This window comes from Tasmannia lanceolata, unplaced genomic scaffold (assembly GCF_043159265.1).
Source record: "Tasmannia lanceolata isolate RefF3 unplaced genomic scaffold, GAP_Taslan_0.1 ptg000016l, whole genome shotgun sequence".
NCBI lineage: Eukaryota > Viridiplantae > Streptophyta > Magnoliopsida > Canellales > Winteraceae > Tasmannia > Tasmannia lanceolata.
Window position 1 is genome coordinate 19,073,950 of NW_027518693.1, and position 60,948 is coordinate 19,134,897.

Genomic DNA, 60,948 nt, shown 5'->3' on the forward strand with positions numbered 1-60,948 from the left:
GTACCTGATTTTGACTCAGAAAAAGACCAAATTATCATTAGTTTTGTGAAAAGACCAATACTTCTATTTTTAAGGTAAGCAAGTTTGCATATCTTATTTATGAGAAATTATATGATGCCCGACCATCAAAATGTAAAAGGCGGAAAGGAGACAAAACCTGCTGCCTTAGTTTTTGAACCAAGGAAAAGTAAAAAACGGTGCTTTGCTTTCCCTTGGATTAAAAATCAAGGGAGAGAGGGTTTGTCTCTCTTCGCCCTCTATTTTGATGGTGGGGCATCGTATAATTTCTCCTTATGAGGAATGCTAAATTACAATACCCCATTGAATCCACATCACCTGATTGCATTTATTATTCCTTTATCATTCCACGTCACCTCATTAAGTCATTGGACTCAAAATTACGTTTAAATTTGTGTCTAATAATCGGTTTGACACTCACTATCAGTTGTCATAATCTTAAACCAACAGAGCCTTAATTTTGAGTGCAATAATCAGTTTTGGACTAACAATCGATTCTCAAAATCCAAAACAAGCGGGGCCTGAAGGTATTTTCATTTTCCCTAAAACAAAGGGTTAAGTACAAAACACTAGCTGTTGGGATGTAGCTTAAAAAACGGTCTTTTTTTTTTTTTTATCACTTTTCAAGTAATTGAGACATCTTTCTACTGACTTTAATCTTCTCCAGCTACCCCGACGATAGCTACAACCGATTATGGACGCCAAGCATCATCGATAACTTATGGGTTTGGAGTGCGAATTTTTCATACCTCTCAGAAAATGCCAACAATGATCCACCTTTCAATGCAATTCGCAATGAAGTCGAGGCACCCGATCATGCCACACAAGTGGTCCTACCACCGTTGGATTTCCCTCAAACTATTCGTACAAACTACATTGCCTTATATTTTACTGAAGTCTTCGATTTAGGTAGTAATGATCACAGATGGTTCAACATACAAATCGATGGACGAGATTATGGCGGGACGGTCAGCACAGAGTATGATATTTGTATAGTAGTATCTCAAAGTAGTACCCTTCCGGCAGTGGGTCCCATGAATATAACACTGAATTCTGCTAAGGGAACAACGTTGGCTCCGGTGATCAGTGCCGTCGAAGTGTATACCTACAGTGAGATAATCGTCCCCGGAACAAATGATGACGATGGTACGGATTCACTACTTCTCGGAGCCTTTGATTCTTTTTTTTTTTTCCTTTGTTGTCCTAAAGCCTTGTAATGCTAGGCGCGAAACACTGTTGTTATGGAAAATGATTTGAAGACATCGATGGAGCCATTTGGTTACAAGGATTTTATAAAACTTCGATTTTATAAATTCAAACCTGGATTTTATAAGCAAAAACCTGGATTGAACATTTTCAGGATGGCAAAACCGAGGTTTTAGCATATAAAATCCAGGTTTGATTTTATAAAATCAAAGTTTTAGATTGTAAAATTTAAGATATTACAATCCTGCATTATAAAATCCATGTATCCAAGTTAGGGATTGTTACACTGCATATTCTGCATGTGGGCCACGCATCTACATGCAGTTTGGCCTACACTGGGGAGGTAGCCCGGGTACTTTCCTACTTTCTTGAGCATCTTGTTATACACTAACCATGTTTCTTTTCGCTGTTATTTGTTTTCTTTCCAAAGAATTTTTTTTACTGGACAACCTTTTCTAAACACCACGCCCCCCCCAAGCATGATGAGGTTCACCATTTTTTGATGTGGCAGGTCCACCATCTCCACCCAAACCCATGCATCGGATAGGGCTCACCATTTTACACCTCTTGGTATTGGTGGGATGGGACCACCACTTTACAACTGATGTTTTTTTATGGAGTGGGGCCTACCATTTTACACTATAGGTTTTCATGGGACCTACCATCTCTACCAAACTCATGCATTAGGGTGGGGCCTACTGGGCCCACCATTTTAGACCCATTCATATTATGGGCCTGGAATACTAGGGTGTATATGGTGTGTATATGTATCCGTATGTATGTGTATAGCTTTGTATAATTGCTTGGAGCTAGACGTGGTCTTTTGCCTATTAAAACAGTGCAAGGATTAGCAAACATTGCGAGCAGTTTCGGACAACTAAACGGGTGGACTGGGGAGCCTTGTCTCCCTCAGAGCACTACTTGGCCATGGATAAATTGCAATGGAGATGAACCACCTCGAGTAATCGCACTGTAAGGAGGATTTAGTCTCCTCTCTAATTCAATACTTATCCTTATTTTCTTCATTACAACATGGGTTTATCTTTTTGCAGCAATCTCTCTGGTTATGGTTTGGAAGGTGATCTCCCTGATTTCAGTCAGATGATAGCTCTTGAAATCATGTAAGTAGTTCTACAACTCGTTACCTAACTCAAAACTTGACCTGCCTGTAAACTAGTTGACTCATATGGATCCAAATTCTTTTTAATTTCCAATCCTGTCATTGTCTTCGAGAATTGTTTGTTTCCTTGCTCGGCTGCATTGCCCTTACCCATATCATTTTCTTACCCAGGGGCGGAGGCACATATAGCATGGGGGTGGCCACGCCCCCGCAATGAATTGCAAAGTCCCTTTTACAATAATAGAACTCTATTTTTTAATTAGAACGTTTAAAACTAGTTTAAAACTTATTAAATGCGTTTCTTTGACCAACTTTCTAATTTCACGTCTGAAATAAAATTTTAAATATATTAAACGTGTTTTTTAGCACTTTCATATATTTGACTGTTTTTATTAAGTATTTTTTTGGAGCCAATACCGAACTAAAGTAAAAAAATAAAAATAAAATTGACTGTTCTTGATTTAGCACTAACATTTCCCGTTGTCAATTTCAGAGACCTACACCAAAATTTTCTTACGGGCCCTGTTCCAGATTTCCTGGGAAACTTGTCCAACCTAAAGATACTGTAAGTGCAAAAAATTTGTTACACGCGAAAGAATTAATATGATGCTCTTCTCATTCTCTAACCGCCTTGTTTTGATTTTTAGGAATCTCGCCGATAACAATTTCACCGGCAACATTCCAGATTCTCTAGCCAATAACAAGAGATTATCTCTCAAGTGAGGATTATATCACAAAACTGATTTTAATAGCATCCGAAAGCCTGAAAAATATATGTAATTGCACCCATTTTATGTGTTTTGCAGTATCACACAAAATCCTGATCTCCATCTCAATGGAAATAGATCATCTCCCAAGTGAGGATTATAGCACAAAATTGATTTTAATAGCATCCAAAAGCCTGAAAAATATATGTAATTGCACCCATTTTATGTGTTTTGCAGTAATACAGACAATCCTGATCTCTATCTCAATAGAAAGAGTAAAAAGGCAACGGTTGGAGGCTCGATCGGTGGAGGGATAGGTTTTTCCATACTTAGTTTTACTTTATATAAGGGATATCGATGGATATGTTAGGTAGATGAATAACAAGGGCCTCAACTTAGGGGATCAAAGAGCAAAGCTAGAGATGATAATGTGTTCTTGCATTTTGTGAAGAGCAGCAATAATTCTGATTTAATTCAGATAAACTGGTGTAAAAATTTATTAAATTTTTAGAAATAATAGGGATGTGATTCTATCTTGTATGATGGGTAAATGATTGTATTTTGTTATGCTATGTATCAAAATTTTACCAATTTTTTGATATTTTATTCGCTGGAAAATGGTCTAGTTTTCGGAGGAAACTCCTTTTTTGGTGTCCAAAAGTTTCCAAATATATCGAAGTTTTTATATTTTTCAAAGGGGAATTAATCTTTGACTCCCAATATCTCCTTCCTCAACAGTTGCATCATGTTCAAATTTTATAGGGAGATCCAAAAGTCTAAGAAGAACAAGATGAGTTTAGTCGATCACCAGAAAATCAGTCCCCTCACCAGCGGTAAGTCGGTAACCCCTTCTTCCGGTGGTCAAAACAGAGTTTTCAAAAATATGTCCATTCTATTTTCAAAATTTACACTTCTTTTTAACCATCCATATCTCTCTAACCAGCCGTTAGATCGCCATAAAACTTTAATGGGTGATTCCCATATCAGTGGAGATTATTAACATGGTTTTAAATTTCGGTTTCGGTACCGGTTTCAGACCTCACCGATACCAAAATTTTGGCCGAAATCCAATGAAATATTAAAGATTGTATATTTATTACGAAATTTCGGCCGTATTTTGGTAATTTCGGTCGAAATTTTGGGTAAATAATAATAATAATTAAAAAATAGAGAATTTTGGTCGAAATTCCTAAAATTTCGACCGAAATTTCAAAATTTCCGTCGAAATAAAGTAATGTGTCTGGTATGTACCATTTCGGTTTCGGTCACCGAAACCCAAAATTTCAGATTTCAGACTAAATTTAAAACCATGATTATTGCTACAAATGTCTGATTGCCAGAAAAGTCTCTGGTCGCCGCCAACTATCTAACTTTTTGGCGTCTGCTCAATGTTTCTAAAAATAAGTTTGTTTCCAAAACCAACACTCTCTTTAAATAGCCATAACTCTTTAACCAGCCGTCGGACCATTCTCAAATTTTAAAAGATGATCCTTCAATGAGTGAATGCAATAGTGTCGGCCGATTGCTGGAAAAGTCTCTGGCCGGCGACGACTATACCAAAACTACAGGTTTTGTATAAACTGACATTCCGTCCATTTTCTTGGGTTTTGAAAGCCTACAACCAATGCTTTGATACCAAATGATAAACTAACATTACTTCGAATCCAACGAAGAAGTTTCGCTTTCTAAGTGCGAAGATAACCAGGAAACGCCCCTTGCTCTTCTCTTCATTCTACTCTCTTTAATCAATGGGAAACCTTTTCTTTGACGTGAATTGTCTCTTACAAGAGATGTAAAAACATAAGAGAGAGGAAGATGGACCTAGGGCCATATTTATAAGAGATGAAAGCTTCCATAAAGCTTTCTAATCTCAGCCAATTTTCGCTTGGTATCTTGGGCCCAAAATTAGCAACTTGCTAGAGCAATATTTGGAGTACAAGAACCTTTCAAAACCTTAGGGCTTGTTCGACAACAAGATTTTTTTACGGGATTCTCCTCCTTTTTAGGTGTGGAGTATGAGCGAAGAAAAAATATCTCTAAAATCTCATTTGGCTAGCTGACCCGCTAAGGCAATTTCCAAACTTCCACCTTCTTTTTAGACTAAAAATTAGAATTCTTTGGAGCGACTAATTGTCGCCTCCGAAGATTCTCTTCAATCTGTTTCCCGTCCATTTAGTTAGGCTAGAATGAGATGTTATTTTAAAACACTACTTTAGTGATCCCATTAGATCTTTGGCATTGAAAACAAAGAAAAATCCGTTTTAAGTGAGATGGGTTAGGAATACCTCATGCCATCCCTGCTCCTTCAATTGGCGTAATTCAATAAACTTTAAGTCTTTTCCGAGCACGGTGAAGGTTCAGAAACGCCCTTTCGTTCTTCTCTTCCTTCACACACCTCTAAGTTTATGGGAAACCTTTCTTTCAGCAAACTCTCAACCTCTCGAATTGCTCTCAAGTTTTGTCGGAGTAGGAAGAGGGGCCAAGGGTCTCTTTTATAGGAAAAAAAAAAGAAAAAAAGCTCCCATAAAACTTTCCTAAAGTGCCCAATTCGTTTGGCCTCTTAGTTGTAAATTTAACAACTAATACAAGTCATAATTTTCACTTCCAAACATTACTAAACTTAAGGGCTACTAATATATGATGAAAGGTTGCTTGAATACAAAACCACAACCTTATCTGGCAACTCTAGGACATAGAACAATGTTCTAGAATTCCAATCCAAAAAGGAAACTCCATCTTTGGAAACCCAAAGAAAGGAAAACGTCCAACAGTCTCCCACTTGGCTTGCATGGGCTTTATACCTTTCTCATCAACTAACTTTACATTCCGTTCAATAAGTTATACCAACAACGGGTCATGTAATCATTGAATGATATTATCCAATAACCTCCCCACGGTCACGAAGTTAGCAAACTTACCAACATGAATATGGTCCACTTTATATCATTATCGACATTCCGCTTTCAAAAATACATTCAATGTGCGCAATACAAATAATGGAAAAAGCAGATAACTTTATTTATTATGATCAAAATTTCAAAAGTGATCACAATACAATGTCTATAAATTTTATGTAAAATCCCACCAATCAACGTATTCGGCCTTACCTACCAACCTTATGCGCGCTTTATGGTCATTAACGACTTCAAGTGGTAATCCTCTCGTTATTAGATCTGCTAACATAAGTGTGGTACCTATATACTCAATAGACATTAACTCAAGGTTTTAAATCTCGGTTTCGGTTTCGGTACGAAATTTCGGCCGAAATCTTGTAAAAATTTCACCGAAATTTTGGAAATTTCCGAAACGTTTCACTGAAATTTCCGAAATTTCGGGTGAAATTTTGTACTTAACCGAAACGTTTCACCGAAAATTCCAAAATTTCACTGAAATTTCCGAAACGTTTCGGCGAAATTTGGTACTTTTCCGACTCACTGTGAATTTCGTTTTGTTTTCCACCGAAACCGAAATATTTCTTTTCGGCCGAAATTTAAAACCATGCATTAACTGACCCTGAATTATTTTCCTCACGACAACATGTCAACCCGTTGACTCCTTACTTTATTTGTAATTCTTGGAAAAATAAACCGCAACAAAATTATCACAACACATTCTCAGTAACTTGCTTATTATCAACAAGATAACACCTTGAGACAAAATTCCGCAACTACAAGGCATAACTTAAGGCCTTGTAACACACTATAAACTCCAAACCCAAGGTGGAAGCAACTAATGGTGTATATCTTACGTTCTTCCACGATTCAAGAATTTCTACCAAAATACCCTTAAGCAGAACTTTAGGTGTCTAATAATTACAAAGTCAGAATTAGATCAACCAATTTTCTTAAGGACATCTTATCTACTGTATGTGAGTCTTCATTCCCGTATAGACGACACACAACCTTCTTGGCAGCTTCCCAATGATCCATGCATAAGATCACATTGGTACCTTCTAAGCTTGCCCACCACATAAGTTATGCTGAGACAGGTACAAACTCAAGCATTTATGAGATTCCCAGCTGCGGAACTATAGTGGATTCTCTTTATATGCGCGTGTTCAATCTTGGGGCTACAAACTTAACTGAATATGTCATCACTAACCACAAGAGGAACCACTAGTGAGGCACTTATCCATGTTGATAATTTAAGGACCTTCTCATTATAGGCTTTCTGCGACAATATCAGTAATCTTTGAGTCATAACTAGGTGAACATGGACTAAAATGTTCCACCTAGATCTTTTATAAGAAGTTTCCTACCAAGATATAGTCAACATGGCACTAGAGTAATTCATCAGCTTTGGGCAGAAGAATTACCTAGGCCAGGAGCCTGTGCTTGCTTGGTCTCAATATAACATGGACAAAATAATACTACTATAGACACCCAATTTTGTTAAGGTGGAACTAATGATAGGTTGTCGCGAGGACGAGTCTCATGACGAGTCCTAGAGCACCTGTCGTTTTTCTCTCAGTATCTCTTTAGATTATGAAACTAAGGGAATTTCTCAAAAATGAATTTTACCCCAGAGGTGAAACAAAAGCCCGTCTTTACACGGCGTCATGCCTTACGGCACAACCAAAAAATCCATTTTCACACGGCATTTCAACCGAGAAGTTAGCTTTGAGTAAAAAAAACATTCATTTTTACCTAAAAACAATTCGTGTTCTGAAAACGATCGATATTAGGTTCATTGGAATCTCCTCAGAACGAGGAATCCAACGGATCTGACAGCATGCGATTTGAAGTTTAAACGGAGGAGTTACGATCCGCCAAAACTCCCAAAAAATCCGTCAAAAGAGACGAAAAATCACATTTTCAGAAATGTTACCGACCCATGTCGGTTTTAGGTCCAATTTTGCACTTTGAAAAATTGGATTTTTCCAATTTCGTAGAGTGCAAAAATTTCGTACTCTGCGAAAATTTGGCCCGATCCCCTAAAAATAGCGGCCGGGGGGGGGGGGGGTGTAAGAGTAAAATCAGATTTTAACTCTCTGAAAAGATTTTTATTTTCTGGTTTTTGTTTTCTTTAATTTCCAGAGTTATTTTTAGAAGATTTCCTTCTGGTTTTCCCTTATGAATCTAAAAAACCCTAGTTTCTTTACATTAGAAGAAAGAAAGTAGAGAAATTCTTAGGTGGCTCACACTGGGCGTCGGCACTTTGCCGAATTTTCGAAGATTCGTAGCAATATCCTTCAAATAACGTCGTTGTTCTACCGAATTTCGGAGAACAATTGGGCTATTTTTCAATAATAGCGTCGTTGTTCTCTTGAAATCTCAGCAAACCCCAAGCCCCTTCGTTTAAACAGCGCCGTTGTCCTGCCGAAACCTCGGCAAATCTGAAGCTCCTTCGTCTAAACAGCGTCGTTGTTCCATCGAAATTTCGGCAAACCCGAAGCCCCTTTGTCTAAACAGCGCCGTTGTTCTGCCGAAATCTCGGCAAACCCAGAGCCCCTTCGTCTAAACAGCGCCGTTGTTCTGCTGAAATCTCGGCAAACCTGAAGCCCCTTTGTACCAAACAGTGCCGTTGTTCTGCCAAAATCTCGGCAAACCCGAAGCCCTTTCGTCCAATCAGTGCTATTACGCCGCCGGTTTCCCGACAAGCGCTCCTCTGGTAAATTTACATTTATTTACCAGCTTTTTTCTATTACAAAATTCGGTGCAGGGTAGTTATGGGATTTATGGCTCTTTTTGCCCTAGATCCTGTAACGTAAACCCCTGTCTTATGTAAATAGGGCTACATTCCCTCTCCTTATCCCACCACTCTGTCTCCGATCTTACCATAGACAAAAGAGACAGAGACGAGAGCCCTGACGCTCAATGATGTTGGACAAACGAAGGGAATCATAAACCCAGAGTTTCTTTTCCCTTATGTACTGTCTTTTCCGTTTGATTTAGTTAACCTGATTGTGGTCAGCTGCGAGATCTTTCGGGACTCATATCACAACATACTACTTCAATCAGGATAACAACCGCTTATTTTCTTTTCTTTGTAAATTCATTTTATTTACCTTATGGAATTAAGCCTAATCCAAATAAAGGATAAAGAGACAAGTTATCCCGATTAAATTCTTCAAAAATGACAAATCAAGTCAAGAGACCAGATTTACTCCGGCAAGAGGCGTGCCTAACACCTTCCTGATTGTAACCATAACCCTTACCCAGATATCTGTAAGGATCATGTCTTAACAAACAGAGCAAAATTATAAGTTCTAGGCTCATAGCAAAAGAACTACTTTGGTTACTGTTCCTCCAATGAAACTCGGATATACATCCTTATTTCATCGGAAGAACATACACGGGTCCTAGGCCCTAACCTAGGTGGCGACTGTGAGTTTTTCATTCTTGTGAAATCCGGACCACAATCCCGAATTCACAAGAAATGCAGATCAACAAACCTCCCAGAAAACCCAATGTGGTGATCCCCCGCCGCTCTAGCGCGCTAGGGAAAAAACCGGCGCCCCACAACTACTAGAGAGTAGTACACCATTAACTCAAAAAATACTAAAGTGATGGTATCACTCCCATTGTTCCTATGATATATTCATTTATCCATGACATCTTTATTTAATTCAAATTATATTATTAATATGTGAAAACTTTAAATACCACTACCAAAACACCTGGTGCAACTCTAGAACAAAATGAGCCACCAAAGACATGCCTTTCCATAATGAGTCTTTCTTTAAAACTGGAAAGAAAGTCACTTCGTAGTCTATCCCCCTCCTCAGTGTAGCCTTTTGCGATTAATCTTACTTTATGCATCTCAATGTCATCCTTGGAGTCAAACATTAGGTTTAAAGATCCACCTATAGCCAACTGGCTTGACTCCATTTGGTAACTCGCTGAGTTACCAAATTTGGTTCCTTTCTATTAAGAGTAGCTCTTCCTTCATGGTGTCAAGCCACTGTGTCGACCAATTACCCATTATGGCTGGATGAAAAGATATGGGATCATGGCAATCCCACTAAGGTCGTCATTATTCTAAGTTCAGCGTATCTAGTCTCTAAGATGCACGTACTATTTGTAGGACAAGAAAACCAAAAACCCTTAAATATCTTAGGATAATTACTTACATAACAACTACTAATCTTAGGATCCAACTTTCCTTGTTTGGGGATTGAAGATTTTAGCCTCGGCCAATAAATCGCTATATGTGCAAATACTCTAATCTCAGCTCCCTACTGACACACAATTCTGTGGGACCCGAGGAGCCACGTGAAGCTCAGAGGGTGAGCGTTAATAGTGTAAAGAGCTGCGAAGGGCTCTACTACAGCACTATCCTGGCTACGGCCTTAGTCCCCACATATGGAGAGCTCCTTGTGGCTATCAGTGTTGCCACTCTCTTGCTCAAATTGATGTTTCTCAACATGGATCAGGAATCCAATGGGGACTAGACATAGTTGCCGCCTAGGATGAAGGGCCTAGGACCTTATATGAGACTATGTGATGAAAAAGGTACGTAGACATCCCTAAAGTGATGGGTCCGTGCCTGGTTACGAATGGTGAAGGTGTTAGGCACCCCATTCGCCAGATGAAACTTGGTCTCTAATGCCAATTTTATTAGTTTTAGGAATTTCAGGCGAAAAGGGGGTAAAATGGGAACAAACATCCCCAAATAATTGATCTATCTACAAGGTGGTCCTACTATGATCAACCCACTTTGATTGGCTCAACTACCAACTATCAAGCAATCAAACACACACGAATCGTCAATCAAAGGGAATTGAGCAAGGTGGGCCCATCTGCCATTGGATCTGAGTGAGAATGATGGAAATGGGGTTTGCTCCTCACTTCCCATGACGAGTCCACATAATTCAAGGGATTTCTCCCTTGAATTCCCTGGATCGAGGATGATGAGAAGGAAGCCTTATTCCCACTCTGCCCTAGCTGAGGATGGCACGGGGATGCGCAATCACATACACAACATAGGATAAAGAAAATCTATCTAACACAACCAATCCCCATCAATCACTGAAATAATACATGAATAACACTCAAACGAACAGGGCCTTAAGCTGCTAGAGATGGTGTTATTTAATCATTTGTACTTGAACACACCATCACTCTCACCCTCACGTATGACCCCACCTTTTCTTTTTCTTGTTTTGGTTGGCCTTACGTGTGGATTGTTAATATCAAAGGGTTGTTAGGTTTAGAACGCAGGACAGTGAGGCAACAGAGTCAGATACTATGTGAAACAACCAATTACTCCAAAAGCCTAAGCATGTGTTATTTAATAATTTATACTTCAACAGTGAGTGTGTGTGTCTGTTCATTGAAATCCATTCTTTTGCCTCACTGTAAGCCCAATGGTTCCCACCTTGGTAATTCCCATCTTATTTTGATGATTCCAATACACAAGTGATTTATGATCACTAATGTGTTTGATTGTCTAAGTTGTAGATCATAATTGCTTAAAGAAATCATTGCTTGGATTAAGGCCAAAGAAGCTTGCATTGGACCGTTTATGAAGGCCAAAGACATCGGAGATCAAAGACAAATGAAGACTTGAAGAATCGCATTGAAGATCGAAGTCAATTTAGATTATATAAAATCCAATCTTAGTTTTAGATTTTAAGAGGCATAACTAAGGAAATAAACACACACCCAAAATTTATATGTGATTGTCTTTGTGGTGTTCCAACACCTTGGAACCCTCATAGCAATCCCAACTTGGTGTTAAGTTGGAAGCCCAAAAACATGAAGTGAAAATCTGCTCTTCATAGGCTTCTCGGAACTCCGAGAGAAATTCTCGGAACTCCGAGAAATATTCTCGGAACTCCGAGAAATGGTCCAGTAGACTTTTTTTCATCTTCTGTTTGTATTCCCGGAACTCCGAGATTTTTTCTCGGAACTCCGAGAACACTGTAATGGTCATATTTTGAGCCGTTGGGAATTTTGCTGGAATTACCACAATGCCATTGAACGGTCATATTTTGGTTTTCCTATATATATGGGCATTCTAAACTTCCAAACCATTAATCCTAACACTCTAAAAACCTACTTGAACATCTTTAGAGTGAATCAAACTTGTTTATGCCTCTCATCATCTAAGATTAGGATTTGGATCTTTAGGCTATATTTGTACATCTTTTACAAAGTTGTAAACCCTTGTGAGGGATTTTTGTTCTTTCTTTCTTATTCAAGAAATTGTATTCGGGCGAGTGTTCGGAGAAGCGTAGCCCTGTGGACCCCGATCCGAGAGAGGCGGCGGGGAACGTGCCCCACGCGCTAACAGTCTCAGGATCATCCACGTGAATGGAGAGCTCTACCAAGGAACTCTCGAAAGAATGTGCCTCTCACAGCATGAGTGGCGATATAAGGTGAGATACCTCTCGATTCGGGGACTAGCCCAGATTCGAGGCGTACCTTAAACAAAGAAGAGTCGCCATCCAAGGAAGTGGGCCAAGGATCCCATACTATACTCTGTTGCAACGGATAACCAGAGATTATAAAAAGAGGGTTCGTGCCTGGTTACGAATTCGGAAGGTCGAAAGAGCACCTCATCCGCCCAAGTGCAAACACCTGGTCTCTTATGCCATTTATTTAATAATTTTGAAGAGTTTTGGGCGAAAGTCATATGAAATGGGAACAGATATCTCCAAGAAGACGTCTATCTAATCATGCATGTCTCGGAGATGAATAATAAACACATACACAAAATAAATGAAAGATGTGTCACCTAAGCAAAACTAGGTTATAAGTGACATGCCTAATGGGTGTCTAAGTTCTGGTGTGCAAACACATGCATGCTACAGCTAAAGGTATAGGATCTGTACATGAAAGTAAGAAAACACAGCAAAACACACAACACAATTCAATTCTATACATGACTGGACAAAATGAGTCCTAACTCTAATGTGACCTGACTCGGACCAAGATGGCCATCCATCCCAGCTGCTCTACGTATCCCGGCCTCGGGAAGAATCGGAGTCAACGTAGTTCGATGCCCTATTCCAAACTACTATGCCTAACCATCTAGAACCGCTATTCTAGACTCGATCCACTAGACTTAACTGATTTTTAAAGCTTTTTTGTACAATTGCTTAAATTCATGTGAGCTGTTGTTTTTAGGACTCTCTATATGCCCTAACTAATGCAAGTTGATTAGCCTTAAGCTAATGCAGGTGGGCCCTATATCCTATGTGTAACTAGGCTATGCATCCTTAAAAAAAAACCATGGGCTGACTATATGCTTCCTAGTCTAGCCATCGGTTCGACTAAATGTCTAACCGATCAACTTGAGGCCTCCTAATTCTAGGGACACTCACACGATAGGACACACCATATCAATACAAATCAGGACAGCCTCCTAACTCTAGGGACACTCACACGATAGGACACACCATATCAATACAAATTAGGACAGCCTCCTAACTCTAAAACACCCCAAAAAGCTAGGACAGACTCCTAACTCTAGGGAAGATCTTTTTGAAAAGGTTTTGAAGAGCTTTTTGTATTTTTTTGAAAGTTTAAAATGTTTATTTTTAAAGGTTTGGCTGGACCTGGGATGTGGATCCCAAGCTGCACTACGTACCCTGTTGAAAGGGATCAAGCCAACGTAGTTCGGAACAGACTTTCCTAACTACTCTGAATGACTCAGGATTTTTAAGATTTTTGGTTTTTGAAATGTTTTTTTGAATTTTCAAGTATTTTTTACTCAAGAGGACAAATCCTATCATCATAAGAGTATGACAGACTCCCGAATGTCCCGCAAAGGTTGGACAACATCCTATGCTTTGCGGGGGAAAAAGACAGAATCACGACTCTGCAAGGGTTGGACAGCATCCTATACCTTGCGAGAGTGGATAAAAATCACATGATTTGATAAGAGGCTGGAAAGAATCCTAACCCCTATGATGATAGGACTGACTCCTGAAAGACTGAAGGACTGACTCCTATGCTAAAGACTGACTCTCTAACTAAGGACAAAAACTTTTATGCTAAGGACAGACTCATATACGAAAGGACTGACTCCTAGTGCACAACCCTAAGAGGGGAGTGTTAATGAGACTAGGTTAGTCTCCTAAAAGAAAACTGACAGCTGATGCTTATGAAACATGGCCTGTCTCATAAACTAAGAGAGGACACATAAAGGTGTCAACGAGACAAGCAAGTCTCCTAAACTTTGAGAGACATTATGACCAATGAGACAAAGCCTGTCTCCAAAAATGTTCGACTTTTCTGCTGAGACATAGCTTGTCTCCCTAAAGATGGGCTCAAGATATCCCTTTCATTGCCCTTGCAATGAATGGGTTTCTAATGTTCAAGGGTATACACACCTAAAAGACTGAGCAAGTCTTTTAAGAGGGGAATGCTACTTGGACTGAGCAAGTCCCCTAATGATGGGCTTGGGCTAGCGCCTTCATCGCCCTGGCGATGAATGGAACGATCTAATGACTTGAGGCTATCTTTATACAAGACAAAAAGGAAGAGGGATACTATATGGACCAAGTAGGTCTCCCTAAAAGATGGGCTTGGGATAACTCCTTCATCGCCCTTAAGCTAGAATAAGAAAATGATCAAACATTCTTCTTGACCAAACCTTAATGATTGTACTAAATTATCTTTCATCCAGAAACTCTCATTTTAGTTAGTTAATGTCACAGTTTGTATTCTTAATTCCTGCAATAGCCAAAAAAAAAAAAAAAAACTAGTTATGACTTAAAATGAATGAACACTAGCACTACCTTGTCAACCAACTACTTCCTACAGCCTGCAAACAGCTCTCCTGTAAGGTATATTCTATGACATCAGCACATTATAGTATGGTCAACTTTTACTGTCAAACTAAAAGTGGAAAAGAAAGAAAAAACAAATCCTTAGAACTACACAACTGTTTCAACATGGACATATCTTCTGTTTAGGAATATAAAGATAAAAGTGACATGATACAAATGTTATAATAGAAATGGCACTCACAGCAACAAACAGTGAAAACTCCAAAAACTATACAACTAGGATCAAAGAAAATGGGGCCTTAAATGACAAATCAAAATTTTAAGATAGCAGCCTAATGAGGTACTTACCTAAAGGCACAACAATTCTTCTTCAAAATCTCTCATGTACAAAAATGAAGCCAAACGAGGACTCTGAGTTCATTTTTTTTATTTGCCACAAGAAATCACTTATAATCAAAAATAACAATTGTGTTAATGATAGTGTAAATAGAATTACCATAATCCTGTTCAGTCCATAACACATGCTCCTAATCAAAATTATACTAGTATCATTTCCACCTCTCAAATCAGCACAATATAAATGAGCAACCATAACTTTCACAACTCTTCATGATCACAATCAACTTTATTAAGCTATGCATACATCAGGACTAAAGGAAAAACTACACCATTCAAGTTCACTATCACACTATACTAAACACTTCCTATCATTCATGAATGTGAAATTGCATGCCCTACCTTATCGACATGCCCCATGAATAAACAGTTCAAGGGACACTCTTATAATTATAAATGTTCATTTAGAACAATGAAACAGGTTGAGTTTTTACGATATCAAAGTAAGAAAGTATCAACTGTGGTTATGAAAACATAATGATATATGGAAATAAGCTATTCAAAAGTATATGAGCAAGTTGATCTTTCCTTACACATTACCAGATGATAAATTAGTAATCTAAACAATTTTTGAAGTAAAATGTACAAATCTAAAGTAACTATCTCAATATAACAATTAGTCCTTATTTATATTCGACCATATACTGGTAAGCAATATCAAATATTAATCTCAAACTATTCCAAGAATTTCAGAAAATAGTTCAGCACAATAGAGGATTTAATGTCCAATACATAGCTGAACCAATACCACTTCCTACTAAATGTAATGATAAGCTAGGTTTGGGTAGGTAGCAAGACATGGTTAGGTTAGTTAGGGAAGTGATAACAACATCACCATGCTTTTAAAATTTCCAATAAGACATTTCTTTTTATAGTAATCAAGGAAACTTTCAAATGCATTTACTAGATAAGACAGACACAGTCCACTAAAACAGCTATAACTTTTTAACCACTGCTCCAAAATTCGACCACGAGTACTTGTTGGAAAGATCTAAAAAAAACCTAAAACTTTGTAGTTTACCATGTTTCCTAATTATGTCATTTACTAACCCAAAAACGCGATTTAAAACGGTCCAGAAACTTATAGCGGGAATTACACCTGCATCATTGTGAGAAAAATCTACCTGGCCATCAACACTTCAATAATCCTCTTCATTTAATTTCACCTCCTTAATTAACCATTGATAGCTCCTAAAGCAGAATTAAGCAAGAGATGCCAATACCATAAAACATAAAGTAGATAAACTCAACAGTAAACATGGTGAAGCACATGTCAAACATTGACACTACTGTGTGTGAGCAATCCAATTCAGTTCACTTTATTCCTCCTAATGAATTTATACAATTTAGTTTATGTTTTGTTCCTCATTAGCACAACAACACTTATTATAAATATACACCAATTATCCTATGGAAGACATCTGTAATTAATAGCAACATACAGAAGGTGTTGATGAAAACCTTGCCAAGACAATCACAATTAACCTTTAACATTGGAATCACATCAAAAGGGGGTATCTAACAGTCACAGTAGCACGATGGAAACTTGCACTCAAGTTACCACAATTGTTAAACAATCAGACCATGAATCATAGTATTAAGTGAGAATTTAAGGAGATAGAAGATTACCTGAATCCTTTCAAAGAATTGAATGAGCTTTAGATCTCAAATTCTCTTACTGAAGTTCTCAAACTCGAGCGAAAGGGTCGGATTCGACGGCGAGTCACCGGATTCCTGCGGGATTTTCGCCTGGGAAAATGAAAGCTCTCATTTGCTCGGACATTTTTCTCCTCTTCTCTAATGTTCTCCTCCACAAACTCTAAAAGAGAATAACTTCTTCTTCTTCTTTTTTTACAGATCAAAGAGTGAAAATAAACTAGAATTCCGGTTAGCTTTGCCGGAGAAAATGTCCGGATAATGGCCGGAGCTAACAAGTCTTGTTGGAGCTAAGGGGATAATGGAGGAAAAGTTTCGATCCAAAGGTTTAAGCTAGGAAAATCAGTAGATCTAAGGGTTTCAAAGAAGAAATAGCAGATTTCCTAAAGCAACAACAAAGCAAAGTGACAAACCAGGACATACATGTAAAAAGGAAAGGACGATGCCGGCCGAAAAATGTGACCGGAATTCATGAAGATCCGCCGGATTCCGGCGAGATCTCGCCGGAGAAGATGAACATGAGGTTAGGGTTTCAAAAGGATTTCTAGATCTCTCTCTACATTTCTCACTCTCTTAATTTTTCTAAAAAAAAAAATGAAAGGATCTTGCAATGAATGAATCAGATCTTGATTATAGAGGAGAAAATGAAGCGGCTATGGTTATAAATCTAAGGGTTTTGCTTGAACCTAGGGTTTAAGATCATGAAAGGGAGAAATAGAGGGAGCACAAGGTAATAATAGACGAAGAAGAGACCATGGCCGGAGGTTTGGCGGAATCCGGTAGATCGTACCGGAGAAGAAGGTTAGAGGTTTGAGATTTTTATCTTGTTCTCTCTCTCTCCCTCTCTGAAAAAAATCTAAGAAAAACTCTAATCCTCTTGATAAATGAGGATTAAGCTGATATATATAGAAAATTTTTGGTGCTGATATTGGCACTACTGGAATTGATGGGCGCGCGGTTGTGCGGATTTGATAAGCGCACAATAATATCGTGTCCCGCTCTGCCACATGCCGTGACCCTTCCAGGATAATTCACCCCCCTCTTCTGGTTTACACTATGGTTCTCTCCCGGCTCGTTCGCTAGGCAAACGGGCTCGGATTCTGGCAAAATTTTGCAGGGAACTTGGTGAGACTCCAAGCTAGCTTAGGGTGGAGTTTGGGGCCTTAACTCATTGATTTGATCGGGTCTTGCACAAAATTGGAAGGTTTAGGGCACGGTCAAAATGGGGTGTCTACAAGCCCACTCTCCGTGGTGAAGATTGCCACCAAGGTTAAAGGTGATCGGAATTTGTAATCGGCACCGATCTTCGCCGAAGTTAAGAAGATCACATAGTGAAGCCATCAACGAGTCTTTGTTGGTGGAGTGGAGTAGGCCTCGCGTTTTGAGGACCGAACCACTTTAAATCTCGGGTGCACTCTCTTTTGAACTCTAGCTCTTTATTTTGCATTGCACCTCTAGATTTAACTTGTGTGCTCGAATTTCATTTTGATCTCTTAATCTCCAATTTAGGTTTGAGTTTTCAAAAGATTAAAACTTGATAGAAACCTAATTAATTTTCACTCCTCATAGTTGCCGTACTCGGGACCACCCTTGGAATTTCAGCCATCGGTTGTCATAATCTCAAACGAACAGGGCCTTAAGCTGCTAGAGATGGTGTTATTTAATCATTTGTACTTGAACACACCATCACTCTCACCCTCACGTATGACCCCACCTTTTCTTTTTCTTGTTTTGGTTGGCCTTACGTGTGGATTGTTAATATCAAAGGGTTGTTAGGTTTAGAACGCAGGACAGTGAGGCAACAGAGTCAGATACTATGTGAAACAACCAATTACTCCAAAAGCCTAAGCAGGTGTTATTTAATAATTTATACTTCAACAGTGAGTGTGTGTGTCTGTTCATTGAAATCCATTCTTTTGCCTCACTCTTTAGATCTCAGTCCCTCCAACCATATTTCTTACACTCATTAGAAGTAAGTATGGATGTGATATGGGGAGATGAGAATCCTTGGACTTGTTTGCAAAAAAGGGGTTGTCGGTTTGGAGAGACATTCTAAAAATGTCTTTTCTTTTCAAGTTAAAGGTTAGATTTAGAGTGTATAGGGGTGATAGAATATCATTCTGGCAGGATGTGTGGTGTGGGGATGCGTCCTTTAAGTGTCGATTTCCGAGATTATTCAATATGGCTTCAAATAGGGAGGCTTTTGTTAGCGATTGCTTTGAGTGGAATGCGGGTGTTCTTGTGTGGAACCCTGGGTTTAGAAGATCATTTTTTGAGTGGGAGGTGGAATTGGTCTCTAGCCTGTGGGCCCTTCTTGAGGGTTGTTACATTAAAAAGAATGGGGAGGATAAAAGGCTTTGGATTGAGGAACCTTCTGGGACTTTCTTGGTTAAATCTTTCTATAAAAGTATTATGCCCATTTCTAACCCTTCATGTTCGGCAAAGGTATGAAAATTTTATTGCCCACCTAGAGTTTGTATCTTTGGTTGGGCGGTTTGTTGTGATAGAATACAAACTATTAATTTTCTGAGAAACCGTGGTATGTGGCTTATTGATTATTGCCCACTATGTCTGCATGATGGGGAATCTGTGGATAATTTGTTTATGCATTGTTCGTTCACTAGGATCATATGGCAATTCATCTTCATGAGATTTGGGATTTGTTGGGTTTTTCCAAAATCTATTCCGTCGCTATTGCACCAATGGCGAGGGGTTCCTTGGAAAGAAAAAGGAAAAATCTTGTGGAATTTTTGTTTACTAGCTACGTGGTGGTCTATATGGAAGGAGAGGAACTCTACAGTCTTTGAGGGGAAAGCTATGAATCCTCATTGGATTTACTTGAAGATCATTACCTTGGTTATATCTTGGGTGAGATGCCTCCCATCCTTCCGGTTTGTATCGGCTTTTGATCTTTGGGAAGGTTGGCGGGAGGTGTGCTTTAGTGTTGAGCACAGAGATCTTATTTTGCAAAGGTGGAAGCCTCCTGCTCAAAACATGTATAAGGTTAATTTCGATGGTGCGAGTTCCAGCAATCCGAGTCCGGCAGGAGTGGGAGGGGTTTGTCACAATGATAAGGGGGATGTTGTGTGGGCATACTACGGCTCTATTGGTGTGTCTGATTCCTCAGATGCGGAAGTGAGGGCGGCACATTTTGGCATTTTGAATATTGATAGAAGGTTGATGGATCAGACAATTGTTGAGGGAGATTCGTTAAATGTGAATCGTTGGCTAAAAGGTGGGGTGGTTCTTCCGTGGAGATTTCTTTCCATTTTTTATGAGATTGAGAACTTAACTACGGGGCCCGCTATTGGCTTTCAACATGTTAGAAGGTCGGCAAATGATAAGGCGGATGCGCTAGCTAAGCGTGGTGTCTCCGGTGGTTCTATTATGTGGTTCGACCACCTTCCTCCCTGAGAAGGGGTTTTCTCTGTATTTTGTTTTTTCTTCGTTCCTGTTTCTTTCTTGCTTCCTATTGTAGATATGGGTGGTCCATCTCGGCCTCCTAAATTTGCTATATATAATTATTGCCATTTCAAAAAAAAACAAAAAAACAAAAACGACATTCTTCCACCACTTAATCAATTTATTCCCCACCTTGGAAATAGCGAACTCCCTGCTTTCACCCGGAGCTGAACGATTTATTAATCTTCCACAAAACCTATCTTCCCATTTTTCATGGAAATCTCCAGTAATCTTACAAACACATAGAAGAGCGGAAGAAAATGTTTTTTCTATTCTTTTTATTGCTACTGCTCTTCCACCATTCATGCTCTCAAGGTAATTAAAGCTGTTTCCTCTTCAAACATCCCTGTGTATTCTCTTTCAAAGCTTGTTGAAGAGCTTTAGCTGTTAATATCTGTTTATTCAAAAGAGGTTGTTAGTGGCGACTAGGTTAGAGAGGAGGGCTGATTTCAAGGTGACCGCACGTGTGACTGAGGTGAAAAATTCCCAGATCAAAAGATTTCATTGCATGTCTATGTCCTAGATCAATGTAGTCAGATTCGGACCGTCCAACTTCATTGACAAACCTAAAAATGGGGCATTAAAAAACTGTATCATTTTAAAAACTTTTTCATTTATAGTGAGTATTTTGTACCTATATGGTAGAGTCCAGCGAGGTTGCCCACCTAGGCCTTATGTTGTAAGAGTTTCTGATATTTGTTAGGCTATGGTATATACTTATAAGTCCCGTCTTAATGGCCCTTCATACTGTGCAGTTCTTTCATGACAAAATACCCTTCTCTTTTTATTAAATGACAAACACACTCCTCCAATGGTAAAAGTCTGGGATGTCTCGGTCGACCTTGACACACGGGTTCCTTGATATAACTTGTCAGCATAATCGGTTCTCAAAATCCAAAACAAACGGGCCTGGTCCGGTTTGGATTGCAAAAAAAATTCTCGAAAAGTTTGGAAAAGAAAAATATTTTTATAGTTTCTCAATTTTTATTTAGAAATTTTTTGATTATATCTCTCAAAATTAAGCATAATCATATCATTTCCCTCTAAAATGTTTTACTTGCAATCCAAACAGGGAATGTAAATTTGAGTCCAGTAATCAGTTTTGGACTTACAATTGGTTCTCAAAATCCAAAACAAATAGGGCCTTAATAATCGGCAATCAAGTCAACTGTGCTAGCTGGACCGAGTCACAACTAAGAAGGTCATCCAACTCGCGTGTTAAAGTACATGTAATTTTTTTAATCTTCTCTTCTTGGGTGCTAATTTGTTTGAGATTCTACAGATTTTTATGACTCATTGAACATCGACTGTGGATCGGAGAGTTCATACTTCGATTCGTCGACCCTTATAGAATGGTATCCCGATCATGACTTCATTGACACGGGCGACAATGGGCAAGTTCTTCGAGACACTCCCTACTGGAGTAAGCAGATGAATTCTCTCCGATTCTTCTCCGATCAAAACAGGAACTGCTACACATTGCCACCCTCAAGTCAAGAAAAATATCTCGAGCCGGATTTTACTATGGTAACTATGATGGGAGATCAAAGCCACCCATCTTTGATCTCCAGTTTGATGGTAATTTGTGGGCCAGGGTTAATTCGTCGCTTGATAGACCCCTTTTATATGAAGCAATAATAGTATCAAAACGTGATAATATTAGTGTCTGTATTGCTCGAACGCGGAATGATGAGCTTCCCTTCGTCTCTACTCTTGAAATGATTTCGCTTCCGTCCCGAATGTATGGTGAGATGGAGAGCAATCATGCCTTGTTCAATAAATACAGAGTGGGTTTTGGAGGATCGGAGGCTACTGGGTGAGTTTTATCTTGAAACCATTGCTCAAAAACTCGAAAACATGACTCGACTGGAAATTTAGTTGACTCAACTCAACTCATTGAAAACTATAGTATATTTTCCTACTAATATATAGAGAAATTCACCTGTTTACAACTAGCATGTTATATGTGAAAACTGGTTTTGCTAGCTAGTCGAGTTTGCTTAGGCTGGTTTTAAAGTTTACTCAACAAGTTTTAGTAGGGCTGCAACTCGAGCTGGGTAAAACCCGACCCGCATCGACCCGACCCGAAAATAGCTTGGGTCGGGTTCAGGTTTCATGGGTTTAGGGTCGAGCCGGGTTCAGCATTCAAAAGCCCGCATGAATCTCGGGTCGAGCCGGGTTTGAAGGGGCCCGACCCGACCCGACCCCTCTAGTTTCTGACACATCCACTTCCACCCCTATAGTTTAAAACGTGACAAATACACCCTTGTAGTTTCAATTTGTTTAAGGTAGGCCCCCTCAGCTGAAGGTTCGTCCATAGATTGAAGGGTTAGGATGATCCGATGGAGCTGATTTTTTTGGCACACCCTAACTATGTCAGGACCCATCAAATGAACGCTTTGGATCATCCAAACAATGTGGGCCCACATTATTTGGATGATTTTTTGGTAGTGTTTGGATTCGGGTAGGGGCCCACATTATTTGGATGATCCAAAGCGTTCATTTGATGGGTCCTGACATAGATATGGTGTGCCCAAAAAATCAACTCCATCGGATCATCCTAACCCTTCAATCTATGGACGAACCTTCAGCTGAGGGGGCAAACCTTAAACAAATTGAAACTACAGGGGTGTATTTGTCACGTTTTAAACTATAGGGGTGGAAGTGGATGTGTCAGAAACTAGAGGAGGTGTAAATGTAATTATCCCAAAGTTAAAAGTGAAAACCCACGCACCCACTGTTACTGTATGTGAGTGTAATTTCTGCTTCTATGAGTTGAGTTGATTCAAGTGTTTGATTCAACATTGTTTGATTGTAATTACAACATTGTTTGATTACAACATTGTTTGATTCAAGTGTGATGTGAGTGTAATTACATCATTGTTTGATTCAAGTGTAATGTGAGTGTAATTTATGCTTCTATGAGTTGAGTTGCCTTGCCAAACAAGAATTTTCCTTAAAAATTTGCGTCAACGTGAAAAAACCCGACCCGACCCGAACCGACCCGAGATTTATCATGGGTAGGGCCGGGTTTGGGAATCGTGGGTTTTCCGAAAAAAAAACCGACCCGACCCGACCCGAGATATTTCTCGGGTAGGGTTGGGTTCTCCAAAACCCGACCCGCCCGACCCGAGTTGCAGCCCTAAGTTTTAGTGCTATGCTTGAAAGAGTAATAGCAAAATTTAATTAAAGGAAAACTACCAAAAGCCCTTTGAGTATACTTCTCAACTGAATATCCCTTTCAAAATTGAGTTAAGGGAAAATTACCAAAAGCCCTTTCATTATAGTTCTTAACTATACATCCCTTTAAAAATTGAGTTAAGGGAAAATTATCAAAAGCCCTTTGATTATAGTTTCTCAACCAAACATCCCTTTCCTTCTTTATAGTCACCAAAATATCCTCCAAACTAGGGCTGCAACTCGGGTCGGGCAGGTCGGGTTTTGGAGAACCCAACCCTACCCGAGAAATATCTCGGGTCGGGTCGGGTTTTTTTTCGGAAAACCCATGATTCCCAAACCCGGCCCTACCCATGATAAATCTCGGGTCGGGTCGGGTCGGGTTTTCTCACGTTGACGCAAATTTTTAAGGAAAATTCTTGTTTGGTAAGGCAACTCAACTCATAGAAGCAGAAATTACACTCACATTACACTTGAATCAAACAATGATGTAATTACACTCACATCACACTTGAATCAAACAATGCTGTAATCAAACAATGTTGTAATTACAATCAAACAATGCTGAATCAAACACTTGAATCAACTCAACTCATAGAAGCAGAAATTACACTCACATACAGTAACAGTGGGTGCGTGGGTTTTCACTTTTAACTTTGGGATAATTACATTTACACCCCCTCTAGTTTCTGACACATCCACTTCCACCCCTATAGTTTAAAACGTGACAAATACACCCCTGTAGTTTCAATTTGTTTAAGGTTTGCCCCCTCAGCTGAAGGTTCGTCCATAGATTGAAGGGTTAGGATGATCCGATGGAGCTGATTTTTTGGGCACACCATATCTATGTCAGGACCCATCAAATGAACGCTTTGGATCATCCAAATAATGTGGGCCCCTACCCGAATCCAAACACTATCAAAAAATCATCCAAATAATGTGGGCCCACATTGTTTGGATGATCCAAAGCGTTCATTTGATGGGTCCTGACATAGATAGGGTGTGCCCAAAAAATCAGCTCCATCAGATCATCCTAACCCTTCAATCTATGGACGAACCTTCAGCTGAGGGGGCCTACCTTAAACAAATTGAAACTACAAGGGTGTATTTGTCATGTTTTAAACTATAGGGGTGGAAGTGGATGTGTCAGAAACTATAGGGGGTGTAAATGTAATTCTCCCTTTAACTTTTAACTAACAATAGAAAAAAAATGTACATACTATAACTTATGTAACTCGGGTCGGGTCGGGCCCCTTCAAACCCGGCTCGACCTGAGATTCATGCGGGTTTTTGAATGCTGAACCCGGCTCGACCCGAAACCCATGAAGCCTGAACCCGACCCAGGCTATTTTCGGGTCGGGTCGATGCGGGTCGGGTAAAACCCGGCTCGAGTTGCAGCCCTACTCCAAACAACCATGACCATATAAACTAATTTTGATGTATTATTTCTTCCAACAATTTAAAAAAATTTAACCAATCATTTAGATATTTAAAAATTGATTAGTATTACATTTTAGTTAGAATATTTATTTTCGCAATAATTTAAAAAGACGAAAAAGAAAATATAGATTTTAGTACCGCTCATGTTGAGTTTGAGGGTGTGTAGTGAAGGAAATTCAATATTTCTAAATCCATAGGATTCTTATGTCATGTTTTAGCTATCGTGTGGGTTATGTTTAGACTGACTCCGCCCTAAATAAAGTAGGTTGATCTTTGTCTTAATATCTTGAAGTTTAGTATCTATTGCATGTAGAGCTAAGTTATCAAGTCTGTTCCGTTCCAGCCGGAACGCACCGGAATTCCTGTTCCGATCCGGATTCCGGAACGGAATGCCTATATTTTCCGTTCCGGTCCGGATTCCGGTGGAGGAATTCCTGGCGGAATGGGGGAAACCCCATATTCTGGCCGGAAAGTGCTAGAAAATTGGAAAAAATAAAAAAATTCCAAAAATTACAGAAATGCCCTTATGGCTGTTGGGGAGTGTATTTTATATATTTACCCTCGTTTTATGACCATGGGGGTGCTGTTGGGAGGGCTATTTTCGTCTTTTTGCAAAAAATCGAAAAAAATTCAAAAAATTCCCCTCGCCGGAGCGGAACAAAAAATTCCAAAAAATTCACTATACCCACTGGATTGTTTTCATATTTTTAACTACTTTTTTTTAAAAAAAATAATTCCCCTCGCTGGAGCGGAACGAAAAGTTTCGAATGAAACGCCGAAAGAAATGGCCGAAACACCGAAACGTTCCGTTCCAGTAGCCAAAATGGAACGGCGACTGGAACGAAATTTATAACTTAGATGTAGAGGGTCCAAGTTCATCTCTGGATTTTTAGCAGTTCTTTGCAAGGAGAAACTTTTCTTGTTTTCCTGAATGGCAACAAAGAGGTTTATTAAACAAGAAAAAAAAAACATGCAACTGCAAGATAAGCTCGAAGACCGAGGTGGGCTCAAGCAAGAGGGCGCAAGTATAGGGTACCATGACCCCTGTGAGCCCAAAACCAATTAATTTTGTTTCTTTTTTATTGTAGGTAAGCTTGGATTGAACCTATGTAGGATTTTCTAAACCAATTATTTGACTTTTTTTTGGTAGCTAAGTTGGGATTGAATCTCCGACCTCATGAACCAATAATTGGTTTTGGACTCACAATCCGTTGTCATAATCTTAAACGAACAGGATGTAAGCGTAATTTTGAGTGATCATCATCAACCAAATTAGATCAATGTTCTTTTTTGTTGTTTTTTTTTGGTTTTGTGTAATGTCAGATCTCTTGGTTGTATTTCTATAATCTCAGAGGTAATAAACCTCTTATTATCGAATTTTATCTATCACTACAACCTTCTACAAGATATCTAGCTTTTTAATGGTTACTTTGTAAGAATGTTGGCACAAAGTCGTCATTTAACAAAAATATATCGGTATGGACATTTAGCAAGTGCAACAGTGAGGGAAGTTACTAAGAGATTAGAGCATTTTTGGGAGTATGTTAAAAACGTCGACTGGTTTTAAATTTTAAAGTCCCAAGAGGATGTTGTTACTATGAGAGGGTTGACGAGGTGCTCTTTATAAAAGCCCTTAAAGTATAGTGCGACCTCATAGTCACTAATTTTTCTCTCTAAAATGTCCCCGGAAAGGTGTATCTCAGGATATTTTAATTTATTTTTGTGTATAACTGTATATGTTATTTTCACGGTAAAATAAAATAAAATATGAAGATATATTGATAATTTTTCACAATCTAAAAAAAATAAAAAAAAAATAAATTAGAGTTTTATGGTTTTATCAAGAAATCACAAAACATCGCAATAATTTAAAAAGATGAATGCTAAACTCAGGATGGGCCATTTTTGCAAGGGTGTCCTTGAGTTTAGCATATCTCTTTTGAAAAAATATCAGAGATATATTTATGATTATAACCACCCACAATGTCTAGTATTAATTAGATTTAAATGCCCTCATGCGCAACTACTTTGCTAAACTGAGGGGCGCCCTTGCAAAAAGGGGATGAAAGGGCGCCCCCATTGGTTGCCCACCACCAAGTGCAATTCATGTTCCCTCACTATAAATGAACTTTGGTGATGGTCAACCAATGGGGGCTCCCTTTCTTCCCTTTTTGCAAAGTCGACCTTCAGTTTAGCATTCCTCACTGTACTTATATATATATATATATATATATATTAATGGAGGAATGCTAAGCTCAAAGGTGCCCTGCAAAAAAATGGGTCAAGGGTGCTACCATTAGTCAATATCCACTTAGGATGGCACAGAAAATTACAATGATAACTGTCATAAGTGGATACTGACCAATGGGGGAGTCCTTTACTCTTCATCTGTGAGTCTAGCATTCCTCAAATTAATGATATGGGAAATGATATCCTCATCTCTTCGTTTGTTTTATTAAATTACTTGCTTTTATGTAATTAATCTTGCATCACACTGTTTAAAATATTATTTTCATCTAAGGCCATGCTTTACAGCCATGAAAGATTTTCCCATGAAATATTTGTTTATGAAGTGGGTAGGAGAGGGGGAGAATTGAGAGGGCATGAATGAGGATAGTGCGAAAAGTGGCTGAAAAACCATGAAAAAGCTGAAAATTTCGAAAATAGTGTTCGGCAAACACCGACCCAGAGATTCTCATCTATATAATATACTTGGAATGATTCTTCCCTCGACCTTCCCTGAGAGTGTTAAAGAAAGGGAGCCATGAAATGATATGGACACCTCTCAATCTATTGTCAAAACCAACGACAGAAGCTTGTCTGATCAGCTAAAAAACTTTTATTTTTGTTGTTGTAATTATCGAAGCGTGTGGGTCCATAGAATTTACAGGCTTCACAAACCCAAAACCAATCTCGTTTTCTATGACCAATCTAAACTTTCAATACATGATTTTTGCAGCGTCAGGAATACCTCCATCCTAAATGGGGAAATGGGTAGTGTTGTTTCTGGTTTTTTCAATCCCTTACCAAGGTATGTTTTGGGCCTGAAAAAAAAAAATTTCTTATTTTTTCCCTATTTTTTCTGAAAATACTGCATATGTTAGGCTTGTAAGAGAGCAAATTGATAATTAAACTTTTGAGGATCCTTGAACTCTTGTGTTTGCGTGTGTGTGTGTGATTCCTACTTTTAACCGGTAAGCTTGAGAGAGATCCGTCCTCCCTAGAAGCACTACGAGGAATTGAGTAGGATTTTTGTAGTGAAGATACATGATTTCAGTACAAATAAGACTTACATTTGGCATAATTCTATATTTAACCAAGTTTGTTAACATCAAATAAACATACAATTTGACGGATCTATGCATGAAATCTTGGGTTGCCCTGTGGTTATTAAAAATTAATATGCATGACGGATCTATGCATGACGGATCTATGCAGATTTCAAGTCTTACATTTCAAGCTTGGTAAGGTTCTTAGCTTTGCATCAAATTAAATCACGCACTCCATGGCTTTTACGGGCCCTATAAATTCCTTTGAGTTTCATTCTTGGAAACATACTACCAAGACATATGATTTGATAGATTGCAAATCTATATGGGAAAACTTGGGTCACTTTGTGGTTATTTAAAACCTTATTAATACAAGTTTCTTTTGGTAAATAAATGCCTTATTATGTAAATTTTCTTGTATATAGTTATTCATGTAAACTCTCTATAGCTATTATCACATATATAATTTTTTCTATGTTATATACAACCGGAAAATTTGGGTGGCCTTCGAGTTTATTTTAAACTTTATGTATGTAAACTTTTTTTGGCAATTAAATAGCTTCTAATGTAACTTTATTTATAATATAAGATATTGTGGCTAATATATCGATTAAATACTTTTCATAACATAAAACCATATTAAGGGAATCTATATATTATTATATACAAAAATGTAAACAATTCCTGAGGTGGCGCTAGCGCTACCTTAGCGCTCATAAAACATAGGGGGCCCATTTTGTTTGGATGATCCAAAGCATTCATTTGATAGGCCCTCACATAGATAGGGTGCCCACAAAAAATTAGGTCCATAGGATCATCCTAACCCTTCCATTTGTGGAGGTTTAGATTTATGGAGGCTTATATCCATCCATTTTAACCTCCACAAATGGAAGGGTTAGGATGATCTATGAAGTTGATTTTTTGTTGGCACCCTATCTATGTGAGGGCCTATCAAATGAATGCTTTGGATCATCCAAACAAAGTGGGCCCGAACCCTTTTCTCTCTCTCTCTCTCTCTCTCTCTCACACACACACACACACACACACACACACATATATAAGGAAAGTTTTTTTAGTCGGCCGACTAGAGAAGCTTCTCTAGTCCGCCGACCAAAAACACAGTGGGCCCATGTTGTTTGGATGATCCAAAGCATTCATTTGATGGGCCCTATCATAGATAGGGTGTGCCAAAAAAATCAGCTCCATAGGATCATCCTAGCCCTTCAATTTGTGGAGGTTAAAAATGGACAGTGGAGGTTAAAAACACAGTGACCCCATGTTGTTTTGATGATCCAAAGCATTCATTTGATGGGCTCTGACATAGATAGGATGTGCCTAAAAAATCATTTCCATAGGATCATCCTATCCCTTCGATTTATGGAGGTTAAAATGGACGCGTATAAACTCCACAAATCTGTCCATTTTTAACCTCCACAAATCAAAGGTTTAGGATGATCCTATGTAGCTGATTTTTGGGCACACCCAATCTATGCCAGGGCCTATCAAATGAATGTTTTGGATTATCCAAATAATGTGGGCACACTGTGTTTTATGTGAGAAATTATATGATGCCCGACTGTCAAAATAAAGGGCGGAGAGAGACAAACCCTCTCTCCCTTGATTTTTAATCCAAGGGAAAGCACCATTTTTTACTTTTCCTTGGTTAAAAAACCAAGGCAGCAGGTTTTGTCTCCTTCCGTCCTTTACATTTTGACGGTTGGGCATCATATAATTTCTCATATATATATATATATATATATGAGAAAACGGTTCCTACACATATGTGTAGAGAGTTCTCTACACACTAGCTTAAAATACAGTGGGGCCCACATTGTTTGGGTGATCCAAGCCATCCATTTTAAAGGCCTCACATAGATAGGGTGTTTACAAAAAATCAGATCCATAGGATCATCCCAACCCTACGATTTGTGGAGGTAAAATGGATGTCTTTAAACCTTCACAACTTAGTCCATTTTTTACCTCCACAGTTCGAATGGTTAGGGTGATCCTATGGATCTGATTTTTTGTGGACACCTTATCTATGTGAGGGCCTTAAAAATGAATGATTTGGATCACCCAAATAATGTGGCCCCCACTGTATTTTAAGCTAGTGTGTAGATAACTTAGCTACACATGTGTGCAGGAACCGTTCTCTCTCTCTCTCTCTCTCTCTCTCTCTCTATATATATATATATATATAGAAAGTGTTTCTGCGCACGTGCGCAGGGAACTCCCTGCGTACAAGTGGCTTAAAAAGCCCCTGATTGGTCGCTTTTTGTGGACCCCGCAGAGGTGGACCTGCCATACAAACCAATCGGTGGCTTTTTAAGCCACTTGTGCTCCCTCGTGCGCAGAAACACTTTTCTCATATATATATATATATATATATATATATATATATATATATATATAGAGAGAGAGAGAGAGAGAGAGAGAGAGAGAACATTTCCTACACACTTGTGTAGGTAAGTTACTTACACACTACCTTAAAATACAGTGGGGACCCACATTGTTTGGGTGATCCAAACCATTCATTTGAATGATCCTCACATAGATAGGGTATCCACAAAAAATCAGATCCATAGGATCACACCCTAACCATTCAAACTATGGAGGCAAAAAATGGACTAATTTGTGAAGGTTTATACACGTCCATTTTACCTCCACAAATCGTAGGGTTGGGATGATCCTATGGATGTGATTTTTTGTGGACACCCTATCTATGTGAGGACCATTCAAATGAATTGTTTGGATCACCCAAACAATGTGGGCCCCCACTGTATTTTAAGGTAGTGTGTAGGTAACTTACCTACACAAGTGTGTAGGAAATGTTCTCTCATATATATATATATATATATATATATATATATATATATGTATGTGCAAATACCCAAATGTTCTATATATTATATACAACAATGTAAAAACCACTGTAATCCTTGGTTATTACCTTCTCAAAGTGAAAGATCATGTTCTTGCCCATAGATATACTCATTTTGAAGGACCACATAAAACTCTAACTGTGCATCTTAGGACTTGCTTATTTTTACTATTCTGTTAGTTGCGCGGATTCAAATTGGTTTTTGCCTGTTGGATTTCTCAACAATATTTATGAGATCTATTGCGTCCAAAGACCCTAACAAAAGTTTAAATAAAATTTTAATAGCATTAACATAGCTAAAATTCTTGTCCTATTCGAAATTTAACCAAATCTGTAACTGCCTAATCTAGATGAATATGTGATTTCATTCTCTTTGATTTTTTCTTATATACAACTATCCTAATATAAAAAGAGGTTGAAGGGATTAATTATTAATGCTACTTAGTTTATTACAAAGAACCTCAACGAGTGTTTATACAGAATACTCAAAAGGATAATCATAAAAATACGATAAATATGGCATAATTCTTTGTCTAAGCCTAGCTACCTCATGCATCCTAGTTACCTTATCTAGCTTAGTTGCCTAATCTACCACCTAGACGATCTAATGATGAGATCTCATACACTCTAATAAGTGGGGCAACATTTGTCCTAGATATCTCTCTTAAGTGGGGTCATATTTTTCTTCAGGATAGTGTAATTCATAATGTGCCTCCATGTTTCACTAGAAATTGTTTTTCTTGATAAGTTTCTCCCAACATATTTCTTTCTGTTTTTTATCATGTATTTCAGCAACCATAGGTGAGCAAGAAGTAAGTATCCATTGCGGAAGAGATAAAAAATACACAGACAATGGAATTGTTAGAGGAATTAGGTCAAGCAAGAGGTTGCTTGAAGCATTACACCCAAGGTATCTAATTTGGAATACCAAGTTTGTTGCCTCCAACCCCTATATATATTAGATATACTAGGGTTTTAATAGGTTAGTGGGTTCTAGCCCAAATAGGCCAACTACACCGGTTCATTATCTTATTAGGCTTATATTAGAACATACATGGGTTATATTATATACCCAACAATCTCCTCCTATGTTCTACATATAGCACAATCCAATAGATAGATAGTGTAATGTTCAAAACAAAATATTGAATCATCCACATCACCATATGGTTTATATCATAAAAGATCTGTAATCCAAATGAAAATATGAATCCTTTTATGACAAACCAAGAGTTTTAGATATACAACAAGCTAAACTCAACCAAAATGTAGTTTCACATATAAGTGAACCCCACTGATCTTAGATGAATTCATTCATGGGGTATGATTCTCATCGAGATCCAAAATAAAGTTTCACAAAAGAAAATGAACTCTATACATACTGAAATGAAAGCATAGTCTTTATGACTTTAGAAGATTTACTCATCAAGTAAGTCATCTTGTTCAAAGTCCAAATCAAGACAAGCTCCTCCTTTTTCGTCAATCCCTGTGAATTATCAAAATATGGATTTCATGAGAATGAATCCAATCAGTTGTGTAAAAGAAGAATCACACACATGAAAGTATCTAGTTCTACCTTAAGAAGAACTTAGTACAATCTCATAATTCACGAAAGTATCTAGTTCTACCATAAGAACATAGTACAATTTCTTAAATGGCTAAAAATGTATCAGTATCACTCTCACCATAGGCATCATTGTCAAGTTTCAATAATGAACAAGACAAACAGCTTCTTTTGCAAATAACCATTTATTATTGTCAAGTTTCAATAAAGAACAAGACCAAACTAGTTTCTTTTGCAAAGAACCATTTCATGTTTTCATTTGGAATGCTACAGTCATCTTATCCATATTTGAGTTAAGCTGAATCATCTATGTATGGAATGTCCAACCTTTCCCAAAAAGGATAACCAAATTTGAGGTGAGTTGTATCATCTATGTATGGAATGTACAACCTTTCCCCAAAAAAAGGGCATGTCATCAAATGTGGAACGACACACAACAACTGTAAACATCAAGGAAAACATATCAAGTGCCTATCTTTGGGCCAAAAGGGAGATTCGAAAATTCAAAATAACCTGGATGACGTAGAGATTAAGACATGTCTACACAGTCTTTAACCCCAACTCCCCCACAGTTTTGAATATTCGATCTTTGTTCAATCCCTTTGTGAGAGCTTCGGCCGAATTATCCTTCGATTTCGTATCAATCAAAGTGATAATCCCGTGTTCTTGAGATAATTCATCATGTCATTTTTCAGCCCAAGATATCTCCTCTTACCATTAAAGAGTGAGTTCTTCACAACCATAGTTGTAACGTGATTATCACAGAACACACTGAAAGAACTTAATCCTTAACCGAGTCAATGGAATGTCCATAACCATAATTAGATTCTTTATCTCTTCTACTTCATTTGCAACTGAAGTTAGAGCATAAAGTTCCAATTCGACTTCCACACAACAACAGTAGATTTGATGTTCCCTAATTCTGATCCCCATGATGCATTAGAATATTCTTCCACGATAAGTGGATGGCCACCATAGTTTTGAGCATACTCTTGAGTACATGAAAAGTATCTCATCAGCCTCATAAGGGCATCTCTATGCTCATGGCCAGGATTGCTAGTAAAATGACTCAGCATGCCAACTATAAAGGCTATGTCTGGCCTAGTGCAACACAAAACATACATGAGACTACCAATCAGTTTAGAATAATCTAACTGGCTCACACTGTCTCTTCCTTAGAGATCAGCTTCTTGGTATAATCAAAATGGTGTCTCAATCGATTTGCACTCACTGCATCCTCAAAAGGGAAGTAGGTTTTCATATAATGGGCTAGGCCAAGGATGATTCCTTGCCTTTCAAAAACTTACTTTCATACCAACAATGGTGTTAACAACACACAGGTCTTTCATGTCGAATTATTTACCCAAGGTTAGATTCACATTACTCATCACAGAGAGATTGAAAACAAGAATCAACAATGACATTCAAGCAAATAATCATGTCCTTATTCGACACAAAAACGATAGTAAAGGCAGTTATCTGAGTAATTTGTCAGAAACCCAAAGCTCTTTACTACTTTGTCAAATTTCTGATGTCACAATTTAGGTGCTTGATTAAGACCAAAACAAATTTTGTATAATTACATACAAATATCTACTTACAGCCCATAGTCTTAGCCCCTTTTAGCAAATCGACTAGCTGCCAAGTTAGATTTTCTAACAGAGAGCTCATTTCATCATGAATGGCTTCTGCCCACAACATAGAGTCCCTAGATCTCATCACTTCCTGATACCTAGATCTCATCACTTCCTGATAGGATGATGGATCATTCTCCAATTGGTAGGTTACAAAGTCCTCACCAAATTCTTGGGTACTTTATCACATGGAGGAGCATATAGAGATTTAGAATGTGATGTGCAGTCAAAGTTGCCTCTCCCCAAATGCAACTAGGCATGCCAGCTGTCATTAACATGGAGTTTAACACTTAAGTTAACGTCATGTTCTTACACTCAGCTATGCCATTTGATTGAGGCGAGTGAGGACTAGTAGTTTCAAGGATTACGTCCTGAGAGGCAGAGAATTTCTTGAACCCTGTCAATGTGTATCTTCTCCTTCTCTATCACTCCTACCTCTCACACTTGTCAAATTTAATTGACATATATAATGGTATCGTATGAGTGATAGTAAGGTGGACCATTTTCTGATAGTGCACATGTCCCAATCGGTTATGTAACAACTTAGGATCAATGAGCGGTGAACTATCATAACTAACAGTCTCATTTCTTAAACTCAAACCATACATACCATCTATCAAATATGCACAATCAAAATAGTATGAGTTAACAATAAAAAATTACTCTACCACACATAAATGAAGTGCATATGCCAGCATAATCAAACAGACTAATGGAAAACACTTTAACATCTTATAAACTAAGCAGTTTACCTGAAAAAGGGCCAAGTTCGCAGTACCAGTGTGAGTAACTTCCATGTCTGCTCCACTAGCCACTGTATCAGTCTCCTTTACTTCGATAACACTTAGTGAAAAACATTCTTTGAGTTGCAAGCATGACAAATGGCATCTGTTTCTAACCACCAGCCTGAGGAAGTACTGTCCATACTATTGCCTAACATGGCAACAAAACTCTTAGGCTCAGCACTGCCCACCATCAGATGAGCTTTCTTTTATGGTGTGTCAGATTTACCGTCTTAGGTTGTGTACACTCTGCAGCAAAGTGATCCTATTGCCCACAATTGTGGCACTTGCCCTTCTTTTTTCTGAAAGATAGTATTTTTGGCCTCCAACTTAGGATGTTCACTTTTAGGTGACTTGGATTTTCGAGGAAATTTCTTGGGATATATTACCGCGTTAGTAGCAGACTGTTGCTGTCTAACCATCTCCAAGTTATTCCTAGCTCGATTCTCATCTTCGATTCGAATGAATCGTTTGAGATCATCCAGTCCCACTTGCACATTTTTCGATACATCTCGGTTTTGAAAGAGTGCCATGCAGATGGTAACTTATATATAATTGCACCAACAAGAAACGAATCACAGACAACTATTTTTTTTTTCATTATACAACTTAGATCTCAAATTCTCTAGATGAGTAACTTGATGAGTGATTTTCATGTCCTCCTGGAACTTGAAATCCATGAATTTGTCCACAAGATGAGTCTTGGACAAATCCTCATCCTTCTTGAATTGAGCATCTAAGTTGTCCCATAGTGCTTTAGCAGTGTTATATTTACTATAGGTTTCTGCAAGACGATCTGAAAGATAACTCAACAAATAGTCTTTGCAGAAATCCTCAGCTCTAAGCCATTGAGATTCATCAACTTCTTCATCTGTCTCAGCAAAGGTACTCAAAACGGTGTAAAAATAATTCATATATTTTAGACCGAATTGAGTCTTTCGCTTCCATGAATTAAATTCAGACCCACCAAAGGACTGAAGTTTGACCATCTCAAACGGAAGAGAACTCTTTTCCATTGTACTATTTAAATGAAATTAAATTAGAAAGAGTGCACCTGGATGGAGAGAAGTCGACCAAGGAGAATTCGTCCCCAAATTTCGACCACAAGAATTTCGCCACAATATATATCACCACCAAAATTCGGCCACATGATTCGGCCACCATCGTTCGGATCTAAGAGAAATTATGATTCAACTATTCCTCCACGATATTATTCCTTTGAATAATCAGCCTCGAGGGATTCGACCACCAAAGAAGACCACGACCCAAAAGGGTTTCAACCATCTTCTTTACAGTTATAAGAGAGAGAGTAAGAGTGTTGCCCCCAAAAGATCCCCAAATGGGATATCCAACTGTTTATTCCTTCTTGATTCAAAGATGAATAAACCCATAAGCAAGAGAGGACAGACGTCTCCTTGTCCAACGATTGAATACGAGAATAATCCCACGTCAAAGAAACCCACTGTCCAAAGAGAATTCTGTGGGTGTATAAACCCACGCCCAAGAAACGAACTTTTGTGGGAGTCAATCCCACATCCGAGAAGTCGTGTATTGGTTCCTGATAACCCTCCTTGATGTCAACGATGGGTGTAATTCAAACAAACAGACGACCTTATAACCCTCTTTTATTCTGTTGAAACCACATCAACAGAAAAGGTTGCCCAAAAAATTGAAAAGATAGCAGGTTTTTCCACAAGATGAGCGAGAAAGAGGTTGCCCAAAAAATTGCAACGGTGGCTGATTCAAAACAGGAGAGAGAGAGAGAGAGAGAGAGAGAGAGAGAGAGAGAGAGAGAGAGAGAGAGTTATGAAACCACAAAAGACAACCTCAAACCAGGTGGGCGTCAAGATCTGCATGTTTGAAGAGAACCAGAGCAAGATCTAGGGTTGCAAAAATCCCCAAACCATAGTGAGAAAACTTCCAAATCTGTTTTCCAATTCGCCACAAGCAGAGAGAGGAAAACCCACCCAAAAAATGTAAATTGATTGTGAAGATTTTTGCCCAATAAACAGAGGATTGATTCTACTCTAGAATTTCAAATGCTTATTGACTTGCTTGAGGCAGACGACTCTTTTGTTGAGAGGTTCATACGATCCCAAGAGATAATTTCAGTGAACTACGCCCAAAACGATCCAAAACAAGATGGGTTTCTCAGAAAATCCCTCTAGATGAGTAAACGAAATAGAGTGGTTACTGCAAGATGGGTGAAAAAAAAAAAGGAGACCCAAACGATTTTGAGGAAGCAATACCCACGCCCAATTCGTTTTCAAAATTAGGGTTTTCTTGAAGCATTACACCCAAAGTATCTAATTTGGAATACCAAGTTTGTTGCCTACAGCCCCTATATATATTAGATATACTAGGGTTTTAATAGGTTAGTGGGCTCTAGCCCAAATAGGCCCACTACACCGGTCCATTATCTTATTGGGCTTATATTAGAACATACATGGGTTATTAATGCTACTTAGTTTATTACAAAGAACCTCAACGAGTGTTTATATAGAATACTCAAAAGGATAATCATAAAAATACGATAAATATAGCATGATTATTTGTCTAAGCCTAGCTACCTCATGCAGCCTAGTTACCTTATCTAGCTTAGTTGTCTAATCTACCACCTAGACGATCCAATGATGAGATCTCATACACTCTAAAAAGTGGGGCAACATTTGTCCTAGATATCTCTCTTAAATGGGGTCATATTTTTCTTAAGGATAGTGTAATTCATAATGTGCCTCCATGTTTCACTAGAAATTGTTTTTCTTGATAAGTTTCTCCCAACATATTTCTTTCTCTTTTTTATCATGTATTTCAGCAACCATAGGTGAGCAAGAAGTAAGTATCGATTGCGGAAGAGATAAAGAATACACAGACAATGGAATTACGTGGAAAACAGATGGTGACTTCATTAAAACAGGACAAAACAAAGAAGTTTCAGGGATTTCTCCATCTGAGCAGATGAATTCCCTCCGCTTCTTTACGAATCAAAACAAGAACTGCTACTCATTACCTACTCCGCAATCTTCGTATGATAGTTCCAGCAAGGTACTTATTCAAGCAGGTTTTTACTACGGCAACTATGACGGACTTTCGAAACCTCCTACCTTTGATCTTCATTTAAACGGAAACCAATGGGCGACTGTCGCTACTATCCTCGGGGGAGAACCCATTCTTTATGAAGTCATCTTCCTATCAAAAAGCGATAATATCAATGTATGTTTGTTTCGAACAAACGATGGTGAATTCCCCTTCATTTCTTCGCTACAAGCTTGGGCGCTAGGCCAAGATATGTACAAGGACATGAACACAAACTGCTCCATGTTCAAAAGCTACAGGCTCTATTTTGGAAGTCTGGGGATGTCTTCTATTAGGTAAGATGAGACTTTACTTTTACTTAGGGCGATGATATTTCCACCCCCTTTTGTTCGCTAAAAAACGGTGGTAGTTCTAGAAAATGAGGGTATCGTTGAAAAAAGGAAAATGATACGGTAACAGAGATTAAGACCTATGGGAAAGCATTGTGTGTTAAAAAAAATCAAATTTTTGGTGAGTTTCCTAAAACGAAGGAACAATTGTATCACATGTGATGTGGTGGCAACAACTGATTTGTTCGGTCTCCTCTTCTGTTGCAACTGGTCCACCTTTACTCTTCAAAAACTGCTGAAAGAGGAGGGGGGGGGGGGGGGGGGGGAAGATTTTCAAATTTCTTTTGCTAAATCTAATCTGATATTTAGGCCCTTCTTTGTTTTGGATTTTGAGAACTGATTGTGAGTCCTTATTGAACTTGAAATTAAGGCCATATTTGTTTTTGGGATTTAAGAACTGATTGTGAGTCCAAAATCAGGTTTGGACGCACAATTGGTTCTCAAAATCCAAAAAAAGGGGGCTTAAACCTAAATTTGAGTGCAATAATCGATTTTGGTCTCACAATTGGTTCTCAAAAGCCAAAACAAACAGGGCCTTAATGACCTCTTTATAGAGGACTAAATTAGTAGAGGGCGAACTCGTTGTAATACAATGAGGTGCACCCTCTATGGCATAGTGGGTCTTTAGATATGGTGACATTTGAGATCGACCCAATATGCTCGTGGATTAGCATTTGCTTCCGTCGGCTCTATGATCATGCATTCAAAATGCCTTTATTTTAAGGGGTTTCTACATAAGACAACCTTTGGTTTATCATATTCTTAAAAAACCCACCACTTTTTAAAATTTTTAAAAACCACCTACTATTTGCAAGTATATATCAAAGCACCACCTGCCAATAGGGAACTGACAAAAATCTTGACTGTACCTGATTTTGACTCAGAAAAAGACCAAATTATCATTAGTTTTGTGAAAAGACCAATACTTCTATTTTTAAGGTAAGCAAGTTTGCATATCTTATTTATGAGAAATTATATGATGCCCGACCATCAAAATGTAAAAGGCGGAAAGGAGACAAAACCTGCTGCCTTAGTTTTTGAACCAAGGAAAAGTAAAAAACGGTGCTTTGCTTTCCCTTGGATTAAAAATCAAGGGAGAGAGGGTTTGTCTCTCTTCGCCCTCTATTTTGATGGTGGGGCATCGTATAATTTCTCCTTATGAGGAATGCTAAATTACAATACCCCATTGAATCCACATCACCTGATTGCATTTATTATTCCTTTATCATTCCACGTCACCTCATTAAGTCATTGGACTCAAAATTACGTTTAAATTTGTGTCTAATAATCGGTTTGACACTCACTATCAGTTGTCATAATCTTAAACCAACAGAGCCTTAATTTTGAGTGCAATAATCAGTTTTGGACTAACAATCGATTCTCAAAATCCAAAACAAGCGGGGCCTGAAGGTATTTTCATTTTCCCTAAAACAAAGGGTTAAGTACAAAACACTAGCTGTTGGGATGTAGCTTAAAAAACGGTCTTTTTTTTTTTTTTTATCACTTTTCAAGTAATTGAGACATCTTTCTACTGACTTTAATCTTCTCCAGCTACCCCGACGATAGCTACAACCGATTATGGACGCCAAGCATCATCGATAACTTATGGGTTTGGAGTGCGAATTTTTCATACCTCTCAGAAAATGCCAACAATGATCCACCTTTCAATGCAATTCGCAATGAAGTCGAGGCACCCGATCATGCCACACAAGTGGTCCTACCACCGTTGGATTTCCCTCAAACTATTCGTACAAACTACATTGCCTTATATTTTACTGAAGTCTTCGATTTAGGTAGTAATGATCACAGATGGTTCAACATACAAATCGATGGACGAGATTATGGCGGGACGGTCAGCACAGAGTATGATATTTGTATAGTAGTATCTCAAAGTAGTACCCTTCCGGCAGTGGGTCCCATGAATATAACACTGAATTCTGCTAAGGGAACAACGTTGGCTCCGGTGATCAGTGCCGTCGAAGTGTATACCTACAGTGAGATAATCGTCCCCGGAACAAATGATGACGATGGTACGGATTCACTACTTCTCGGAGCCTTTGATTCTTTTTTTTTTTTCCTTTGTTGTCCTAAAGCCTTGTAATGCTAGGCGCGAAACACTGTTGTTATGGAAAATGATTTGAAGACATCGATGGAGCCATTTGGTTACAAGGATTTTATAAAACTTCGATTTTATAAATTCAAACCTGGATTTTATAAGCAAAAACCTGGATTGAACATTTTCAGGATGGCAAAACCGAGGTTTTAGCATATAAAATCCAGGTTTGATTTTATAAAATCAAAGTTTTAGATTGTAAAATTTAAGATATTACAATCCTGCATTATAAAATCCATGTATCCAAGTTAGGGATTGTTACACTGCATATTCTGCATGTGGGCCACGCATCTACATGCAGTTTGGCCTACACTGGGGAGGTAGCCCGGGTACTTTCCTACTTTCTTGAGCATCTTGTTATACACTAACCATGTTTCTTTTCGCTGTTATTTGTTTTCTTTCCAAAGAATTTTTTTTACTGGACAACCTTTTCTAAACACCACGCCCCCCCCAAGCATGATGAGGTTCACCATTTTTTGATGTGGCAGGTCCACCATCTCCACCCAAACCCATGCATCGGATAGGGCTCACCATTTTACACCTCTTGGTATTGGTGGGATGGGACCACCACTTTACAACTGATGTTTTTTTATGGAGTGGGGCCTACCATTTTACACTATAGGTTTTCATGGGACCTACCATCTCTACCAAACTCATGCATTAGGGTGGGGCCTACTGGGCCCACCATTTTAGACCCATTCATATTATGGGCCTGGAATACTAGGGTGTATATGGTGTGTATATGTATCCGTATGTATGTGTATAGCTTTGTATAATTGCTTGGAGCTAGACGTGGTTTTTTGCCTATTAAAACAGTGCAAGGATTAGCAAACATTGCGAGCAGTTTCGGACAACTAAACGGGTGGACTGGGGAGCCTTGTCTCCCTCAGAGCACTACTTGGCCATGGATAAATTGCAATGGAGATGAACCACCTCGAGTAATCGCACTGTAAGGAGGATTTAGTCTCCTCTCTAATTCAATACTTATCCTTATTTTCTTCATTACAACATGGGTTTATCTTTTTGCAGCAATCTCTCTGGTTATGGTTTGGAAGGTGATCTCCCTGATTTCAGTCAGATGATAGCTCTTGAAATCATGTAAGTAGTTCTACAACTCGTTACCTAACTCAAAACTTGACCTGCCTGTAAACTAGTTGACTCATATGGATCCAAATTCTTTTTAATTTCCAATCCTGTCATTGTCTTCGAGAATTGTTTGTTTCCTTGCTCGGCTGCATTGCCCTTACCCATATCATTTTCTTACCCAGGGGCGGAGGCACATATAGCATGGGGGTGGCCACGCCCCCGCAATGAATTGCAAAGTCCCTTTTACAATAATAGAACTCTATTTTTTAATTAGAACGTTTAAAACTAGTTTAAAACTTATTAAATGCGTTTCTTTGACCAACTTTCTAATTTCACGTCTGAAATAAAATTTTAAATATATTAAACGTGTTTTTTAGCACTTTCATATATTTGACTGTTTTTATTAAGTATTTTTTTGGAGCCAATACCGAACTAAAGTAAAAAAATAAAAATAAAATTGACTGTTCTTGATTTAGCACTAACATTTCCCGTTGTCAATTTCAGAGACCTACACCAAAATTTTCTTACGGGCCCTGTTCCAGATTTCCTGGGAATCTTGTCCAACCTAAAGATACTGTAAGTGCAAAAAATTTGTTACACGCGAAAGAATTAATATGATGCTCTTCTCATTCTCTAACCGCCTTGTTTTGATTTTTAGGAATCTCGCCGATAACAATTTCACCGGCAACATTCCAGATTCTCTAGCCAATAACAAGAGATTATCTCTCAAGTGAGGATTATATCACAAAACTGATTTTAATAGCATCCGAAAGCCTGAAAAATATATGTAATTGCACCCATTTTATGTGTTTTGCAGTATCACACAAAATCCTGATCTCCATCTCAATGGAAATAGATCATCTCCCAAGTGAGGATTATAGCACAAAATTGATTTTAATAGCATCCAAAAGCCTGAAAAATATATGTAATTGCACCCATTTTATGTGTTTTGCAGTAATACAGACAATCCTGATCTCTATCTCAATAGAAAGAGTAAAAAGGCAACGGTTGGAGGCTCGATCGGTGGAGGGATAGGTTTTTCCATACTTAGTTTTACTTTATATAAGGGATATCGATGGATATGTTAGGTAGATGAATAACAAGGGCCTCAACTTAGGGGATCAAAGAGCAAAGCTAGAGATGATAATGTGTTCTTGCATTTTGTGAAGAGCAGCAATAATTCTGATTTAATTCAGATAAACTGGTGTAAAAATTTATTAAATTTTTAGAAATAATAGGGATGTGATTCTATCTTGTATGATGGGTAAATGATTGTATTTTGTTATGCTATGTATCAAAATTTTACCAATTTTTTGATATTTTATTCGCTGGAAAATGGTCTAGTTTTCGGAGGAAACTCCTTTTTTGGTGTCCAAAAGTTTCCAAATATATCGAAGTTTTTATATTTTTCAAAGGGGAATTAATCTTTGACTCCCAATATCTCCTTCCTCAACAGTTGCATCATGTTCAAATTTTATAGGGAGATCCAAAAGTCTAAGAAGAACAAGATGAGTTTAGTCGATCACCAGAAAATCAGTCCCCTCACCAGCGGTAAGTCGGTAACCCCTTCTTCCGGTGGTCAAAACAGAGTTTTCAAAAATATGTCCATTCTATTTTCAAAATTTACACTTCTTTTTAACCATCCATATCTCTCTAACCAGCCGTTAGATCGCCATAAAACTTTAATGGGTGATTCCCATATCAGTGGAGATTATTAACATGGTTTTAAATTTCGGTTTCGGTACCGGTTTCAGACCTCACCGATACCAAAATTTTGGCCGAAATCCAATGAAATATTAAAGATTGTATATTTATTACGAAATTTCGGCCGTATTTTGGTAATTTCGGTCGAAATTTTGGGTAAATAATAATAATAATTAAAAAATAGAGAATTTTGGTCGAAATTCCTAAAATTTCGACCGAAATTTCAAAATTTCCGTCGAAATAAAGTAATGTGTCTGGTATGTACCATTTCGGTTTCGGTCACCGAAACCCAAAATTTCAGATTTCAGACTAAATTTAAAACCATGATTATTGCTACAAATGTCTGATTGCCAGAAAAGTCTCTGGTCGCCGCCAACTATCTAACTTTTTGGCGTCTGCTCAATGTTTCTAAAAATAAGTTTGTTTCCAAAACCAACACTCTCTTTAAATAGCCATAACTCTTTAACCAGCCGTCGGACCATTCTCAAATTTTAAAAGATGATCCTTCAATGAGTGAATGCAATAGTGTCGGCCGATTGCTGGAAAAGTCTCTGGCCGGCGACGACTATACCAAAACTACAGGTTTTGTATAAACTGACATTCCGTCCATTTTCTTGGGTTTTGAAAGCCTACAACCAATGCTTTGATACCAAATGATAAACTAACATTACTTCGAATCCAACGAAGAAGTTTCGCTTTCTAAGTGCGAAGATAACCAGGAAACGCCCCTTGCTCTTCTCTTCATTCTACTCTCTTTAATCAATGGGAAACCTTTTCTTTGACGTGAATTGTCTCTTACAAGAGATGTAAAAACATAAGAGAGAGGAAGATGGACCTAGGGCCATATTTATAAGAGATGAAAGCTTCCATAAAGCTTTCTAATCTCAGCCAATTTTCGCTTGGTATCTTGGGCCCAAAATTAGCAACTTGCTAGAGCAATATTTGGAGTACAAGAACCTTTCAAAACCTTAGGGCTTGTTCGACAACAAGATTTTTTTACGGGATTCTCCTCCTTTTTAGGTGTGGAGTATGAGCGAAGAAAAAATATCTCTAAAATCTCATTTGGCTAGCTGACCCGCTAAGGCAATTTCCAAACTTCCACCTTCTTTTTAGACTAAAAATTAGAATTCTTTGGAGCGACTAATTGTCGCCTCCGAAGATTCTCTTCAATCTGTTTCCCGTCCATTTAGTTAGGCTAGAATGAGATGTTATTTTAAAACACTACTTTAGTGATCCCATTAGATCTTTGGCATTGAAAACAAAGAAAAATCCATTTTAAGTGAGATGGGTTAGGAATACCTCATGCCATCCCTGCTCCTTCAATTGGCGTAATTCAATAAACTTTAAGTCTTTTCCGAGCACGGTGAAGGTTCAGAAACGCCCTTTCGTTCTTCTCTTCCTTCACACACCTCTAAGTTTATGGGAAACCTTTCTTTCAGCAAACTCTCAACCTCTCGAATTGCTCTCAAGTTTTGTCGGAGTAGGAAGAGGGGCCAAGGGTCTCTTTTATAGGAAAAAAAAAAGAAAAAAAGCTCCCATAAAACTTTCCTAAAGTGCCCAATTCGTTTGGCCTCTTAGTTGTAAATTTAACAACTAATACAAGTCATAATTTTCACTTCCAAACATTACTAAACTTAAGGGCTACTAATATATGATGAAAGGTTGCTTGAATACAAAACCACAACCTTATCTGGCAACTCTAGGACATAGAACAATGTTCTAGAATTCCAATCCAAAAAGGAAACTCCATCTTTGGAAACCCAAAGAAAGGAAAACGTCCAACAGTCTCCCACTTGGCTTGCATGGGCTTTATACCTTTCTCATCAACTAACTTTACATTCCGTTCAATAAGTTATACCAACAACGGGTCATGTAATCATTGAATGATATTATCCAATAACCTCCCCACGGTCACGAAGTTAGCAAACTTACCAACATGAATATGGTCCACTTTATATCATTATCGACATTCCGCTTTCAAAAATACATTCAATGTGCGCAATACAAATAATGGAAAAAGCAGATAACTTTATTTATTATGATCAAAATTTCAAAAGTGATCACAATACAATGTCTATAAATTTTATGTAAAATCCCACCAATCAACGTATTCGGCCTTACCTACCAACCTTATGCGCGCTTTATGGTCATTAACGACTTCAAGTGGTAATCCTCTCGTTATTAGATCTGCTAACATAAGTGTGGTACCTATATACTCAATAGACATTAACTCAAGGTTTTAAATCTCGGTTTCGGTTTCGGTACGAAATTTCGGCCGAAATCTTGTAAAAATTTCACCGAAATTTTGGAAATTTCCGAAACGTTTCACTGAAATTTCCGAAATTTCGGGTGAAATTTTGTACTTAACCGAAACGTTTCACCGAAAATTCCAAAATTTCACTGAAATTTCCGAAACGTTTCGGCGAAATTTGGTACTTTTCCGACTCACTGTGAATTTCGTTTTGTTTTCCACCGAAACCGAAATATTTCTTTTCGGCCGAAATTTAAAACCATGCATTAACTGACCCTGAATTATTTTCCTCACGACAACATGTCAACCCGTTGACTCCTTACTTTATTTGTAATTCTTGGAAAAATAAACCGCAACAAAATTATCACAACACATTCTCAGTAACTTGCTTATTATCAACAAGATAACACCTTGAGACAAAATTCCGCAACTACAAGGCATAACTTAAGGCCTTGTAACACACTATAAACTCCAAACCCAAGGTGGAAGCAACTAATGGTGTATATCTTACGTTCTTCCACGATTCAAGAATTTCTACCAAAATACCCTTAAGCAGAACTTTAGGTGTCTAATAATTACAAAGTCAGAATTAGATCAACCAATTTTCTTAAGGACATCTTATCTACTGTATGTGAGTCTTCATTCCCGTATAGACGACACACAACCTTCTTGGCAGCTTCCCAATGATCCATGCATAAGATCACATTGGTACCTTCTAAGCTTGCCCACCACATAAGTTATGCTGAGACAGGTACAAACTCAAGCATTTATGAGATTCCCAGCTGCGGAACTATAGTGGATTCTCTTTATATGCGCGTGTTCAATCTTGGGGCTACAAACTTAACTGAATATGTCATCACTAACCACAAGAGGAACCACTAGTGAGGCACTTATCCATGTTGATAATTTAAGGACCTTCTCATTATAGGCTTTCTGCGACAATATCAGTAATCTTTGAGTCATAACTAGGTGAACATGGACTAAAATGTTCCACCTAGATCTTTTATAAGAAGTTTCCTACCAAGATATAGTCAACATGGCACTAGAGTAATTCATCAGCTTTGGGCAGAAGAATTACCTAGGCCAGGAGCCTGTGCTTGCTTGGTCTCAATATAACATGGACAAAATAATACTACTATAGACACCCAATTTTGTTAAGGTGGAACTAATGATAGGTTGTCGCGAGGACGAGTCTCATGACGAGTCCTAGAGCACCTGTCGTTTTTCTCTCAGTATCTCTTTAGATTATGAAACTAAGGGAATTTCTCAAAAATGAATTTTACCCCAGAGGTGAAACAAAAGCCCGTCTTTACACGGCGTCATGCCTTACGGCACAACCAAAAAATCCATTTTCACACGGCATTTCAACCGAGAAGTTAGCTTTGAGTAAAAAAAACATTCATTTTTACCTAAAAACAATTCGTGTTCTGAAAACGATCGATATTAGGTTCATTGGAATCTCCTCAGAACGAGGAATCCAACGGATCTGACAGCATGCGATTTGAAGTTTAAACGGAGGAGTTACGATCCGCCAAAACTCCCAAAAAATCCGTCAAAAGAGACGAAAAATCACATTTTCAGAAATGTTACCGACCCATGTCGGTTTTAGGTCCAATTTTGCACTTTGAAAAATTGGATTTTTCCAATTTCGTAGAGTGCAAAAATTTCGTACTCTGCGAAAATTTGGCCCGATCCCCTAAAAATAGCGGCCGGGGGGGGGGGGGGTGTAAGAGTAAAATCAGATTTTAACTCTCTGAAAAGATTTTTATTTTCTGGTTTTTGTTTTCTTTAATTTCCAGAGTTATTTTTAGAAGATTTCCTTCTGGTTTTCCCTTATGAATCTAAAAAACCCTAGTTTCTTTACATTAGAAGAAAGAAAGTAGAGAAATTCTTAGGTGGCTCACACTGGGCGTCGGCACTTTGCCGAATTTTCGAAGATTCGTAGCAATATCCTTCAAATAACGTCGTTGTTCTACCGAATTTCGGAGAACAATTGGGCTATTTTTCAATAATAGCGTCGTTGTTCTCTTGAAATCTCAGCAAACCCCAAGCCCCTTCGTTTAAACAGCGCCGTTGTCCTGCCGAAACCTCGGCAAATCTGAAGCTCCTTCGTCTAAACAGCGTCGTTGTTCCATCGAAATTTCGGCAAACCCGAAGCCCCTTTGTCTAAACAGCGCCGTTGTTCTGCCGAAATCTCGGCAAACCCAGAGCCCCTTCGTCTAAACAGCGCCGTTGTTCTGCTGAAATCTCGGCAAACCTGAAGCCCCTTTGTACCAAACAGTGCCGTTGTTCTGCCAAAATCTCGGCAAACCCGAAGCCCTTTCGTCCAATCAGTGCTATTACGCCGCCGGTTTCCCGACAAGCGCTCCTCTGGTAAATTTACATTTATTTACCAGCTTTTTTCTATTACAAAATTCGGTGCAGGGTAGTTATGGGATTTATGGCTCTTTTTGCCCTAGATCCTGTAACGTAAACCCCTGTCTTATGTAAATAGGGCTACATTCCCTCTCCTTATCCCACCACTCTGTCTCCGATCTTACCATAGACAAAAGAGACAGAGACGAGAGCCCTGACGCTCAATGATGTTGGACAAACGAAGGGAATCATAAACCCAGAGTTTCTTTTCCCTTATGTACTGTCTTTTCCGTTTGATTTAGTTAACCTGATTGTGGTCAGCTGCGAGATCTTTCGGGACTCATATCACAACATACTACTTCAATCAGGATAACAACCGCTTATTTTCTTTTCTTTGTAAATTCATTTTATTTACCTTATGGAATTAAGCCTAATCCAAATAAAGGATAAAGAGACAAGTTATCCCGATTAAATTCTTCAAAAATGACAAATCAAGTCAAGAGACCAGATTTACTCCGGCAAGAGGCGTGCCTAACACCTTCCTGATTGTAACCATAACCCTTACCCAGATATCTGTAAGGATCATGTCTTAACAAACAGAGCAAAATTATAAGTTCTAGGCTCATAGCAAAAGAACTACTTTGGTTACTGTTCCTCCAATGAAACTCGGATATACATCCTTATTTCATCGGAAGAACATACACGGGTCCTAGGCCCTAACCTAGGTGGCGACTGTGAGTTTTTCATTCTTGTGAAATCCGGACCACAATCCCGAATTCACAAGAAATGCAGATCAACAAACCTCCCAGAAAACCCAATGTGGTGATCCCCCGCCGCTCTAGCGCGCTAGGGAAAAAACCGGCGCCCCACAACTACTAGAGAGTAGTACACCATTAACTCAAAAAATACTAAAGTGATGGTATCACTCCCATTGTTCCTATGATATATTCATTTATCCATGACATCTTTATTTAATTCAAATTATATTATTAATATGTGAAAACTTTAAATACCACTACCAAAACACCTGGTGCAACTCTAGAACAAAATGAGCCACCAAAGACATGCCTTTCCATAATGAGTCTTTCTTTAAAACTGGAAAGAAAGTCACTTCGTAGTCTATCCCCCTCCTCAGTGTAGCCTTTTGCGATTAATCTTACTTTATGCATCTCAATGTCATCCTTGGAGTCAAACATTAGGTTTAAAGATCCACCTATAGCCAACTGGCTTGACTCCATTTGGTAACTCGCTGAGTTACCAAATTTGGTTCCTTTCTATTAAGAGTAGCTCTTCCTTCATGGTGTCAAGCCACTGTGTCGACCAATTACCCATTATGGCTGGATGAAAAGATATGGGATCATGGCAATCCCACTAAGGTCGTCATTATTCTAAGTTCAGCGTATCTAGTCTCTAAGATGCACGTACTATTTGTAGGACAAGAAAACCAAAAACCCTTAAATATCTTAGGATAATTACTTACATAACAACTACTAATCTTAGGATCCAACTTTCCTTGTTTGGGGATTGAAGATTTTAGCCTCGGCCAATAAATCGCTATATGTGCAAATACTCTAATCTCAGCTCCCTACTGACACACAATTCTGTGGGACCCGAGGAGCCACGTGAAGCTCAGAGGGTGAGCGTTAATAGTGTAAAGAGCTGCGAAGGGCTCTACTACAGCACTATCCTGGCTACGGCCTTAGTCCCCACATATGGAGAGCTCCTTGTGGCTATCAGTGTTGCCACTCTCTTGCTCAAATTGATGTTTCTCAACATGGATCAGGAATCCAATGGGGACTAGACATAGTTGCCGCCTAGGATGAAGGGCCTAGGACCTTATATGAGACTATGTGATGAAAAAGGTACGTAGACATCCCTAAAGTGATGGGTCCGTGCCTGGTTACGAATGGTGAAGGTGTTAGGCACCCCATTCGCCAGATGAAACTTGGTCTCTAATGCCAATTTTATTAGTTTTAGGAATTTCAGGCGAAAAGGGGGTAAAATGGGAACAAACATCCCCAAATAATTGATCTATCTACAAGGTGGTCCTACTATGATCAACCCACTTTGATTGGCTCAACTACCAACTATCAAGCAATCAAACACACACGAATCGTCAATCAAAGGGAATTGAGCAAGGTGGGCCCATCTGCCATTGGATCTGAGTGAGAATGATGGAAATGGGGTTTGCTCCTCACTTCCCATGACGAGTCCACATAATTCAAGGGATTTCTCCCTTGAATTCCCTGGATCGAGGATGATGAGAAGGAAGCCTTATTCCCACTCTGCCCTAGCTGAGGATGGCACGGGGATGCGCAATCACATACACAACATAGGATAAAGAAAATCTATCTAACACAACCAATCCCCATCAATCACTGAAATAATACATGAATAACACTCAAATAATCCATTAAAAGGCGGGGAGGCGGAAGAGGCTGGTGCAACTCCAACGTTGCATAACCCTAGTACCTGTCTCCAACTACATCTAAGCAAGATATAATGCTAGAAAGTAACCAATCACATGCTGGAAAAGTAAACACACAAGCAAATTAATCAAGCAACAAACAATAATCCACAAGATATAAAAAAGTAAAAGAAATCGAGAAATCGACGGGGTGAGAGGACCAAAGATGCCAGGGAAAAGAAAAGGAGGATATATGATAGACTCAGGGCGATTCCAAAGGAATAGCCCAGCGATTCTGATCCCTAGAGATGGAAAAATCAGTCTCGCGATTGTCATAGTATATCATTGGGCTCAGCGAGGACATTCCCTGTGATGGGAGGCCATGCTACGTAATCACCTATGGGCTCGCGAGGACAGTCCCTGTGAAGGGAGGCTGCGTTACGTCATCGCCCGTCCAAAAAATATGATAAAACCTTGAAAAACCGATGAAATCAGGAAAATCGCAATAGAAATCGAAGATAGAATGAAAGGCGGGCTCCGAGTGACCTGGCGTTCATCATCCTTGCCCCTTTTGAGTTTTTGTGTTTTTAAATTTTTATGTTTCTTTTTAACCCTTTTGTTTTGAAAAGGGGTTTTGGCTCAGGAGGTTTCAGTCCGTCGTCGCTTTGACCCGACGAAATGTTTCCAAAAATTGATGGAATCCCTAGACTCGAAGAGAATCCTGACAACGCGCAAAGAGTAATCCCAAAGAACTGAAATAGATCTCAAAAGATAGAGTACATCCCGAAAACCCTAGAGGAATCACGAGTAGATGAAGATCACAAAAACCATACGTAGGTCCCAAACGCTGAGGCAAAGTCTGAAGGAGCGGTGAAGAGAATAAAGGGGTTTGCCCTTTCGACCAACTTGCTCCATATGAAACGAAGTCAATTCGACCAAGATATATCAATCACTTTGAACGACTTGTTCCGCGAGAAACGAAGCCAATCTGACAAGGTAATAGATCAAATGATTTTGATTGACTTGTTCCATATGGAACGAAGTCAACTTGACCAAAGAAAGTAATAATCTATCCCCACCGGCTTGTTTCATATGAAACGAAGTCGATTCGGACGTGGTAAAAGGGATCAGCTTGTTCCATAAGAAACAAAGCTAACTCAATTAGAAACACAATCATTCCAACCAACTTGCCCCATATGAAGTGAAGTCGATTGGACTAATTAAGATAAGAGACTCACCATCGGTTGACTTGTTTCATAAGGAACAAAGCCGATTCGACCGAGTAACATAATCATTTCAACCAACTTGCCTCATATGAAGCGAAGCTGGTTTTCCCAAGATAAAGGACTTGCCATTAATCGACTTGTTCCATGAGGAACGAAGCCGATTTGGACGAGAAACCCAACACTTTGAACAGCTTGTTCGATGTGAAATGAAGCTGGTTCGACCAAGAAAGGAGAAGAAAAGAGAAGGAGGGTGTAGACACCCCATTTTGACCGTGCCCTGCACCTCCATGTTTTGTGCTTAACTTTTCCAAATCAGTGCGTTGGAGTCCCAAATTGCACCTTGGGCTAGCTTAGGTTCCCACCGAGCTAATTTGCCCAGCGAGCAAACCTCGGAAAGTGTCGTGGTACAAGTTCAGAAGGGCGGAGGTGAAATACGTCTTTTTCCATGTAAAAAAGGGCATTCTTGGGAATTTATGTTGCTTCTCTCGCAAGCAATCTTTTATGGCCATTAGATCAAATCAAAGGGTTTAGATTAAGAGAGAGAAGAGAATTTTCTTGCCCCCGTTTTCTATTTGGATTCCCCCTGTTAGTTAGAAATTTTCGAAAAAATGCTCATTAAAGGGTTGTCCAAGAGAAGTTTGGGGGGGCCGAATATATCATTTCCCCTAAAAGGGAAGGAATATATCATTTTCTTATTCACCCCTCTCCTCGCCTAGAGCCAGCCCCTTGTAGTGAAAGAGTAGTCATAGTTGCACCCAAGGGGGTTGTCCAGTAAAGCAAGGAGGGGCAAATACATCATTTCCTTCTTTAAAAGAGTGAAACGAATTAGGGTTGAGGGAGAGCAGATTTCGGCAGCCGCAAGAGAGGGAGAGAAGGGTTTGCCTTCTTCTCCGGCAGATCCGCTGGATCTCCGCCCCTCAAATCCTCCGGCCGGCCACCAAAACCCACATTTTAGAAATACTAGAGGTGGATTTCCATAGTCGAAAAAAAAAATCCCGAGAGAGAGAGAGAGAGGGATCGGCATCATTTTCTCGCCTTCTCCGGCTACCTCCGGCTAGCTCCGGTCATCTTCCCCGCTCCTCCATTTCCCCACCATCACTCCATCATCCTCCTCTTCTTCCATCTTCATCAACACCTTTTCTGCAAGCCCTCTTCTTCTCCTTCTCCGATCGGATCCACCGGCAACCTCCTTCTCCGATCCAAGCTCCGACCGCACCACCATCTCTCCCACCTCAATGCTCCAGTCGATCATCGCTACGCCAGATCTGATTTCCCTCTTCAAAATCGGTATGTGAAGGAGAATCTCAGATCTGAAATCTCAGATCTGAGAGGTAAAAAAAAAGGGGGGATTTGCAGAGAGGCTTCGAGAGAAAGAGAAAGAGAGAGAGAGAGAGAAATGAGAGAGCATTAGGGTTTAACCTCAAGTTTATCTTCTCCGGCGAGACTCTAGCCGGATTCCGGCCTTCGTCCTTGCCGTCGGCAAGCTTCTTCCAAGCTCATGCTCACTATGTAGCCTCACTAATCCTCCCTTTTTCATTTCCTTGTAAGTCACATACCCTAACCCCGCTTCTTTTTTTTCTTCTCTTTTCCGATCATGCTTGTCTCCTCCGGTGATCATCACCATGTAATCCTTGGATTTCGGCCACCAATGTCATCTTCCATCATCGGATCTATCTATTACCAGGTTTCATAATCCATTTCTCTTCATTTTCTCCGGCGAATTTGGCAGGATTCCGATCGTCAGATCTATGGATCCAATAATCGAAACCCTTATCTTCTCTGGTCCGATTCTGCAGCTAGAGAGAGGGAGAGATCTCAGATCATAGATCTTGGATCTGAGAGCAGGGATAAGGAGCAGAGGGCTTAGGAAGATAGAGAGAGCATCAGAGAGAAGGGAGAGAGCTAGGGAAATCTCTTAATTAGAAATTAGAGTGGGAGAGGGTTTTCAGAATTTCTATGGAAGGAAGAAAAGGGGTGAGACCATTGATCGGTCTCTTGGAGCTCTAATTCTGTGATTTTTGTTACTCCGGCGATTGTGCCGCAATCAATATTCCTCAGATTTTATTCCGGTGATCTCATGCTAATTGCAACCCTCGGTTCTCCAATCCGGTAACTCGGCCCATTTCAATTCACTCCATATAATTGCCTGCTTGTTTTCCTTGTGTTGAATATTTTGTACCAAAAGGGGTTTGGGTCTTCTGCTGTTCTTCTCTTTTTCTGTTTGCTTTGCATATGTAATGCCTGATGATGTTGTTCTTCTCTTTTTCTTTTTTTTTCTTTTTTATGCTTCGTTGAATTTCACTATGGTCATTCAATTTCACTTCATGAAAGCATCCACAATTGTTTTACATGGGCCCTTTCTTCCTCGAATTGTTTATTAAGAACATGGGAAATAGTTTTATGCATATGTTGTTCATTTGGATTTGAAACTTTACTCATTTTTGTTGTCTGCAAAATGGAATTGTTTAATTGAAGAAGGAAATCAGATGACTACTCTATTCGATGTTATCGACATGAGTACTGTTTGATTTCAAGGCGGTTTGTAGAAATATTATATGTGAATGAAATCAGATGATTACTTTGGCATCATCTGATTTCGTTGAAGTCCCCGTATTGGGGTTTGTGGTTGGCTTTGAAGTGTTTGATATTGTTTTTACTTCATTAGGCTACCTAGCGGCTGGTCTGGGCTAATTAATGTTGTTTATCATGTTATAATTGCTATTATTATTGTTTATCTTTTTTTTTTTTTTTAGCTTAACCTCAAGGAGGTTGCTTTGATTTTGATAAATGGTGTACCTATAGGAGGCATGCCTTGCCTCATTTAGAGAGCCTTTGAATCATTCGTTTGTGTGGTGATGTTATCGGGGGAGTCTTTGACTCATTTGATCTTTATTGATGTTATTAGGGAGTCATCTGTCTTGGCTTTATAAGTAATTAGCCTTTAGAAGGCCTGCTTGGCCTCATTTGTAGAATCTTCTCTGAGGTTGCACCTCAATTTGTGCCTCTGTTAATTAGAGACCAATTTAGTCAATTAGTTGTCTTAGCCTTGCTTACCCCTTGAGGGCAATGATAAGGTTGCTTGGAGCCCATCTTTGTGTGTGTTTGGGAGATCCGTCCAGTCTCATTCTCTCGCTAGTTCTCCTCTTTGTGCGTCGTTTGGTTTTTGGGAGAACACCCCACTCGGCTTGGCTTCATACCCTCACCCTTATGGGTATTGGGTTGCACATTTGTTGCACCCTAGGGCTAGGTAGCTGTCCGGCCCGGCTGGGTGTTTTACCTCTGCCAAATGTGCACAAATTCTTATTCCTTTTTACTTGTGAGCTTCTCCTTATTCGATAGTTCATTCGCATAGGAGTTAGCCCTTGATTAGAGAGTCTTTGACTCATTCATCCTTTATATGGTGTTATTAGAGAGTCTTTGACTCATTTGCCTTTTAGGTGGTGTTATAGGAGAGTTTTTGACTCATTTGTCTTTAATGTAGTGTTATTAGAGAGTCTTTGACTCATTTATCCTTTAATTAGCATTAGTGGAGTCTTTGACTCGTGTTTCTTTCTCTTTTAGAGAGTCTTTGATTCGTTTATCCTTTAGTCGGTGTTTTTGGAGTCTTTGACTCGTGTTCCATCTCTTAGAGAGTCTTTGACTCATTTATCCTTTAGTCAGTGTTTTTGGAGTCTTTGACTCGTGTTTTCATCTCTTAGAGAGTCTTTGACTCGTGTATCCTTTAGTTGTTGTCAGTGGAGTCTTTGACTCGTGTGTTCTTCTCTCTTAGAGAGTCTTCGAATCGTGTTTCCATTTCTTTCAGAGAATCTTTGGCTCATTTATTCCTTTGGTGATGTTATTAGAGAGTCTTTGACTCATTTATCTCTTTCGCAGTTTTCTTAGAGAGTCTTTGACTCATTTGTACTTTCAGTTGGATTTATTAGAGAGTCTTTGACTCGCCTTTCCTTTTGCAGTCATTAGAGAGTCTTTGACTCCGTTATCTCATTTTCAGTGTTATCAGTTGCTCTTATTAGAGAGTCTTTGACTCATTTATCCTCCAGTTGCTCTTATTAGAGAGTCTTTGACTCATTTATCCTCTAGTTGCTTTTATTAGAGAGTCTTTGACTCGGTTGCTTCCTTTGTGCTGTTATTAGAGAGTCTTTGACTCATTTGCTCTTATAACGGTATTATTAGAGCATAGTTTCCCTTATTCACCCTAGGGCTTGTCCCTAGGGTGTTATTTTGTATATTCCCTCCGGTCTTTGGCCAAAAGGGTGAAAACATCAGAAATTTTAAAATCCATAAACATTGAAATCATCAAAAATCTCAAAAACATTAGAAACTTAAAACATAAAAAATAGTTGATTTGCTGTAAGTGTTTGTTAGTTTGAGAGTTCGTTTCGAACTACGTTGGCTTGATCCTCTCTCACGAGGTACGTAGTGCAGCTTGGGATACATATCCCGAGTCCAGCCAAACTTTGTAAATAAAAATGCTTTAACCCTTCAACTTTAAAACCTTGTTTTTAACAAAAATCTTTCTCTAGAGTTAGGAGTTTGTCCTAGATAGAGAGTTTTAGAGTTAGGAGTTCGTCTTTGATTTGTTGTGTGCTTGTTTGTGTTTGTTTTAGAGTTAGGGGTTTGTCCTAGCTAGGAGTGCCTCCGTCCGGTTAGTTGGCGATTCACATCGCCGACTGATGACTAGGTCTTGGATACGTTAGCAATCCTATTGTTTTCCTTAGGGCACACAGCCTAGTTACACATAGGTTGTAGGATCCACCTGCATTAGCTTAGGGCTAACTAGCATTTAGTTAGGGCATATAGGGAGTCCTAAAATCTACAATTCACTGGAATTTAAATAATAGTTCAAGAAGCTTTAATAACTAGTCCGGTCTTTTAGATCGAGTCTAAGATAGAGGTCTACGTGTCTTAGGCATCCTAGCTTAGAATAGGCGCGAAGAACTACGTTGCCTTGATTCTCGTGGAGGCGGGGATACGTAGGCTTCTTTGGATGAACATCAGACCATCCGAAGACTCGGGCTAAATCGTTTAGAGTCTTATGATTTGTTGTGTTGTGTTATATTGTATATTTTGTTGTGTTTTCTTACTTTCTTGTGCAGACCTATACCTTTAGCTATAGCATGCATGTGTTCGTCCACCAGAACTTAGACACCCTTTAGGCAAGTCACTCATAACCTAGCTATGCTTGGGCAACACATCTTTCATTTTATTTTATGGGTGTTTATTATCTTTGTCCTCAGGAAATGCATGCTTAGGTAGACGACTCCTGAGGATTGTTCCCATTTCACATGATTTTTTGCCTAAAACTCTTCGAGGTTAATAATAAATGGCATGAGAGACCAAGTGTTCGCACTCGGGCGAATTGGAGGCGCTCTTCGGACCTTCTCCATTCGTCATCAGGCACGGACCTTCTGTATCTCTGGTTATCCATTGCAAACAGAGCATTTGTTTTGGTTCCATGGCGTGTCCATGGATGGCGACTCTGAGTTATTTTTAGGTACATCTTGGTTTCGAGCCCTGGCTCCTGATCAGGATGTATCTCATTCGTTTTGTATCGCCACTCATGCTATGCTACGAGGGTGGCACCTGTTTCGAGAGTTCCCTGGTAGAGCTCTCCTTCACTTTGTGGAGATCTAGAGGGTGGTAGGGACCCGTTCCCTCCCCGTCCTCAGGATCGGGGTCCACAGAGGGCTCCGAGTAGCCCCATCACAGCCCATTTCTTCCCCTTTAAACCAACGTCAAAATCAAGGTTCTTACACCATGGATTTCCGAAAACAAGATTCACATTCTGTCCCCCTTTAACTACAAAAGGAATTTAACCCCAAGGTCAAAACAAACACTCTCAATTGAAGTTCGTGAAAATCTGATCAAAAGATCTCCCCCTCCCCCTACTTCAGTTCCATGAGCGAAATGAAGAATTCTTTAAAGAAAACATTGGGTGTCCTATAAAGCCGAAATCAGCAGCTCATAGGATCTCTATATACACTGCTTTGTTTTGGATATTTTTTCAAAGACATTCTGTACTACATCTCCAGATACTCGCAAAATCATGAATGATGATGGGTCGAATGAACAGCCCAGCTCCTATTAGTGCATAAACAAAGATAAGTAAGATGTAATCCTAACTTTGAAGTGTAATAAATCTCACATGCTCGCGAATACATGGCTAAAGAAAGAGATGTGCACATTATCAAATTTAAATGAAAAGAATGCGCATCCCATTCCATATGCTTCGATGAACACGAAGTTAAGACAGATTGGTGTGTAGTTCGAAATCCAGATTCTGGAAAGGGCTTGTCATGAGAAATCAATAAACCTCACTTCAGGGGTCCAAGTAAATTGAGATTGTTATCCTATACTTTCTGAGATCAACATTCAGCCATCTAGTAATCAAAACTCAATCCCTGACCACGAAGAAATTAACATCGGAAATGAAACGAAGATTGAAGAGCCAAAATAGGGAAAACATAGGTACCTTGCACATGCCCCAACAGCTTGAATCCACACATAGAAACAGAACATATCAATTCCTTTGTAAATGCCCAAATAACTCGAATTCACAAACACCATACAAGAAATAACTTCCAAGCCGTATACCCAAACATATAAAGGAGAAAATCCAGGTTGTTTTGCTAAGGTCTCAATAGTCTAGACAAACACATACTATGAAAATAACTTCTAAATCATATGCCTCAGCCCTCGGAAGAAAGAAAAACACAATCACCCTACAAATAATCTAACTGCTAGAACCCATTTGCACTATGAGAAGATATGATCTCTGAATCATATATCGACACACATATAGGAAGAAACCATGATTCCTATCGAAACATATTAGTGAAAACCTGAATTTTAAGATTCAAGAAAATCCCGCAAAAATCTATTACTCGTGTAACAATTTCCTATACAAGAGATAAATGGGAAATCATCACATTATTAGAAAAATAGTGATTGAGAGCCAAAACACAATGGAAGCAAAGAACAAATCCAGAATTAATGTAAAAGGGGTTTACTGACAATAGTAAGGGCTGGCAAGATGGGTCGCACCTTGGTGTGAAGAAGACGATTATGGCTAGATGTTTAGGCTTCGCCGGAGGGGTTGGAATTGTGAAGATGAGTTGCCGGTGAAGAAAAATTGCTGGTATGAGTCTATGAGAGATCCTTTTCAACCCCTAACTCGTTTTCTTACATAGGGAAGTAACATATTTAGGACTTCCCCTTTCTCTTCCTGGACAGCCCCCTGTAAATAAAGAAAGGATATATTTCGCCCCCTTTTCTCCCTTGCCACCCCATTTTAGAGAGGAAGTGACACATTTGTCCTCCCCTTTCTTCCTTGGACAGCCCCTTGTAGTGTATTCATGGCTATTTTTTTGAAAAAGAAAGGGGTGGTCTTGGTACAAGGGGAGGGAAATATACTCTTCTTTTTTTGGAAATGATCTTAGCATAACCATGTTTCGATAATTACACCAATTCATCTTGTCTTTTCTTCAATTTTTCCCATTTTATCTAGCAGGGGCACTCTTGGGAATGGTAACAACCTTTTAGGCAACTCTTTATGCTTAAACGGACAAGGTGGGTTAGCGAAAATATCAAAATAAGGTTGTACAATTAAGCTTCGAAACTTGGGGACTCACATAGGGGAGTGTCAATACCAATACTCTGGGGCCTTTGCATTTTTCAAATTTCAGGAAAAATAAGAGAGAAGATGGAGGCATCTGAATGAAGGATTCTATGGGGAATCTGGGGCTTTTTTGGGTTGCGAAAAATGTTCAACAGGCTTTTCAACAGGGAATTTCTCGGCTTTTTAGGGTTCTTTTGCACTCAGAAGTTGGTTATTTTCGGAAATTTCAGGATTGGTTCCTGACACTTCAAGGATTGATTTCGAGAACTTGAAACTTGATTTTGGGAGATTTTGAATTCCATTTTAGAACTCGGATTTCGGGAACTTTATTTGATTTCGGAATTTATTCGATTTTACGAGTTTTAAGGTCTGGTCAAAATGGGGTGTCTACAAATTCATAAGGGGTCTCAAGTGTAACTTTACTAGGAATCCAAGTTGGGATTTGTAACCACGCCTTTAAGGCATCTCCCCATAAGAGCCCAAACAAAGATGATTTGCATAACATGCTCATCATCATGTCCATAAAAGTACGGTCTCACATTTTAACGATACTGTTCTCTTGCATATATAAGGACAAAACCCTCAGACAATAGTTTCCGGCCTTCATTTAAAGAGATAAACAATAACTGTAGAACTTTTTTCTTAAAAGATCGAATAAAAATTCATTTCAAGAGATACACAAAAAAGTTTGATGAATCTTTTTCATCTTCAAATTCAACGAAAATAGGCAAAAAAACTACCAAAAAATTAAAAAATAGGACACGAATCAACAAATAATTTGCAGAATCATGTGAAAGTAGGCACAAAACTACTAAATAAGAAAAAATCAACACTGTAACTTGCTGTTCCCATTTAGTTTTTCAGAGAAACCATTCACCTTCTCGCATTAGGCAAGTTCACTGATACACTGCATGTCGTCAAGTTTTTTTTGCCAAACGCTATAGCCAGAGTACTATCGACATACCATCCCACTGTATAATGGTAAGAATCCAAAATTGCAAAGTCATTAGAATTAGTTGATAAAATGAAAATCTACGAAAACATCGGGTCGAAGCGAGAAAAATAGGGCCAAAAGGTACGAAATACAATTTGAGAAAGGCAAATGATATAGGCTTTAACCATCTATGAAAGACTGTTGTGCTAAATGCCAATCAATGTGTTGGGACCCAGGTAGAACTCACCCTTAAAATCCAGCTGTTAGGGGGGGTGTTGCAAGCTCTTATAAGCCCATCCACATTTCTTCACTTAATTATCTGATGTGGGACCTTTTGCTTTTGCGTGGAAATCCTAACAAGCTCCCCCTCCACGCGGAAGCAACGTGGATAATCTCTCCCCTCTAAGCGGTGGCAAGGTGGGAACCACGAGATCTTCTCCGAGAGAATTTCACCATCCTCGAAGATACACTGGGTAACCTGAGAGCATCTTTGAGGGATTATTTCCATCCTCGAGGGTACACCAGGGTTACCACACCCTAGCTCTGATACCACATGTCAGGACCCATGTAGAACTCACCCTTAAAAGCTAGCCGTTAAGGGGAGGGTGCCCAAGTCCTAAGAAGCCCATAAACATTTCTTTAACGTATCAGATGGGGTATCTTTTGTTTTAGTATAGAACTCGAACACAAAGACATGCATGATGCCCAATTTTTTAAACTTATCTAGTGAGAAGAAGTGACTCGTGCCAAGTTAATGGAGTAAAAAGAGGTAGGGGTAGACCGAAAACAACTTGGGTAGAAACAGTGAGGAAAGACTTGATGGCTAGGAACATAATA

At 38.9% G+C, this 60,948-nt stretch overlaps 1 protein-coding gene and 1 long non-coding RNA gene across 2 annotated transcripts; both read left to right on the top strand.

Annotated features, from left to right (window-relative positions):
- Positions 1-2,020: 2,020 nt before the first annotated feature.
- LOC143849175 (uncharacterized) lies at positions 2,021-3,586 on the top strand. The gene is made up of 6 exons (XM_077358226.1): positions 2,021-2,196; positions 2,277-2,345; positions 2,838-2,909; positions 2,992-3,063; positions 3,151-3,201; positions 3,289-3,586. The coding sequence occupies exons 2-6, from the start codon at positions 2,326-2,328 to the stop codon at positions 3,419-3,421; spliced, it is 348 nt and encodes a 115-aa protein (XP_077214341.1). The 5' UTR covers positions 2,021-2,196; positions 2,277-2,325; the 3' UTR covers positions 3,422-3,586.
- Positions 3,587-42,274: 38,688 nt separating this feature from the next.
- LOC143848014 (uncharacterized) lies at positions 42,275-42,866 on the top strand. The gene is made up of 3 exons (XR_013235273.1): positions 42,275-42,346; positions 42,434-42,484; positions 42,572-42,866. It is a non-coding gene; the product is annotated as an uncharacterized LOC143848014 (long non-coding RNA).
- Positions 42,867-60,948: the final 18,082 nt, after the last annotated feature.

Coding starts and splice junctions, on each gene's coding strand:
- LOC143849175 (XM_077358226.1), top strand. CDS start 2,326: ATGATAGCTCTTGAAATCAT. Junction 2,346..2,837: donor ATGATAGCTCTTGAAATCAT/GTAAGTAGTTCT, acceptor TGTCAATTTCAG/AGACCTACACCAAAATTTTC. Junction 3,064..3,150: donor AACAAGAGATTATCTCTCAA/GTGAGGATTATA, acceptor TGTGTTTTGCAG/TATCACACAAAATCCTGATC.